The sequence below is a fragment of the Pleurodeles waltl genome, chromosome 2_1 (assembly GCF_031143425.1).
Source record: "Pleurodeles waltl isolate 20211129_DDA chromosome 2_1, aPleWal1.hap1.20221129, whole genome shotgun sequence".
In the NCBI taxonomy this organism is placed as follows: domain Eukaryota; kingdom Metazoa; phylum Chordata; class Amphibia; order Caudata; family Salamandridae; genus Pleurodeles; species Pleurodeles waltl.
The window spans coordinates 742,723,236-742,795,324 of NC_090438.1; positions in this window are offsets into that span (position 1 = coordinate 742,723,236).

A 72,089-nucleotide genomic window follows, 5' to 3' on the forward strand; every position below is an offset into this window, starting at 1 on the left:
ACCCATCGCACACGTCACATCTAAGAATCCAATACCATATGTTTTAAAAATAGGCTTTAGGCATTTCGCCCACTGGGGTAAAGAACGCAAAGAGTCCACCAGGATATGGAGAAAATTCATTTGCACATAAGACCACATTGGCAGATTTTCCCTTCATTTTGCAGAACCTCCTGACTCTCTGACATAAAAATTAAGTTTATTCCACACTCAGGGGATCATTACCAATAACGGTAGGAGGACCGCCATGTCGGCGGTGGTGCCAAATTATGACCATGGTGGTACTACCAACAGAATACAGCCAAACAACCGCCAGCACCACCACAGCAGTCATGTCACCACGGACGACGGTAGCCACTTGCAGGCCGGCGAAGACCATGCTTCCACTGGACAGATCTCGAGGTTGCACACCTCCAATATTTCCTCTACCGTTGCACCACCATGGAAACCCTGGCAGAAACCAACTGTATAAAAAGGAGATAGTCACCTTCATGAAGCCATACTTATCCGGAGCCGCCATGGAACCAGAACTACATGTCCGCCCGCTGATCCTGCTCACCCAACGACTCCAGAACCAGCGACGATGACAGCAACCATGAGTACAAGCACGTATCTGTCACTGTTGTAAATTGTCAAAGTGCCTCCGCACACACGACATAACAATCGGGAACGGTTGGCGAGGGCGACACTCTCAGATAACTCCATACTGACATACACACTCTCACACAGCCACACGCACACCTGCACATACACAGAAAACACCCTATGGCCATCACACACACCCATCTAAAACACACACTAACCCTCAGATACACAGCACTAATGCAGTCCCACACATCAACACACAATACCACCAAATGACACAACTACACCACAATTGCTACATCATCAAAACATTGTAATAGACAATACCACTTGGCAAATTATACACCTAGTACCACCACAAGGGAACGAACACACACACCCACACATCCAAAAAAGGCAACACACGACATACCCCGCGAACACACTACACAACATTACCGACATACCATTCTCCACACACACACACAAAACTGCAACTAACAAGTCAACACAAACACCACACAGTACTAGCACTACAACATGTCTACAACATACATATGTCCATCACACAACACACCCATCACCGGTGGACAAATGCACAGAACCACACATGCTGCCCAAACATAGGCCCTCATTATGACATTGGTGGTAAATCCCACTTACAGCCATGCTGACTGCTGCCAACATACCGCCGTGGCAGAGGATATCCGTTCACCATATTGTGACCCACACACACCAATCTGTCACTATTCAGCCACAGACACAAGTCCGTCACACCAAAGGTCAGTGATAAACTTGCGGTATCCAAACCCACAATGTTACGCCAACAGAACAACGCCCATCACATTATGACCCACGAATCACCACGGCGGACATTCAACCGCTGTATACCATTGGCAGTACATACTGCTGCGCTCAAAATACACAAACACAAACAAAACAACACCACATTGGAAAATTCAAACAACACACACCTGACACACATACACACACCACACTCACCCACTCACACCACTATAAAACACACTCCCACATTACCCAAAACCCTTTAACATTACAATTAATTGTCACCAGAGAGAGACAGCAAAATCACTGACACAACCAGAGCCACATACCATTCACACGTATACATCACTCACGTACCCCACATCACACACCCCAACACATTACCCCACACACCTTCACCTACACACCTCACACAACAACCATGGCACCACAAAGACACCCCTGATTTTCAGAGGAGGAGCTAAGGGTCATGGTAGAGGAAATCATCCAGGTAGAGCCTCAGCTATTTGGAGCACAGGTGCAGCAGATATCGATAGCTAGAAAGATGGAGCTATGGCAGAGAATCGTGGACAGGCTCAACGCCGTGGGACAGCATCCAAGAACTAGGGATGACATCAGGAAGAGGTGGAAGACTTACGGGGGAAGGTATGTTCCATTGCAGCAAGACACCAACTCGTTGTACAGAGGACTGGCGGTGGACCCCCACCTCTTCCCCCAGAACTAACAACATGGGAGGAGAAAGTCTTGGCAATCATGCATCCTGACAGCCTGACCGGAGTAGGAGGAGGACTGGACTCTGGTAAGTCAACCCGATGCTACTATTACCACCCTACCTGCATGCCATCACATGCCCCCACTCCCACCCTCACTCCCATCTCTCCACTGCCTCCCATACACCCCACCATCACATACCACTCATTCCAATGCCAAGCCTTGCATGCACTACCAATGCATGGACATCACTCACAGCCCTGCATGGACATCTATCACCAAAGCATGCACACTAGAGAGAATCAGCTAGCCCATCATATACCAACTCACACAAGTGAAAGATGCCAGGGCAAATACAACCAAAGAAGGCAACCCACCGATGCACGATATGTCACACACAGAAAGAATAACACATCATTACATACCCACAGGTAACCCATCCAATGTCACCGGAGAAGAGGTACCAGCACTATCCAGTCCCCCAACCGAAGAGGCTTACAGTGATGACAGCAACTCTAGTCACCTGGATCTGAACGACCAACCTGGCCCATCAGAGACCTCTGGACAGTCAGTTACCCAGGCCCAGTCATACACCACCACAGAGCCTCCCCCATCTGGAAACACCACCACAGCACCCACCCAGTGTGCCTCTACCCCTGTCTCAAGGACACGTCAATCAGCAGTGTGTCTACCTCTACAGGAACCCCAGGGCACACCACATACCCAAGACAATCAGGGACCTGGGGTCAGTGGCAGTGGGCACATCGTTCAGGGGACAGAGGCACCGGCCAACAGGGATACTAGGAGGACTGCAGAGTGCCAGGGGGAGGACAGGCCCAGTGAACTGACTCTTCAGGAGGCACTCACCGAGATCCTGGGAGCCTACCAACATTCCCAGGAACTGATGGGCCAGATCCTGGACAATGTGCAGGAGAACAGGCGGCTGCAGGAGAGACAGTACTAGGGGATCAGGGAGGACTTGCAGGCCATCAACACGACCCTGGTCTCCATTACAGTGGTGCTGGCATACATGGCCAACATTATGAGGGAGGCAGTCTCACACCAGCGAGCCCCTGCCCCTAGCCAGACATCTGAACTGCCTTCCACCTCCGCTAGTGGACAGGAGGCCACTCCACAGGACTCACAGGCCACCAGCACCCCTCCCCCTGCAGAAAGAGAACCACCCCGCAAACATTCCCTGTAATCCAGGCAGAAGCCAGAGACTATTGCTAAGACCCCCGCCAGGAAATGAGACTCTCCTGATTGTCACCCTTGTGTCCCACCCTGTCACCCTGTCCACCTTGAACTGCCATTGCTCCCCTTCCTATGTCCCCTTGGACAATGCACCTGTGTTACAAATAGACTGGAACAATACTCTGGACTTTCCTCCATCATCACCCCATCCCAATGCACTTGTCCCTCTTCTTCTTAGCACCCTTGGAAAAAATACAAGTATAGAGTATGTTACATTTTTAAAGCATGTATTTGTTTAAACACGTTCAAACATTGTAATTCAACTGTACAGTAAATGTGCACATAGGAAAGACGTATAGTTGGCTGCAGTGATCACACCAGGAGCTATAGTGGGGCACCAACATCTGTAAAATGAATTGCCATAGGGTACGGTTAGTGGGCATAGAAGTGGGAAATAACAACATGTCAGTGCCAAACAATTTCAAAATCATGACAATGAAATATGAAGTAACACTGTCTTACCTGTTTGCCATTGGAAGTATTGTCGTATCACTGCTGTTCTGTTGTCCTCATCCTCATCCTCTGCCTCCTCATCCTCACTGTCCACAGGGTCCAGTGCTGCCACACGGGCATCTCCAGCTTCCTCCTCCAGCAGAAGAGGCACATGGTGTCTTCAGGAGGCCAAAGGTTCTTTTGATTATCCTTCTTGTTCGCCCATGTGCATCATTGTAACGTTCTTCTGCCCTTGTCCTGGCATTCCTCACAGGGGTCAGTAGCCATGATAGGTTGGGGTAACCAGAGTCACCTGCAAATATCGAGGGACAACATGTAGCCACACACTATCGCATATGGCCCACACCATACCCATAAACTAACCTCTACTGGGTGTGAACCAGGGCTCACCTATTAGCCACACCCTGTGCCTCTGTAGTTGGGCCATTACATTTGAGATGCTGCTATTCCTCAGGATAAAGGCTTCATGCACCGACCGAGGATACTTCGAATTGACATGGGAGATGTACTGGTCCGCCAAGCACACCATCTGTACATTCATTGAGTGGAAACTCTTACGATTTCTAAACACCTGTTCATTTTGACAGGGGGACAAATGCAATATGTGTTCCATCAATCGCCCCAATTATGTTGGAAATATGTCCCATTGCATAGAAGTCAGCCTTTACTGTGGCTAAATCCTCCACTTGGGGGAAAACAATGTAGCTGCACATGTGGTTAATCAGGACAGAAAACACTCTTGTCAGCATTATTGAGAACATTGGCTGTGACATTCCTGCCGCCAAGTTCACTGTCGCTTGGAAAGTTGCCAGGAAATGGACCACTGATAGAACTTGCACAAGAGGGGGATCCCAGTGAGATGACAGATAGCAGATATCAGGTCAGGCTCCAATTGGGCACACAGCTCTGTGACTGTGGCCCTGTCCAGTCTATAGGTGAGATTAATGTGCCTGTCCTCCATTGTTGCCAAGTCCACCAGGGGTCTGTACACGGGGGTGTCTCCATCTCCTATTTATCCGCAGCAGTAACAATATGAGGGACAAAAGAGTGAGGAGCCGGTCACAAACTGAACAATGGGCCTACAACAGTACAATGCCTGCTGTCAATTTGTAATGGGTCAGTGAGATTTGTCCTGTATGTCCAGATTTTAACTGTGACGCAGTTATTATCCAGGGCCTGCCCCCCCCCCGAAATGGCGTCCACCTGTCCTGTGTGGAGGGACAGGTGGAAGTGAGGTAATTCCACTGACATTGTGCGCCGTTGCGGGAGGCAGTCAGGAACTGCTGTGCAACTCCTCATTGGGTAACATTGGGCCCTATGGGGTACAGTGGCCAATGGTGATGTATGCCTGCGGTGACGGTACGCACCGCTCCAGACGTGACCTCCATTTTCTATCTGATCACTCACTTGCTACCTGACCTTCAACAGGAGAGGATGTACACTGCACGTGCTGCTGTGACCTGTGTCTGGAACCTACCATGGCCTGTGAGACTGGGGAATGGGCCCCTGCCTTCACCTCTGCGTAGGTGGAGCAACTGGTGGATGGGGTCCTACCCCAGTACGGACTGCTGTATGGGCCCCCAGACCAACAGGTGACTACACTGTGGGCACGATGCATGTGGCATGAATGCATGGGGTGGTGTGTGTGAAGGCCTCATGTAAGGGGGTGGGTGGATGTCCTCTGGGCGGCGTATTGGTTGTGTGCTGGGCCATGTGTGTGGAAATGGTGATGTGAAGGGGTATGGTGGGCCTTAAGTGTAACAGGCAGGACCGTCTGACTGATACTATTTTCCTGTGTGTATTTCCTCTGCAGGTCAGCGCCCATCAAAAGAAGGGTATATGGCATGCCATCTCCAAGGATGTGCGGACCCTGGGGGTCTACCGCAGGTGGAGCACCCACTGTCGGAAACTGTGGGAGGACCTAAGATGCTGGGCACGGAAAATGGCGGAGGCCCAGCTGGGGATAGCCTACCAACGAGGAAGGGGTGCCCATCGAACCCTGACCCCCCTGATGGCCCGCATACTGGCGGTAGCCTATCCTGAGCTGGATGGGCGCATGAGAGCATCATGGCAGCCACAAGGGAGTGAGTACAGTTCCCATCATTACAACTTACGCATGGTAGGGTGGTATCTCGGTGGGGGATGTGTGTCAGTGGGTGCCCCAAGGCCAGGCCTGACATTGCAGTGTAGGTCCCCTGGTTGCTAGGGTTTAGAGAAAAAAATCTTGCTACCTAGCTCGTAGGCATCCACAAGTGGTCAGGGCTGCGTGGGTCCCAGGTGTGCTGCATTTGGCGGTGTGTGCCCCTCCCCATGCCTTGGTGGCTAGCAATATAACTGGTAGTTCAATGCATAGTGGATAGGATTGTTTCCTGTGTGTGAGAGTTGTGTGTACGCCAACTGTGTTGTTGGTGCAACCATTGACCAAGTGTATCTTTTGTCTCTTCCCCCACTTTTTGTTTTGTCACCCTGTCGTTATGTGCATTAGCATCATCTGGTGGAGGAGCACAGGCACCGGAGATGGAGGGAGCTGTATCCCACAGGACCCAGGAGGCAGAGTCCACCGACGGTGAGGGCATCAGTGGGACGGAGGGCAAGGGGAGCACCACGGCAAAGGTTGGAGGGGACAGTTCCGACACAGATACCTCTTCCGATGGAAGCTCCCTGGTGGTGGTGGATACCTCTCTGACCACCCCAGCTACAGGTACAGCCACTGCCCCCGTACCAGCACCGCCCTCCCAGCAGCCCCTCATTGAGTTGCCCTTGTCTGCTCACCCGGGAGGGTGGGCATCTCCTTCGCCCCAGGCACCTCAGGCCCTGCCCCAGTGAGCCCTGCTGCCCTGAGTGAGGAGGCTATTAACCTCCTGAAATCCATCTCTGTTGGGCAGTCAACCATTGTGAATGCCATTCAGGGGCTGGCAGCCCAAATGCAACAGACTAATGCATTTCTGGAGGACCTTCACACTGGCTTGACGGCCCAACAGAGATTGATCCAGGCTCTGGCCTCCTCTCTGATAGCACCCATTGTCCCTGTTTCCACCTTCCCCCCTCCAACTTCCTCTTCCCAGTCCCATTCCCCTCAACCTATCCCAAGCACACAGGCTGACAAGCATCCCCACAAGACAACACACAAGAGTGGCACAGGCAAACACAAGCACCACACATCATCCCACAGGCACTCAGACAAACACCATCCAGATGCAGACATACCAACATCCACAGTTTCCACTGTCTCCCCTCCTCCTCCTCTTCCCCCTCCCTCCCATCTCCATGTCCGTCGACACTCACACCTGCATGCACTACATCCTCATCCATTACCAGCATCACCACCACTCCTAGCAGAACACACACCTCACTGGCAGACACCTCCACAACAGCCATGCACACGCCCCCTGTGTCCTCTCCCACTGTGTCTGTCCCCCCTCCTAAAGTGCACAAACGCAAGCACTCAGACACCCAACAGCCATCCACCTTGCATCAGCATCCAGCCCAAGCACCTGCACCCAAACTCAGAAGACAGACACCTCCTACAACCACTCCCTTTTCCTCCACTCCCAAACCTTCTCCCTCTTCCCGCCCGAATGTCCCTAAGAAGCTTTTCCTATCCACCGTTGACCTCTTCCTTACCCCTCCCCACTGTCCTTCTCGTCTGACCAGGGTGGCAAAAACTCAGGCAAGCACCTCAGCCAAACTTTCCACGGGCCCAGAAGTCTCCACACCCACTCGTTTTGGGAAGGGATCCAGGGCACATGTCCAGAGGGTGAAGGAGCCTGCACCAGGCACCCTCAAAGAAAGGGTGCCTGCCCCAGCTGCTGCCCGGAAGAGCAAGGAGCCAGCCCCAGCTGCTGCCAGGAAGGGCAAGGAGGCAGCCCCAGCTGCTGCCAGGAAGGGCAAAGAGCCATCCCCAGCTGCTGCCAGGAGGGAAAGGAGCCAGCCCCAGCTCCTGCCAGGAAGGGCAAGGAGCCAGCACCAGCTGCTGCCAGGAAGGGCAAGGAGCCAGCACCAGGAGGCAGGAAGGACAAGGGGCCTGGGGTAGGAACTCTGACGGAGCCCCCACCACCAACCATGGTTGTGCAGCTGGCCGAGGCTGCAGGGGATGGGCTGGAGCCTCCCCCACCAGCAGCAGCAGCACCAGCACAACTAGTGGGCAGCCACCTGAGGCTGCAGGGGATGGTCTGGAGCCTCCCCCCACCAGCAGCAATAGCACCACCACCACCACTGAGCAGCCGTCCGAGGCTGCAGGGGATGGGCTGGAGCCTCCCCCCACCAGAAGCAGCACCAGCACCACCACCACTGAGCAGCCGTCACCGCCGGCGGACGGTATGTATTCCTGCCTCCATGGGCTGCTGTGCGGCCTGGCCCCTACAAATCCAGTGGGTATGACACCCACCTGAGAGACTGTGACCTTGCACTCCCCAGGTTCAAGAGCACAGGGCATGCTGCCCCCTCCAGAACCAGTGGGTCAGACACCCACCAACCCCAACCTCCCCAGGATCAAGAGCACAGGGCACAATGCCCCCTCCAGAACCAGTGGGTCAGACACCCACCAACCCCAGCCTCCCCAGGATCAAGAGCACAGAGCACAATGCCCCCTGCAGAACCAGTGGGTCAGACACCCACCAACCCCAGCCTCCCCAGGATCAAGAGAACAGGGCACGCTGCCCCCTCCAGAACCAGTGGGTCAGACACCCACCAACCCCAGCCTCTCCAGGATCAAGAGCACAGGGCACGCTGCTCCCTCCAGAACCAGTGGGTCAGACAACCACTCAAGAGACTGTGGCCTATCACTGCCCAGGACCAGGCACAGGGCATGTTGCCCTCTCCAGAGGAAGTGGTCAAGTCACCCACTTGAGAGACTGTGGCCTTGCACTCCCCAGGACCAACCACAGGGCATGTTGCCCCCTCCAGAGGAAGTGGTCAAGTCACCCACTTGAGATACTGTGGCCTTGAACTCTCCAGGACCAAGCACAGGGCATGTTGCCTCCTCCAGAGCATGTGGGCAAGTCACCCACTTGAGAGACTGTGGCCTTGCACTTCCCAGGACCAAGCACAGGGCATGTTGCCCCTTCCAGAGCATGTGGGCATGTCACCCACTTGAAAGACTGGCCTTGCACTCCACAGGATCAAGCATAGGGCATGTGGGCCCCTCCAGAACCAGTGGGCAAGTCACCCACTCAAGAGACTGTGGCCTTGCACTCCCCAGGACCAAGCACAGGGCATGTTGGCCTCTCCAGAGCATGTGGGCAAGTCACCCACTCCAGAGACTGTGGCCTTGCACTCCCAAGGAACATGCACAGGGCATGTTGTCCCCTCCAGAACCAGTGGTCTTGTTCCATCTGCCGGCTGAGGTGCCCCCCCATCCCCCGTTCTCCTGAGGTGCCTGCCTATTTTCCAACTGATGCCCCTGCAGTGTTCTCTCCATGTTGATGCAGGTGACAAGTGGGGCCTTGGACTTTGGCCTGTGGCCAACGCACACTTAGAACTGGGCAGTGTCCCTTGAACTGTACAATTGTATATACCAGTTACATTGCATATTTCCTATTTATACTGTGTTGATCTTATTACACTCACTTTAGTAAATTTCTGTTGTCCTTGCATGATTCAACTGAGGTACAAGGTAATTATGTTTTATTACTGCAAATGTTTGTGTGTATGGTGTTGGGAGTGTGTGTGTTGTGCGTGTGTGTGTCACTTTCTCCCACCGCCTCCCCTGGGTGCAAGGCAGCTGTACTCACCGTTGTCATCTTCGCCATCGTTGGTGTTCGTGGTGGAGCAGCACATAGAAAATCATGGGGAAGACATGCAGCTCGGGTTCCATGGCGATGTGGTTGTTCCCTGTTTCTCCAATGTTGAGTCCTTTCACTTCTGAGCAGTGTTTCCACCAGGCTTTTTATGTTGTGGGCGGAACATTGACTTCCGCCTGGCTGTAGGTGGCTACCGCCGAGATGGCTGCTGTTTCCGCCCTGGCGGTCGGTGTCGTAAAGTGGCTGTCTATCTGAGTTCTCACCGCCATGGTCATAATTTGGCGGTAATTACCACTAGCCTGTTGGCGGTATTACTGCCACTTTTACACTGACTGCCAGGGTTGTAATGAGGGCCATAATAGGTAGCACAACCACCACAGACAAACAAATGCACCCACACAAAGAATGTCAGCGAATACCAAAACTACCCTAAGCTAAAAAAATGCAGGACAAAGATATGAGGTAGAAATGAACAACACGTTGGTCAGTAATATATATTAAAATATTATAAAAAATATATATGTCCAAGGCCAGAGACCAGTCCAAAAATAGTGTGTGCAACACGTACTCGCAGCACATATTTATGCCCCCAACTTGACTCCTGACTGCTATGTAACATCTACAGGTAAGGGCATCAAGGGGGCAGGCAGGCACCTCAGGGACTGGGAGGCAGGAAGGCAGGGTTAGGCTTAGGATTGGGGGGGGACTTCTGTGTTTATGTTTGGGGGGGTTAGATCCAGGCATTGGGGAGGCATAGGTACTTCTGGGAGGGGTTGACTTCTTGGCAGGGTAGGGGCATGGGTACCAGCAAGGGGCACAGGAGAGGTCTGAGAGGTGGAAGGGCCAGACTTGGGGAAGGATACAGACCAGTTAGTGGTATCATGGGGTGAGAGAGGAGTAGGGAAAAGGGACAACTCCAAGAGGAAAGCTTTCCTTAATATACGGGGATGGTCATGTCAAAAGGTTTTGGGTGTGGAGGGAGAGGGAGTAGTAGTAAGAGGTGCAGTTGTGGATGTCTTGGGTACATGTGTGTGCAAGGTGTGCTTGTGGGTGGTGGGTGTCTGTTTGGTAGGAGAGTGTGGGTGTTTACAAGTCTTGGAAAGAAGGAGGGTGGAGGTGCTGGGAGATGTCGTGGTGGATGGGTGACTGTCTGTTGGGGTGGTGACTGCAGGTATGGTGAATGTGCTGCATGTTATTGGTATGTGTGGTTGTGGTGTCTGCGGAAGTGGTGACTGGGGGTGAATGTCTGAGGGTCTTTTCTCATGATGTCTGTGGGTAAGATAGGTGCAGTGGTTGGATCTGTGGATGTTGGCCTGGTGTCTGTAGGTAGCGCCCGTAGTGGATTGTGTGTCCTAGTGATGTGTATATTGTGATAGTTGTGCTGATGTGGGGTGTGTGCTGAGCGATATGTATATGGGTGCCTATAGTGTACAAGTAAGAAATGTTCTCTTTTATGCTTCTCGGGGTATGTATATGGCGTTCTGGATGCATAGGATTGTGGGTTGTGTAGGGGTGTGTCATATGGTGCTGTGAGTAGGTGTGCTTGATGTGTGGATGTGTGTTAGGTGTGGGGTATTCAAACTATCCAATGTGGTGATGTGTTCTGACAGAAGTAAGTTGTGACCACCGCATTTTGGACCGCTAATGGTTTTTCTCTGTGGAAGAACTGCTGTGATGATTTGTGGATTGTAATTTGGTGGGTGGAATTGTGTCGGGCTGGCGGAGCTGGTGGAGGAACCGCCTCTTTTCCATTCTCCAGTGTCCTGGCGTTTTCAGGAATTTGGCGTTTTTTTTGCAGACTTCACTTTGCGACTCTTAATATGGCGGCCTTATTCCCACCAACATGGCGGTCTTTTGGCGGCCGCCACTGTGGTGGTCTTCCAAAAAGACCCCAAAGTCGAAAAGAGCCCTGAAACCTTTTTATCTTAATGTTGGGAATCTTTTCCAAATAGGGGAAAATGTCATAGAAGTCCCAGGAATTTAGCAAATGTGAGACTGAACATTAATTGCTCAGGTACAAAAGATCCTCTTCCCTGGAGACCTGCTTAAAAAATCTTTTTAACTTCGCCTTACTTACTCCCACCTCATAAATACCCCTTGTTACCTGTATTTTTAATGCCCTGGTGCAAGCCTGAACTCTTCCTTTCTGTGCCCAAGATAGTTCGCTTTGTAGTATCTCCTTTTTTACATAACAGGGAGCTTTTTGATATTCCTGCTCTATCAATACTTGTCCAAAAGTTTAATATCTCTACCCAAATGATCTGTGTCCAATCTAATAGACCTATCTCTATTCTAACTGCCTGCGCCATGGTAAAGGATGGGAGGCAGAGTAACCTTTTTAATCACCTTCCTTTTTCAAGGTCCCAGATCTTTTTACCCACTATACCCATCACCTCTACCCCATACATGAACTGCGGTCTTACCATGGCTTTATAAACCTGCAGTACTGGTCGAAGAGAAGACCCCCCCATATTGTTTGTTAAATTTCCTCAGCCCTGCCATTGATGCCTTATCTTGTGAGGAGGCGAGGTGTTCCTTCCAACCTAAAGTGTGCAAAAGCCATACCCCTAGGTATTTATATTAATTACCCAACTCATACTCTTCCCATGGTTCCCTATTTGAAGCACTTTAGTTTTTTGCATATTTATTTTCAATTTTTTCTTAATGCAGTAACCATGAATATACACAATTTTCGTTGTAGTCTGATTCCCGTCTGATCAAAAATCACCAAATCGTCTGCATATAAAAGACAACTAATATGTCTGCCATTCATTTTGGTACTAAAAACATGTGGCAGGCTTAAAACGTTGGTGAAATTGGCGGGAACCAGGGAAAACATTGTTGGGGCCAGTACACACCCTCTCTCTAGGCCATTTCTTAAACTGATTTTCCTTGAGCGTGAGCCCCCACTATCCAGCTCCACTTAGGCCCAGTTGTCCCTGTGGAGTTCCTGCAGAATTAAAAGCAGGTCTTTTGGGATCTCCTACCCCTTTAATACCTCCCACAGCAATACTCAAGTGAAAAGCAGAGCTAAAATCAACAAAAAAACAATAATGTGCCCTGCCCTGCTCTATTGATTTATTTGCAATGGCCCATAAACTAAAACAGTGATCAATCGTCGAGTGACTCTCCTTGAAACCACCCTACTCCTGAGGTATGATAGAAGTTACATCCATCCACTCCTTAATCATCTCAATACAATTTTAGAAACAATCTGGACACCCATGTCTAACACATTAATTTGCCTATAATTTCCTGGGAGGGTATAGTCACCTTTTTATGGATTGGTTTAATCATTGCCCCCTTCCAACTATCTGAAAAACTTCACATTGCCAGGATTTCCTGGAAGACTCTGTAGAACAGCCTGGACCATATTAGTTTTTATTATCACTGCCGGCACATTATCTGGTCCACAGCCCTTGTAAACTTTAACCTCCCAATAGTTTCCTTAATTATTAGCTCAGAAAATCCCATCTTTGTTTCCTTATCAATAATAACAATGGCAGGGCTCTGTTTTGTCAGGACACCGTGATTATTGGCCTCCTGTGAAAATGTTACCCACACGTCCTCTCCCACCTGTCCCAGGGACCGCTTTTGTGAGAAACCTGCCCCACACTGTACCCACCTCCAGAATTTCCTAACATCGTTAGACTCTATAGTTTAAAAATCACATCCCAACATTTTGCATTTGTTTCTTTCGAGCTACCAAAATTCTGCATTCCCTTTTTCAACTAAAGAGCTGCCATCCCCCACTAATATTTCTTGAACGCCTATGGTACTTTCCAATTTCCTAATATTACATTTTTTATCGAACCAATCATTTATTTCATGCTTCCCAGCGTTATTGTTCATTTTTCAAGCACTGAAAATCCTAACTTTAGTTTTAAGGCACACAACCACCTTGTTTATTACATTCTTATACCCAAATAATGGATCTAAGGGAACCATCTCATGATCTAGGTCACTGTTGTTATACTTCTATTCCTTTAATAAGCGTAGGTGTTTTTTGAGAGCCTCGTTCTTAAACACTTTGAGTAATCAAGATTCAGTGTTAAATCCCTCATCTGTCTTGGGGCAATATCCATTTTAATGATAGTTCTTAGCGGATATCGATTACTCCCCTCCATCCTGCAAGACCTCAAAATACATAACCAGCTCAAATGCCCATGTCAGTACAAAAATTAATCATTTGGGCATATCTGATTGCCTTGTTTAAACGTTTTTCTACCTGGGTTATCTGTGGACACACAACCATTTAAATTCACTAGCCAACTTGACCAAAGGAGATCTAATAGAGCAATATCCTTCCCAGTTGTCACATTAAGCGGCATACAGACAGGTTATATATTAAAAGCAGCTGAGCAGTCCCCATACTTTCTGCCCACAAACTCCGAGACCAATTTGTGATTAAAATCTCCCATCATAATGGTCAGGGCTTGTCGGTACAAAACACCTATGGCAATAACATCACCCTTAAACAGTTCAATCTGTCTGGTATAAACAGAGGTACCCCGCACATTCATATATACATTTAAAATGATGATATTTTTCTTTCTCCTACCTGTATCCAACAATTGTATGCCACAGGCCATATCCAATTACACTGAGTTTTAATCTGCCATATCCTGGAGGCAATTTGGGTAGACACCAGAGTTAACAATCCCGCAGAAAGCAGACCTGTGTTATTTTCTCGGACCACTTGATAGATCCCCAGGAAACCATCTAACGGTGAGGGTTCTCTGCACAGACATGTCTCCTGGAAACTTAAAATAGAATACTGCCTTATAATTCTATCACCCACTTGCTGTTTCCTTGCGGTACTAAACCCATGCATGTCCCAGGAGAGCAAACTAATGCTGTGCAGAGAGGCCTGTCCCTAATTCATCTAACTTAAATCTTGGGCCACCTCCTCCCCCTCCAAGCAGTCATACCTATTCAGTTCAGAGGGAACCCCCCCGTATTTACGTTTATTCTCTGAAGGGATAGTGACTTCAATTCTACCTACTCTATTTTCCATAATTAATCTGTTACTAATACAGCCTTCCTGCGGCCCCCATTTTACTTGGTTTACCTTAAGGCTGCAATGATGACTCAAAAAGCCGAGATTGTGACTTGAGGGATATTCCCCAACTATTTCCCCAGCAAATTCCCGAGATATTTTCACACCGTTGGCCTGTAACTTACTTTCTGAATTGAGAATGGTATCTCTCACTAATCCTGAATACAACAGGAGCTTTGTAACATCTTTATCATCTCTATTTTACAGGAAGCCTACCTGTTTCAGGTGAGTTGTTGAAACTGCCTTTAAATTGGGACACAGTGAAAATACTTCAAGGAGCCATGACCTATTTACCCTTTTCCCTCAACATCTGCCTGATGTTGGCTCCAGGTAAACCCATAACGAGTTTAAACATGAAGTCCGATTGGGAGCACACTGCCAGGGCGAACTCGACTGGAATGTTAGACAGTGTGCTCCCAATCGGACTTCATGTTTAAAAGGCTCCCTCGAGCCATTGAGCTGACGAGCTCTGGAGACGCACCTGTGAGCCGGGGAGTGGTACTAAACCTGAGACGATATCGGCGGCATTTCCAGCAACCCCAGATATTTTTGTTGTTCTTTGGTCTCTACTGATGAAGGGCACTAACCCAGAAACACGTGTCTAAAGATGAACAGTACTGCCTGCACTAACTTTAGTGAAATACTACCGATTTTTTCAAGGAAGCATTAATTGTTCGAACTGCATGTACCAGGATGCAAGGGGCGAACTCGACTGGAATGTTAGGCAGTGTGCTCCCAATCGGACTTCATGTTTAAAAGGCTCCCTCGAGCCATTGAGCTGACGAGCTCTGGAGACGCACCTGTGAGCCGGGGAGTGGTACTAAACCTGAGACGATATCGGCGGCATTTCCAGCAACCCCAGATATTTTTGTTGTTCTTTGGTCTCTACTGATGAAGGGCACTAACCCAGAAACATGTGTCTAGAGATGAACAGTACTCTCTGCACTAACTTTAGTGAAATACTACAGATTTTTTCAAGGAAGCGTTAATTGTTCAAACTGCATGTACCAGGATGCAAGGAGCGAACTCGACTGGAATGTTAGGCAGTGTGCTCCCAATCGGACTTCATGTTTAAAAGGGTCCCTCGAGTCATTGAGCAGACGAGCTCTGGAGACGCACCTGTGAGCCGTGGAGTGGTACTTAATCTGAGACGATATCGGCTGCATTTCCAGCAACCCCAGATATTTTTGTTGTTCTTTGGTCTCTACTGAAGAAGGGCACTAACTCAGAAACACGTGTCTAGAGATGAACAGTACTGTCTGCACTAACTTTAGTGAAATACTACAGATTTTTTCAAAGAAGCGGTAATTGTTCAAACTGCATGTACCAGGATGCAAGGGGCTAACTCGACTGGAATGTTAGGCAGTGTGCTCCCAATCGGACTTCATGTTTAAAAGGCTCCCTCGAGCCATTGAGCTGACGAGCTCTGGAGACGCACCTGTGAGCCGGGGAATGGTACTAAACCTGAGACGATATCGGTGGCATTTCCAGCAACCCCAGATATTTTTGTTGTTCTTCGGTCTCTACTGATGAAGGGCACTAACCCAGAAACACGTGTCTAGAGATGAACAGTACTGTCTGCACTAACTTTAGTGAAATACTACAGATTTTTTCAAGGAAGCATTAATTGTTCAAACTGCATGTACCAGGAAGCAAGGGGCGAACTCGAACTCCATAACGAGTTTACCTCCTTCTCTTTTCCTTCAAATCTATTCTGGGTTGGGCCACTTTCTTTGGGCTGCCCACTAAAACTTTGCTCCTGTAAATATATACTTATTGTCGCTCTAGTATGTACTTTTCTACATGCCTTCGCCTGATTCCAAATTTCATGTTCATCGCTGGGTGCCTCCCACTGCCCATCATTTCACACTAGTTGCCCTTACTGGCGTCTATCGCTCGAGTCTACTTGAGATGTCCTTAAAGTACAGTTCTTTATATTATGTTTACAAGCACGTTCCTTAACCTTAGCCTTAACCTTAGTCTGGGTCAGGGTAGTTGAACCTCTTTTAGCTGATATACTACCTTTACCCTTTACCCTATCACTCACCAGGTCACCCCCTATAGACTTGAGCTGGTGCCCAGCTCCTCGTGCTTTCCTTATTTTCTCCCTGCCTTATCTCACCTGTCCTCTTTTATTAGTTCTTTTACTCCTTCCTCAGAATCCCAGGTAGGAAAGGATCCCATTTCTATACCAGCCACCCCTTCTTTTTGTTAACATTGGGCATTTACAGATATACACAGAGGGCTTCTCTTCTAATGCTGAGGCTTAATCTCTTGGTCTGATGGATTCACTATCCTCACACATAAAGCCTTCAACTTTACCCTCTTCATCCTGATCTGCAGGCCCACTCCGCACCTCCACAGGTCTCACCAGGTTAGGCATACAAATATTAATGTGCTCTAACTCTGAGGCTATGCACTCCACGAAAACCTCATGTGACTTCAGCATATTTGAATTCAATACCACAGCTTCAAGAATACCCTGTAATGTTTTTTGCATCAGAATCATTACATCTTAGATTGATGCCGAGGAGCAGGTGCCCGCAAAGTCCGATGGAAACAGAAAAGTGAGATTTTCACCCGAGCTAATTGAACTCGGAGGCACGCCCCCCCAGCTCTCCATTTGCACTGTGGCTGGTGTCCTGAGCTTTGTATGGGGCTCCACTTACAGCAGATTCCTCCATATCCAATATTTCTTGACCCCACAATACTTGCAAATCCTCTTGAGAATTAACATTCCCAAATCCCCTCAGTTGAAGACAGGGTGATGAGGGTAATCTTGGTTCCAAGCAGTGCGTACACTCCTCCATTTGGGAGTGGGACGCGGAGTCCCGTAACTTTTCCTTGTCTAACGGCTGGGAGGTAACACTGTGGGGCATAAGAGTCATTATTAAGGACCCTTTCTAGATAGTACATATTTAAAATGTTTCCCCACAAACTCCCTAATTGATTTTACCATCCGAGATGCCCCTGTCGGTTCAACATTGTCCTCCTCCAATATAGTTCCAAGCCCTAAATGACCATCCACTCTAATATCTTCCTCACTGTCCTTTTCACTTATTACACTTGGGGAGTTTACCTGAGCACTTAGGCTCTCATTTCGACTTTGGCGCTCTATACCGAAGACCGAAACTGCCAGAAAGCAGCCATAAATTCAACACTGCCAGATCCAACAGAGGCGGTAGAGAGTCGGTCCTACCACCCTTACCGCCACGCCAACAACAAACCGCCCTCCAAATCATGACCCACGAATCACCACAGCGGTCCATCAATGGCAGTAAGCCATTGGTGGTGTGGACTGCCACAGTCGATTTTGCCACTCCACAACAACAGAAGCCCACATTGGCCAGATTTATTTACCCACACCTGATACACATACACACACCACACACACCCACCAACAGCACTATAAAACACCCCCCCACACAACCCAAAATTCTTAGCAAACTCCCAAATTCTGCTACACGTTTCCTGCCCACATATCCCAAGACCTGCACACATAAACTACAGTCACCTATACAACCTTCACGCATCACACACCACACATCACACCTCTACACCAAACACACACAACACCACTGCATGCAATCGATACTTCACAGTATCCCACATAGTCACACAACCTGCACTCCCACCAAACATTCCACCCTCTTCACAACACACACTACACCCACAACACAATCGGCATGTCCCACAAAAGGACCCCTGTTTCACTGATGAGGAGTTGTGGGTCATGGTAGATGAAATCACCAGGTTAAAGCCACAACTGTTTGGTGCACAGGTCCAGCAGATATCCAATGCCAGGAAGATGGAGCTTTGGCGCAGAATTGTAGACAAGGTGAACTCTGTGGGAACCTATCCACATACAAGTGACGACATAAGGAAGAGGTGGAACGACCTATGGGGGAAGGTACGTGCCACGTCATTAAGACACCACTTTGCCATCATGTAGAATGATGGTGGATCCCCACCTCCTCCCCCACAATTGACAACATGGGAGGAGAAGGTCTTGGCTATCCTGCATCCAGAGGGTCTCATTGGAATAAGTGGAGGGCTGGACACTGGTAAGTCACTCATACTTCTCTATGCACCATGTACACCTGCAAGGCATGTCTCCCTGTCACCCTTCAACCCACTCCTCCCAAACTTAGAACCACCCCCATAACCACCCTCAACAATTTCCCCTGCATGCCCAACCTTCTTAAATCACACCTCTCCAAGGTCATCATTCACACACATAAGTAATGCATGGTCAGCAGGAAGCACTACTAATCCCATAATGCATCACTATATATAAACCAAAGGTGGAAAAACGACACCCATCCCATAGGTAAACCTATAAATGCTGAACATGTATCTGAGGATATAATTAACAACTATCATACATGTCCACAGGTACCCCAGCCAATGTCAGCCGGCAGCATGTGCCACGTCTACCCAGTCCTCCACCAGAAAAAGGCCCCAGTGATGACAGCTACTCTGGATGTCTGGATCTGGAAGATCTCCTTGGCACATCTGTTACCACTGGTCAGTCAGACACCACAAGCAACACCCAGTCCACCCCAGAGCACCCCACATCAGACTCAACAACAACAGCAGCCACCCAATGTCCCTGAACCTCTTGTTCCCAGGACACGCCAATCAACAGTGTGCCCACCTGTACAGGGACCGGAGTCAATACCTCTCAGGCAAAATGAAGAAGGCTCTGGTGTCAGTGGGAGTGGGAGTGGGCATACAATTCAGAGGACATGGGCACAGGGGGCCTGGGCCAGTGGCAGGATATCTGTGCACCAAGGGGTGGCCCAACCCAGGGACCCAACTACCTAGGAGGAACTGTCACAAGTCCTGGGAGCATACCAGAAATCCCAGGACAGGATGGGCCCGGTACTTACCACCTTGCAGGAGAACCAGAAGCTGCAGAAGGAATATCACCAGGAGGTATTGCAGTAGGACTACGAAGGGCAGGAATGAGATCTGGCTCCAATTGTCCACACAGTTCAGTGATTGTGGCCATGTCCAGATGATAGGTGAGAATTATATGGCATTCCTCCATTATAGCCAAGTCAAATAGGGGTCTGTACATGGGTAAGTTCCTCCTCCTCTGCAGTAGTTGGCACCTGAACAAACCAAACATCACAAGTGTGTGATATCAGGAAGGATAGAAACACACACAATCACAGTAAATAGAGCTGTCTCCTACATTTCAAGCAACCAATGACTGGGATCTGCTCTGGAGAGCTCTACATGTAAACGGACTTCTGATACTATACAATTTCATTAAATGGTCATACTGCTTCACAGATGTAGTCTAAGTTGTGAGACATGATTTGTATCATTACATTTAACATTTTTGTCAACTACTCTTCTGCAAGCAGTGCACTTGTAGGAGCTCTTATTTATTAGAGAGATTCTTCCACAAAATGTATAATGTAGAAGTGCAGAAATTGCCTTAGAGTGTACCATAAATGCCCATGACGCACATATAATTGACTACCATGATAACAATCATCAGAAAATGTAATCTGCCTGTCCTGTATGCAGAGGACAGGTGGAAGTGACCTCACTCCACCAGGGTTTGATGTCATGGCGGAGGGCGGTTTGAACTGCTATGAAACTCCTCATTGGTTAACATTGAAGTCTATGGAGAACAGGGGCCCATGATGATCACCGCCAGTGGTGACGGGGATTACCGGCGTGGACGTGACCGCCATTTTCAGAAGCCCATGTCACTTGACGCCTGACTCTCACCCTTTCAACACCTTCACTGTGTGAGGTGCTGTGTCCTGTGCCTGGAAGCCACAATGGCCCGTGCTACAGGAGATAGGGCCCCAGCCTTCACATCTGAAGAACTGGAGAAGCTTGTGAATGGGGTCTTACCCTTGTATGTAAAGTTGTTTGGCCCCCAGATCAACAGGTGAGCACCTTGTAGGTATTTTGGATGCAACATGGCTGTATTTGATGAGTGTGTGTGCATGCATTGTGTCCTTTAGGGAGTATTGTCTAGTGTTTGCAATATGTACACAGAGGTACAAGTGATGTGTATGATGATTGTGGGATATGTAGTCCATTACTGTAAATTACTGTAGTGTGTAGTTAATGGTGTCCTTCTGTCTGTGTTTCCTATGCAGGTCAGCACCCATCAGAAGAAAGGGTTATGGTGTGCCATTGCCAAGTATGTGCAGACCATGGGGGTCCATAGCCAGCTGAGCACCCACTGCAGCAAGAGGTGAGAGGACCTGAGACGCTGGGCCTGGAAGGCCATTGAGGCCCAGCTGGGGACATCCTCCCAATGAGGGAGGGGTGCCCGTCGGACCCTGACCACCCTAATGGCCCCATACTGGCAGTAGCCAACTCAGAGTTGGATGGGTGCTGGAGGGCAGCAAAGCAGGGGTGAGTACTCACTGTGTACTTTTGTATGAAAGTCCTTCTTTTTGCCCTAGTCAGCCCCAAACCTTTTGGATAAATGCTGGTGGTACCTGACTCTTGGCTGTGCCCTGGATACTGCTTACCAGTCCCAGGGCCAGTGCTCTGTGTAAAGCGTATATGCAAGTTAGGCTAATTATAATTGGCAATATTAACCTACCTATAAGTCCCTAGTATATGGTAGGGCATGTAGGTTTAGGGACCCTAGCATAGGTAGTGCACCCAAAGGTGCACTGCTGAGGTGCCCAGTGTCATTTTAAAGAAAGGCCTGCCCTGCTGGTTGCTTTTAAACTAAAGTTATATGAAAATTCGACTTTGGAATCAAAAGTACTTCCAAAGTCTTAAACTACCTTATTTTTACACATAGGTCACCCCTAAGGTGTGCCTTATGTGCCCCTAGGGTTGGGTGCCATGTAACTATAAGCAGTGACCTTATAAAAATAGTTTTATGAGCCCTGGTGAGGTAAAACAGCCACATTTGTTTTCCCTCATTGTAGTGAATGGCCTCTATAGGCCAGAATGTGGAAACTATATTTTAATTTATAAAGTCCCCTTAAGTGTCAGATTCCCCAAGTTTGGTATCAAATTAATTGTTATAATAAATTCCACAACACGCATTTGTTGGATTTAATATAAGTTGTTCAGGTAAAGAGTATTAAACTCTACCTAAAAAGTTGCCAACTTCAGCCCTGTAGTGCCCTTTTCTGATTGGCCAGCCTCTGGCAGCCCGGCCAGGCTGCTTTGATGAGGTGTGAAGTGGCCTGGGCTGAACACAAAGAGATGTGCCTGGGGAAGAAGAACTCCCCTCAGCAGATAGAGAAGCAGGAGAAGCAGGAAGGGGGAGGGCTGCCAAACTGGTCTTCAAAGGCATGGAAGGACATTTGGAGCAACCCAGCACCTCCCTCACATGATTCAAAACCCAGACAGTTAGGTGCCCTCTTGATTAGATGAGGAGAGGGCAGGAGACGGGTGTGTTTAGGAGTTTTAGCCACACCAGTGGGTGAGCTCAACCAGATGTCACCTCTAAAAATCAGTTTCAGCCTTGATGGATTTTTGAGGAATGTTGCTTCCTGGGATTGATTTTTGCCATGCTCCCCAGGAAGTGGTCATCACGGGGGGAAGGACCCTGCACCTGTTTGGAGAACCAGGACCCCCCTGTTTTTCATCCAGGAGCAAGGATAAAACTGGCAGAGCTGCAGCCACACCTCAGATCCCTACAAAGAAGAACAACAGTCCCTGCTGGACCCCTGATCTGCACCTGGACATTATACTCTGGAGGACTGCACCAGTCGCACACATGGGCTTCACCACAAGAAGGACTTTGTCTGACTTCAACTGGTTCAAGGGGGGACTCCCTGTTTTCTACAGGTGAAAACTTGTTAACCAGAGTCCCCTGCACCAACTCCTGAGGAAACTGACCAGCTGGCCACTGTCCAGTGGCCAATTTGGAGTTTGTTCCATGTGCATTCTGGGAGTTGAAGTTTGCACCCTCAAGGAGCAACTCAGAGCTTCTGGAGCCTTCAGGTGAGCTGTGGACACCAAAATAACCTTAAAAGACCTTCTGGAAGAAGATCCAGAAGTTTGGAGACCTTTTGGAAAAAAAGCTTCATAAAGGGACCGACCAGCCATGGCAACTCTAGCTGGCTTGCCTCAACCGCGACCCTGCCTGACTTGCAGGATCGTCACGGTGAAGAAAATCTCCCAAAAAGTGACTACGTCCGAACGTAGAAAGTTGACCGGGACCTCCCGCACAGGGTATCCTAAGAAGGCTCCAGGAACGTCAGATCAAGATTCAGGTTTGCCCTGGTCAAAGGATTTTCATCTCGAAAAATCATCTAAGTCAGAAGGTACAAATCTTCACCGAGGGCTCCTGCAACAGGTATTCGAGGAAGGGCTCCAGGAGGTCGGATTGGATTGGCGACTTGGTCCTGCTGAAGAAAATCTTTAAGAAAACGACTAAGTCCGAAGGTAAACCTTTGACCGAGGCCTCCTGCTTGCTGTAGCCGAGCAGGGCTCCAACGCGGTCGGCCTTAAACTTTGACTTTGCCCCAGTCGAGGTGCAACCAGATGACCAGATTGGTGCTATTGGTTTCTATGTACTAAAAAGTATTAATTCTTTAAAAAAGCATATCTCCGGTTCCCCTTGTTCGATTTCAATCATTCAGGTGTCATTTTAAAGCTAAACATATTTCCTATGTTTATAAATTGGTTTTGGATTTTTAAACTGTTTCCTGTGTTTTATTTAATTACTGTTTTGTGATACTTGAATGTTTTACATTTTGTCACTCGTTGCCAAGCTACCAAGGGTTGAGCTGGGGTTAATTTATTGAGACCTAACTGAACCTAGTGGGGGTTAGTGGTCTATTGCTAAGTGTAGGTACTTACCTGCCCTTACCAATAACCCATTTTCCAACAACATTTGTTTCTTAATGCCTGGCATGGTCTTTGTATGCCAAGGTAATAGTCAGTGTATTCCTTAGTATGCCATTGTAGGTAATGTTGCATTGCCATAGTGAGTGGTATGTACACACAACAACAACCACTATCTTCCCCTCCACCTCCTCCATCACAGTCACAGCAGCAGTCACATCTGGCTGCAAGCTCTGCATCCTCAGTCCTAGATCCTGCCAACTGTTCAGCCTTGCCCACAGTCACCACAACAGCAGACACCCAGACTAGCATCGAATTCACCACATGCGCAGTCACCACCACCACCGTCACAACCACATGTGGCACACCCACCTAACTTGAAGACACCACCCGACATCCATTCACATGACCTGTTTGTCCTCTCCCTTCCTCTCTTCCCCACCTCACAAAACACGTAAACGCTCCCACTCAGACACTCAACAGTCATCCATCTCACACATGCACACTTTGCATGCAACTTGAACACAGTCCAGTGCTCCTACACCTCCTACAACCATTCCCTCTATCTCCACTCCCTACTCCCTCCCTCTCAAGACCTACTCCCCTGCCCCCTAAACAGAAGAGCAAGCCCACACCCCCTCCCAAACCAAAGTCCAAAGACCCCCATTCCAAGAAGAAATGTCCCCACCCCTTGACCCTGAGGTGCCTGCCTTCCACATTCATATTCCTGCCCAGTGGAGTCACTTGGGCTGTCAGGAGAAAAGTTTGGCCAATAACGTTCCCTGTGTATTGGCAAGGACACTTACACTGGCCAGTGGCCCTTTGTGTGAAAGTTTTGTTTTGTTGTGGGCGCTATTCTCACCAGAATACAGTGGTTGACTCACAGGTATTTGTCCTGCCTTTCTTTTCCTATGGCTTAATTGCTGTATTTTTCAGCGGATTGTTCTCCATGTGTGTGGTACGTGTGTATGGTGTGTGTTTTGCGTGGGGCTGTGTCACTCTCCCTTTCCTCCCTTGAGTGCTACGTGGCTATACTCACGGTTGTCCTCTTTGTCGCTACTCCTGGACTTCCATCGCGTGGTACAGCATCGGCAGGACTTCCAGTTCGGGTTCAGTGGTGGTCACGGACTCCTCTGTGTCCCTGAAAGTGAGTGTCTCCTTTTATATAGCTCATTTCTGCCAGGTTTTTCACGGCAGTGGTCCTGCCCAGAAATCCTGGCGGTCTGCTATATCATAATATGGTGGGCGGTGAATGGTGTTCCGCCGGATGGAAGATGGCAACCGCCGTGGTCGATGGCTGAACTGCAGTGTCAGCTCAAGCGGTGCATTGGCTGTATGTGGGAGGGATCATCACCGTGGTCATAATATGGCGGTCTTCACCACCAGCCTGGTGGTGGTACTACCGCCATCACCGGCATGGTGGTTAGCTGACCGCCAAAGTCGTAATGAGGGCCTTAGTTTCCTCCCGCTCCTGCTGCCCTTTGGGTCTTACCAGGCGCAATTGTGTATAGAGTATTTCTTCACAACTTCACCAAAAAAAGCAGATTGTGCTTATCTGACCGCTGCCTCCACCCCCTAAGTTGGCACCAAGTCCAAAAAGTCCAAAAGCCAGTCATTCGAGTTTTAGCTGTATCGAATTTCTAACACACACGGTTTGCTGTAGGATAGGCAAAGTTTTTTCCAGTCTTTTCAAGAATCTCACAACCAAGCATATGTGGTTTGAACACTCAAAAGAAGGCTACCGGTATATATCCCACTCTTGTTGAATGAAAACACTGGTAAAAAAACAGTTCCTCACACTCTGGTGATTGTGAACAGTGTAAAAAAAAACACAGCAGAGAGCCGCAACAGGCAAATCCAGCAAAACCAGGCAAGACCAGGCGAGTCTGGTTGCACTGCTGCATGTTGGGTGCTGCCGTGGCTCCCCGATGCAGGCCAACACGGTCACAACACCCTCTCCCACACCCACCTGGAAGTGATGTGGCGAGATGGAAGGCAACGTAAACAGCCATTCGCCGGCAGCTACACGCTAGCTGTAGTAAAACAGGTCAATGTTGTGTGGCCGGGAGTGACCCCAGCTTCAGGGAGCAACGAAAATGCACTCCAAACAAAAGTGCTCGAGGGCAAACTCTAAAATCGCAGCTCCAATTTCCATTTCTGCTAGACGACCAAGTGTCTGCACGAGACCGGTGACCTCCAAAGTCTGACGAGCATATGAGCATTGTCACATCCTGGCGTACCAAAGCACTTCAAGATCGGAGGCGGGCGCTTCAAGGTCGGGGTGGGCACGAGCATGGTAGGTAGGTATTTTAAGTGTAAATAATTTACCTGTGTTGTAGTGCCAAGAAACATTCATGTTCTCTCATCTTCACTACATTCCTGGGGACTCTCTACCTTTAAAAATCAACTACTCTTCCACTCTTGTAAGCTGATACGTACTCATTTGGTTAGGCCATCTCTAAAACCAGTGCCTCCACCCTTCGGAAGGTGGGCCCTTTATAAATGCTCGCAATCAACCATTTGCCAGGATTATGTGATGGAACAACTAGGTCCTAAACAACGATAGCCTAAACCACAACTGCTAAACAACGACAAAGCCTGAACAACTACTTTTTCAAGAACGCTGTCTAAACAACAACAAAAATACAATTAAAAAAGAATATACCTAAACAACGAAAACAGTAATACAATTAATACTAAGTATTAATACCTCTATTTAAAAAATAAAAACAAATAATCCAATAATACAATGAATACTAAACTATTAATACACTCCCCCACCCATTACCCTTGTATCCCTAACAATCCCGTCCATAAAAGAAAGTGCATTTAATAATTTTTTTTTACATTTTGCACTATTATAAAAATAGATCAAAATTGTATATTAAATAATTAGCAAATGATAAATATATAAACATATATATATATATATATATATATGTATATATATATATATACATATAAACATATATATATATTTATATATATATATATATATATATATATATATATATATATATATATGTATATATATATATATATATATATATATATATATATATATATATATATATATATAAATATATATATATGTTTATATGTATATATATATATATATATATTCTAAACAATTAATAAATAAACCCTTAAAAAAAAGAAAAACTTACCTTAAAATTTGTTGTTCAGGCAATCGTTATTCAGGCAAAATTGTTGTTTAGACAGTAGTTGTTCACTACTTCGTTGTAGAGACGTTTTAGTGGTTTAGGGGTCATTGTTCAGACTAGCAGTGGTTTAGACTTCGTTGTTCAGGATGTTTACCATTTGCAAGAGCTCATGTTGCTATTTCTGATGTAGATTTAGTTTCCTCTGCCACATAGTGCCATGGTTATCCCCTACTTTCACCTTCCCTTCCCTGGAACATTTCCTTCTGTCTGACCCGCCTCTTCAATTATGCCATATGAGTGCAAGGAATACTCCTTCCACTATCTCTCACACATCAATATTACTGCCTAGAACCCTCCTTTTTCGATACTTGATGAACATTGCCCTATTTTGACAATGCCCTTGAATGCCAGCAGCTTTTTCCATTCTCCTGTTGCACTGTTGTTTCACTTCTGCCAAGGTGGTGTACCAGCGGTAAATCGAAATTCTAGGCTTCCCTAAAAAAGCAGTCACTTACAGCTCTCAATTTCAATTTGCATGGCGTGCTTCCCCCAAGTGGTCGCGCTGCATGGCCCCAATTTTACCTTGCTTTCTGGCTGATTTTGCTGTGGCTTACTCTTGCAGTACCACTGGCTTACTCCTGAGTTAAGTAGTAAACAATGTGTAACTCAAATGCTCCTGAATAACTTGTAACTCAGGAGTAAGCCAGGAATACTACTAAAAAAATAACATTGGTCATAGCAAAATCTTAGGCATGCGCGGCCTGTCCTTTAGGGCGGAGGGGCCACACCCCCCCACCTTTTGCCCCTCATGAAGAGTGCCGGTCAGGCTGAACAAAGGTCAGCCTGACAGACACTCTTCATGTTCAGGTTAGGCAGCCAGGACCAGACATGCGCAATTTACGCAGACTCCTGGCGGCCTGAGCTGATTTTTGCTGGGCTGAAGAGATCACAGCTCCTGTGGGCATGACTTCCTTGGCTCAGCAAAGGTGCCTCAAGGCCCTCCGCCGGGTGACGAGGGAAGCGTCACCCATTGACTTCGACCTGGGCGCTTCAGGGAGAAGTGTCAATCAGTAACACCTTGTCACATAGTGATGTGGGGTCAGCAGTCTCACTGACCCCATCCCACTCTGTGACGAAGTTGGGACTTCTGACTTCCCTCATTGGCTGACCTAAGGTCAGCCAGTGAGTGAAGGCAGCAGTCCCAACCCTCCTGTGACCTTCGAGGCTGAAGATAAGTGTGTGTGTGTGAGATCTTTTTGAATGAATGTTTGGTGCATGCGTGTATTTTTTAATGTTGATGAGTGTTGTTAATGGATGTGCGTGCATGCGTGTGTGTGAAAGAATGAGTGTGAGTGTGCTTCCCACCCACCCCCCTCCTAAAACTGCCGGCCACCACTGATTTTAGGCAATCGGGAGTTCTGTCTCTATCTCAGTGCCTGCAATATCAGGAATACTTTTATCTTTAGGTATCTTTTTGTCTCTCTGTAGCCGCACTTCTGCCTTGCTGTGCCTGGTGCACTCTACTGTCTTTTCACAATACTCTAGTGCTTGTTATTCTTTCCTCTAACTTAACCTCCAACCTGCTGCAGAACTCACAATGGTTTCTCTTCACTCTGTCACCTCATCAAACCATCATACATTTGAAAACTGAAAATTTACCTGAAAACTGAAAACGGTACCATTGCACTGCCAGGTGTACTTCCAGAAATATATTTACATGTTTTTCGAATGAGTGTTTATATAATATATGTCAGATATACAGAGTCTGTCATATTAATTCCAGATCACTTGTCAAACACTGTCTGTGAGGTGTTAAGTTTACTTTCCGATAACATTGGGGATTTTATACTTCAGCTACCACTTAGCGCTACCTATTCCCCCAGGGTATCTCATCCTATGTGTCTATTAACAAGGTAAAAAAGTGTCAGGGAGAGTAGCAGTTATTTTTAGGGATACTTCTGAGGATAGGTCTACCCAGTCGGGGCAAAACGAGGACAGCAAGGGTCTTAATTTCAGTTTAAAATTAGCTCCCTCAATCTCATTCTCAGCAATTCTGATTTATAGACCCCTGATTGCCCAAAAATTGGTCGTTCCCAACTATTTGACACTATTGCCCAAGTGTCCCTGCAATTCACGAATTTCACTGTTCCTGAGAATTTTAATGTAAATATGGATGATCCCGCGTGGTCTCAGGCATAGCACCTTAGTGTTACTTTAGCAGGTCTGAATCTCCCACAACGGATCCAGTCCCCCAAACACAAGGCAGGACATATGTTCGATCTGATTTTTTTTTTTTACATTATTGACCTGGACGTTTCCCAGCATAGGCCCTCATTATGCCATTGGCGGTGAGTCCCACTTACCGCCATGCCGACTGCCGCCAACATACCGCTACTGTGGTGGTATACCGCTACCCATATTATGACCCACACATAGCAATCCGTCACTATAGGGACAGAAACACAAGTCCGCCAGCCAAAAGATCAGTGATAAAATGACTGTAGCAAAACCCACACCGTCACGCCAACAGAACTACGCCCACAGCATTATGACCCATGAATCACCGATGCAGACATTCAACCGTGGTAAACCATTGGCGGTATATACCGCCGCGCTCAAAATACACATAACCTAACAAAACAACACTACATTGGACAATTCAAACTACACACACATGACAGACACACACACCACACCCACACACCCACACCACTAAAAAACACACACCCACACTACCCACAACCCCTTACGACTCAAAAATATTGCCAACTGAGAGAGACAGACGAACAGCACCCACAGAACCAGAGCCACAAAACACCATCACCATCACCCATACACCAACCACGTACCTCACAGCACACACCACAACACATCACCCCACAAACCCTCACACACCACTCACACTACGCCCATGGCACCACAATGACACCCCAGATTCTCAGACGAGGGGCTAAGGGTCATGGTAGAGGAAATTATCCGGGTAGAGCCACAGCTATTCGGATCACAGGTGCAGCAGACATCCATTGCCAGGAAGATGGAGCCATGGCGGAGGATTGTGGACAGGGTCAATGCCGTGGGACAGCACCCAACAACAAGGGATGACATCAGGAAGAAGTGGAATGACCTACGGGGGAATTGTGTTCTGTGGTACCAAGACACCAGATAGCAGTAGAGAGAACTAGCGGTGGACTCACACCTCCTCCCCCACAACTAACAACATGGGAGGAGCAAGTCTTGGCAATCATGCATCCTGAGGGCCTGGTAGGAGTAGCAGGAGGACTGGACTCTGGTAAGTCAAACCTCTACTACTTTCACCCCCTACCTGCATGCCATCACATACCCCCACCCTCACCCTTCACTCCTATCACTCCACAACCTCCCACACACCCCACTATCACAACCCACCCATCCCAGTACCCAGCACTGCATGCACTACCAATGCATGGACACCACTTACTGCCCTGTATGGACACCCATCACCACAGCATGCACACTAGAGAGAATCACCTAGCCCACAAAATAACTACTCACACAAGGCTAAGCTGACAGGGCACTCTCAACCATAGAGGCCAACACACCCATGCACAAGATGTCACACGCAGAAACAATAACACTGCATTTACATCCCCATAGGTCCCCCACACAACGTCACCAGACAGGAGGTGCCAGCAACATCCAGTTCCACCACAGAAGAGGCCCACAGTGATGACAGCAGCTCTGCTCGCCTGGATCAGGATGACCAACCTGGCCCATCAGGGACCTCCAGATAGTTGGTTACCCAACCACAGTCCCATACCACCACTGAGCCTCCCCCTCAGGAAACACCAGCACAGCACCGAGTGGGCCCATCACTCTGTCCCCAGGACACGTCAATCAACAGTGTGCCCACCACTACAGGGACCCCAGGCAACCCCACAAACACAGGATGATCAGGGACCTGGGGTCAGTGGCAGTGGGCACACTGTTCAGGGGACAGAGGCACAGGACAACTGGGAGAACTGCTGTGCGACAGGAGGAGGACAGGCCCAGGGAACCGTCTCTCCAGGATGCACTCACCAACATCCTGGGAGCATACCACCATTCCCAGGAGACCATGGGCTAGATACTGGCTAAGTTGCAGGAGACCCAGTGGCTGCAGGAGGGTCAGTACCTGGGGATCAGTGAGGACCTGAGGGAAATCCACACCACCCTGGTCACCATTGCAGGGGTGCTGGCAGACATGGCCAACACCATGAGGGAGGCAGTGGCACACCAATGGGCCCCTTACACTAGCGACACTGATGAACAGCCCTCCACCTCCGCTGGCGCTAGTGGACAGGAGGTCTCGCCACAGGAACAACAGGCCACCAGCATCCCTTCCCCTTCAGAAGGAGAACCACCCCACAAACGGTCCCTGCGATCCAGGGTGAAGCCAGAGAACATTGCCAAGACCCCCGCCAGGAAGTAAGACTCTCCTGATTGTCACCCTTGTGTCCTACTCTGTCACCCTGTCCACCTTGAACTGCCATTGCTCCACTTCCTATGCCCCATTGGACAATGCACCCATGATACAAAGAGACTGGACTCTATCCTGGACTCTCCTCCACCATCACCCAAGCCCACTGTCCATCCCCATTACATTTTCAGCAATTAAATAAACACCCTTTGAAATAATAAAAGTATGTAGTATGTCAAATGATTTAAGTATGTATTCCTTTAACAATCTGTAGACATGGCATTTAGACTGTACAGTAATGTATACATAGGTGTGACCTGTATTGTGCTGCAGTCAATACACCAGGAGCCAGAGTAGGGCACAAATATCTGTGAATAGACATGTCAAAGGGTACAGTAAATGGCCATAGTAGTGGGAACAGCAGCCTGCTAGTGAAAACTTACAACACAAAACTGCAATGGAAGGTGAAGTTACAGTGTCTTACCTGTGTGTCACTGGAAGTACTGTCGAAAGATAGATGTTCTGTTATCCACATCCTCATACTCTGCCTCCTCTTCGTCACTGTCCACAGGCTCCACAGCTGCCACACGCCCATCTCCAGCCTTATCCTCCTGCAAAAAAGGCACCTGGCGTCTCAAAGCAAGCCAACATACACTGGGTGGGGACCATAGGCTCACCAATTAGCCACACCCTGTGCCTCTGGAGTTGAGCCATCACATATGGGATGCTGCTATTCCTCAGGATATGGGCATCATGCACAGACCCAGGATACTTTGCATTCACATGGGAGATGTACTGGTCTGCCAGGCACACTATTTGCACATTCTTAGAGGGAAAGCTCTGTCGATTTCTGAACACCTGTTCATTTCTCCGGGGGGTGGGGGGACAAAAGGCAATATGTGATAATGGGATATGTCCCATTCCATAGAAGTCAGCTTTCACTTTGGCCAAATCCTCCACCTGGGGGAAAACAATGTAGCTGTGCAAGTGTTTCAGCAGGGCAGACAACACTCTGGTCAGCACGTTTGAGGACATTGGCTGGGACATTCCTGCTGCCATTGCCACTGTCACTTGGAAGAAGCCACTTGCCAAGAAGTGGAGCACAGATAGGACTTCCACAAGATGGGGGATCCCAGTGGGCTGACGGATAGCTGAGATCAGGTCTGGCTCCAATTGGGCACACAGCTCTTGGACTGTGGCCCTACCAAGTCTGTAGGTGAGGATAAAGTGCCTGTCCTCCATTGTTGCCAAGTCCACCAGGGGCCTGTACACCGGGGGATGTCTCCATCTCCTAATCATCCTCAGAGGTTGTACTCTAGGGGGCAAAACAGTGAGCATCTGGTCAGTTTTCAACATTTCCTCATTGTATAATGCATTGCATGTTGTGACAGAAACAGTATGTTAATGTTCATTCCCAAAATGTGCTTATGTCGGCTGTGACGCAGGTAGGTGCCATGGCCTGCCCCCCCCGAAATGGCGGATGCCTGTCCTGTGTGCAGGGACAGGTGGAAATGATGTAATGCTGCTGACGTTGTGTGCTGTTGCGGGAGGCGGTCGAGGACCGCCGTGGAACTCCTCATTGGTTATCATTGGGCCCTATGGGTTATAGTAGCCAATGGTGATGTACGCCGGCGGTGACGGTACGCACCGCCGCAGATGTGACAGCCATTTTCTATCTGTTCCCTCACTTGCTACCTGACCTTCAACATTAGAGGACCTAAACTACAAGTGCTGCTGTGACCTGTGTCTGGAACCGACAATGGCTCGAGTCACTCGGGAAAGTGCTCCTTCCTTCACCGCTGCAGAGTTGGAGAAACAGGTGGATGGGGTCCTACCCCAGTACCAATTGCTTTGTGGGCCTCCAGACCAACTCGTGAGTACACTGTAGGCAGGATACATGGGGCATGAATGCATGGTGTGATGTGTGTGAAGGCCTTGTGTAAGTAGGGGGTGGTGGAGGGGTCCTGGGCAGCGTGCATCATGTATGCTGGGCAATGTATGTGCGTAAGGGGATGGGAGGATATGGTGGGTCATGGGTGTAACAGGCTAACCGGTATGACTGATTCCTTTTCCATTTTCATTTTTCTGCAGGTCAGCGCCCATCAGAAAAACGGTATATGGCCTGCCATCGCCAAGGACGTGCGGACCCTGGGGGTCTACGGCAGGCGGAGCCCCCACTGTCGTAAATGGTGGGAGAACCTGAGATGCTAGGCAAGGAAGACGGTGGAGGCTCAGCTGAGGATGGCCCCTCAACGAGAAAGGGGTGCCCGTCGAAACCTGACCCCCCTGATGTTCTGCATACTTGCGGGGACCTATCTGGAACTGGATGGACGCTTGAGGGCATCACAGCAGCCACAAGGGAGTGAGTACAGTTTGCAAATCTGAAAATTGCGTGTGGTGGGGTGGTCTCTGGGTGAGGGATGTGGGCCTGTGGGTGCCCTTAGGCCAGGCTGGACATTGCAGGGTAGGTTCCATGTTGGGCAGGGGCTGATGCACCCCACCCCCAAACATGCTAGTGGGCATCTACTACTGGGCAGGTATCTGTGGCTCTCAGGTATGCTGCTATTGGCGTTAGGTATTATTGTCCATGGCCTGGTGACTAGTATTGTGAGTAGTAGTGCATCGCCTAGTGTGTAGGGCTGTCCCCTGTGTGTCGTGTACGCCAATGGTGGTGTTGTTGCTGGCATTGACCAAGTGTATCCTCTGTCTCTTCCCCCCTTTTTATTTTGTCACCCTGTCCTTGTGTGCATTGGCATCATCTGGTGGAGGAGCAGAGGCACTGGCAACGGAGGGGGCTGCATCCCACATGGCCCTGGAGGCCGAATCCACCGACCGTGAGGGCACCAGTGGGACTTAGGGTGAGGGGAGCACCACGGCGGAGACAGGAGGGGACAGTTCTGACAGTGATACCTCCTCCAATGGAAGCTCCTGGCTGATGGCGGACACCTCTGTGGCCACCCCAACTACAGGTACAGCCGCCACCCCCGTACCAGCACTTCCCTCCCAGCAGCCCCTCAGCGAGTTTCCTGTGCCCGCTCACCAGGGCCCTGAGTGAGGGGGCTATTGACCTCCTTCGATCCATCGCTGTTGGGCAGTCAACCATTGTGAATGCAATCCAGGGCTGGCAGGGCATTTGCAACATACAAATGCATTCCTGAAGGGCATTCACTCTGGTGTGGAGGCCCAACATAGATCATTCCAGTCTCTGGCCTCCTCACTGATGGCAGCCATTGTCCCTATCTCTAGCCACCCCCTGTAGGAGGCTGGTCTGGCTTGTAGTGGGTACCAAGGGGTACTTACACTCTGTACCAGGTCCAGTTATCCCTTATTAGTGTAGAAGAGGTGTTTCTAGCAGCTTAGGCTGATAGAAGGTAGCTATAGCAGAGCAGCTTAGGCTGAACTAGGAGACATGCAAAGCTCCTACTATACCACTGGTGTCATATGGACAATATCATAAGAAAACACCATACACAGATATACTAAAAATAAAGGTGCTTTATTTTTATGACAATATGCCAAAGTATCTCAGTGAGTATCCTCAGTAAGAGGATGCTAAATATACACAAGATATATGTACACAATCCCAAAAATATACAGTAATAGCAAAAGGAAGTAATGCAAGCAATGTAAAGTTACAGTAGATTGCAATAGGAGCACATAGGTATAGGGGCAACACAAACCATATACTCCAAAAGTGGAATGCGAATCACGAATGGACCCCAAACCTATGTGAGCTTGTAGAGGGCCGCTGGGGCTGTAAGAAAACAGTGAGGGTTAGAAAAATAGCCCACATCAAGACCCTGAAAAGTAGGTGTAAAGTGCACCTATATTCCCCAGAGAGCACAGAAGTCGTGATAGGGGAATTCTGCAAGGAAGACCAACACCAGCAATGCAACCAAAGTGGATTTCCAGACGAGAGTACCTGTGGAACAAGGGGACCAAGTCCAAGAGTCGCGACAAAGTCGAGAGTGGGCAGATGCCCAGGAAATGCCAGCTGAGGGTGCAAGGAAGCTGCCACCGGATGGTAGAAGCTGCGGATTCTGCAAGAACGAAGAGGGCTAGAAACTTCCCCTTTAGAGGATGGATGTCCCATATCATGTAGAAGCTTGCAGAGGTGTTCCCACGCAGAAAGTCCACAAACAAGCCTTGCTAGCTGCAAGGGTTGCGGTTAGGGTTTTTGGATGCTGCTGTGGCCCAGGAGAGACCAGGATGTCGCCACTTGGATGAGGAGGCAGAGGGGGCGCCCAGCAAGTCAGGGAGCCCTCACAGAAGCAGGCAGCACCCGCAGAAGTACCGGAACAGGCACTTGGAAGAGGAGTGAACCAGAGCTCACCCGAAGACACAAAAGGGAGTCCCACAACGCCGGAGGACAACTCAGGAGGTTGTGCACTGCAGGTTAGAGTGTCAGGGACCCAGGCTTGGCTGTGCATGAAGGAAATCCTGGAAGAGTGCACAGGAGCCGGAGCAGCTGCAAATCACGCGGTACCCAGCAATGCAGTCTAGCGTGGGGAGGCAAGGACTTACCTCCACCAAACTTGGACTGAAGAGTCACTGGACTGTGGGAGTCACTTGGACAGAGTTGCTGAGTTCCAGGGACCACACTCGTCGTGCTGAGAGGGGACCCAGAGGACCGGTGATGCAGTCTTTTGTTGCCTGCGGTTGCAGGGGGAAGATTCCGTCGACCCACAGGAGATCTCTTCAGAGCTCCTGGTGCAGAAAGGAGGCAGGCTATCCCCAGAGCATGCACCACCAGGAAACAGGCGAGAAAGCGGCAGGATCAGCGATACAAGGTTGCAGTAGTCGTCTTTGCTACTTTGTTGCGGTTTTGCAGGCGTCCTGAGCAGTCAGCGGTCGATCCTTTGGCAGAAGGTGAAGAGAGAGATGCACAGGAACTCTGATGAGCTCTTCCATTCGTTATCTGAAGAATTCCCCAAAGCAGAGACCCTAAATAGCCAGAAAAGGAGGTTTGGCTACCTAGGAAGGAGAATAGGCTAGCAACACAGGTAAGAGCCTATCAGAAGGAGTCTCTGACATCACCTGCTGGCACTGGCCACTCAGAGCAGTCTAGTGTGCCAGCAGCACCTCTGTTTCCAAGATGGCAGAGGTCTGGAGCACACTGGAGGAGCTCTGGGCACCTCCCCTGGGAGGTGCAGGTCAGTGGAGTGGTCACTCCCGTTTCCTTTGTCCAGTTTCGCGCCAGAGCAGGGCTGGGGGATCCCTGAACCGGTGTAGACTGGCTTATGCAGAGATGGGCACCATCTGTGCCCATCAAAGCATTTCCAGAGGCTGGGGGTGGCTACTCCTCCCCAGCCCTGACACCTTTTTCCAAGGTTGGCTGGCTGGTTGGCTGGACCCCAGGAGGGCAGAAACCTGTTTGAGGGGTTGGCAGCAGCAGCAGCTGCAGTGAAACCCCGGGAAAGGCAGTTTGGCAGTACCCAGGTCTGTGCTAGAGACTCAGGGGATCATGGAATTGTCTCCCCAATTCCATGATCTTAGACATGTTACATGGCCATGTTCGGAGTTACCATTGTGACGCTATACATAAGTAGTGACCTATGTATAGTGCACGCGTGTAATGGTGTCCCCGCACTCACAAAGTCCGGGGAATTTGCCCTGAACGATGTGGGGGCACCTTGGCTAGTGCCAGGGTGCCCACACACTAAGGGGGTGATTCTAACTTCGGCGGGCGGCGGAGGACGCCCACCGAAGTTCCCCCACCAAAATACCGCTCCGCGGTCGAAAGACTGCTGAGGGTATTTTGGGATTTGCCCTGGACTGGCGGGCGGCCGCCAAAAGGCCGCCCGCCAGCCCAGGGCAAATCAACCTTCCACTAAGATGCCGGCTCAGAATTGAGCCGACGGAGTGGGAAGGTGCGACGGGTGCAGTTGCACCCGTCGCGTATTTCAGTGTCTGCTAGGCAGACACTGAAATACTTTGTGTGGCCCTCTTACGGGGGCCCCTGCCGTGCCCATGCCATTGGCATGGGCACGGAAGGGGCCCCCAGGGGCCCCGCGGCACCCCCTACCGCCATCCTGTTCCTGGCGGGCGAACCGCCAGGAACAGGATGGCGGTAGGGGGTGTCAGAATCCCCAATGGCGGCGCAGCAAGCTGCGCCGCCATGGGGGATTCTAAGGGCAGCGGTAAACCGGCGGGAGACCGCCGGTTTACCCTTTCTGACCGCGGCCAAACCGCCGCGGTCAGAATGCCCTGCGGGGCACCGCCGGTCTGTCGGCGGTGCTCCCGCCGACCCTGGCCCCGGCGGTCTGAGACCGCCGGGGTTAGAATGAGGGCCTAAGTAACTTAGCACCCAACCTTCACCAGGTGAAGGTTAGACATATAGGTGACTTATAAGTTACTTAAGTGCAGTGGTAAATGGCTGTGAAATAACGTGGACGTTATTTCACTCAGGCTGCAGTGGCAGGCCTGTGTATGAATTGTCAGAGCTCCCTATGGGTGACAAAAGAAATGCTGCAGCCCATAGGGATCTCCTGGAACCCCAATACCCTGGGCACCTCAGTACCATATACTTAGGAATTATAAGGGTGTTCCAGTATGCCAATGTGAATTGGTGAAATTGGTCACTAGCCTATTAGTGACAATTTTGAAAGCAGAGAGAGCATAACCACTGAGGTTCTGGTTAGAGCCTCAGTGAGACAGTTAGTCATCACACAGGGAACACATACAGGGCACACTTATGAGCACTGGGGCCCTGGCTGGCAGGGTCCCAGTGACACATACAGTAAAACAACACATATACAGTGAAGTATGGGGGTAAAATGCCAGGCAAGATGGTACTTTCCTACACCCCCTTCCAACCTCCTCTACCCAATCCCATTCCCCTTGGCCCCATCCTATCCCAGGCACACAATCAGACCAGCATGCACCCAAGATAACACACAGAAGTGGCTCAGGCAAACACAAGCACCACACATCATCCATTGGCACTCACACAAACACCATCCTGAAACAGACACACCAACATCCACTGCCTTCACTGTGTCCCCCTCCTCCTCGCCCACCTCCCTCCCAGCATTGTCTCCACTCACACCTGCATGCACTACATCCTCATCCACTACCTCAATCACCAGCACGCCCCTCGCTGGCAGTCACCACCCCCTCATCCATGCACACAACCCCCCTGTCCTCTCCCACTGTGTCTGTGCCTCCTCCTCCCAAAGTACACAAACGCAAGCACTCAGACACCCAACAGCCATCCACCTCACAACAGCATCCAGCCCAATCACCTGCACCCAAACACAGCAGACAGACACCTCCTATAACCACTCCCGCTTCCTCCACTTCCAAACCTTCACCCTCTTCTTGCACCAGTGTCCCTAAAAAGCTTTTCTTCTCCATCCTTGACCTCTTCCCTACCCGTTCCCCACCCTTCAGGCCAGGGTGGGCAGAACCCAGGCCAGCAACTCAGCCACCCAGTCCACGGCCACTGTAGTTTCGGCCGCTACTGCAGGTGTGAGAGGCTCCAAGGAGACACCCATCATCACTGGCAGTGTGCCTGCACCAGCTGCCAATGGCAAGGCCAAGGAGCAACCACCAGCTGCCAATGGCAAGGCCAAGGAACAACCACCAGCTGCCAAGGGCAATAAGGGACCACCAGCTGCCAAGGGCAAGGAGGCACCACCATCTGCCAAGGGCAAGGAGGCACCACCAGCTGCCAAGGGCAAGGGCAAATGACAGGTGGCACAGAAGGCCTGGTGCTGTGACAGAATCTGAGCCCCCACCACCAACCATGCTGCTTCAGCCATCCAAGGCTTCAGGGGAAGGGCTGGAGCCTCTCCTCACCACTGGCATCACCACCACCAGCACCGTCACCAACACCGCCAGCAGCACTCTCACTGGCAGCGCCACCAGCACCACTGGCAGCAGCAGCAGCCCCAGTGGGCAGCAGTCCGAGGCTGCAGGGGAAGGGCTGGAGCCTCACCCCACCACTGGCAGCACCGACCCCAGCAACACCAGCAGCACCGCCACCAGCACCACTGGCAGCAGCAGCCCCAGTGGGCAGCCGTCCGAGGCTGCAGGGGAAGGGCTGGAGCCTCCCCCCACCACTGGCAGCACCGCCACCAGTACCAGCAGCAGCACTGGCACCAGCACCACTGGCAGCAGCAGGAGCCCCAGTGGGCAGCCGTCTGAGGCTGCAGGGGAAGGGCTGGAGCCTCCCCCCACCACTGGCTGCACCAACACCAGCACCGGCACTGCCACCACTGTGCATCCATCGTCGCCGGTGGATGAACTGTAGTCCTGCCTCCATGGAGTGTCATGCATCCTGCCCACAGCAAATCTCATGTATCTGACACCCAGGTGTGAGACTGTGACCTTGCACTCCCCAAGGGCTGCATCACAGGGCACAAAGCCCCCTTCCTGTGGAAGAAGGCATCCACTCACCCCGTCCTTGCCAGGATGAAGCACACTGGGCACAAGGCCCCCTCCGGAACCAGTGGAAGAAGCCATCACTCACTCCCTCCTTGCCAGGATGAAGCACACTGGGCACAAGGCCCTCTCCAGAGCCAGTGGAAGAAGCCATCCACTTGCCCCCTCCCTGCCAGGATGAAGCACACTGGGCACAAGGCCCCCTTCAGAACCAGTGGAAGAAGCCATCCACTCGCCCCCTCCTTGCCAGGATGAAGCACACTGGGCACAAGGCCCCTCCAGAACCAGTGGAAGAAGGCACCCACTCACCCCATCCTTACCAGGATGAAGCACACTGGACACAAGGCCCCCTCCAGAACCAGTGGAAGAAGTCATCCACTCACCCCCTCCTTATCAGGATGAAGCACACTGGGCACAAGGCACCCTCCAGAACCAGTGGGCAAGCCACCCACTAGAGAGAATGTGGCTTTGTACTTCCCAGGACCAAGAAGTGGGAAAACCACCCATTCGAGAGACTGTGGCTTTGCACTCCCCAGGATAAGCAGTGGGCAAACCACCCACTTGAGAGACTGTGGCTTTGCACTCTCCAGGCCATTGCAGAGGGCATGTAGACCCCTCCAGGAGCAGTGATGTTGTACCATTTTCTGGCTGAGGTGTCCCCCTTCCCTGTCCCCCTGAGGTGTCTGTGTATTTTTGACCTGCTTCCCCAGCAGTGTTCTCTCCGTATTGAGGCTGGAGTCAAGAGGGACCTTGACCTATGTGATATTGCCCTGTGGCCCATGGACATTATGGACTGGGCAGTGTCCCTTCATTTGTATATCTGTAAATACTGTTTTGATTTTTGAGGACGTATTTCTAGTATTTTATATTATTACACTCACTTTCTTCAAATCATTTTGTCCTTGCATTGTTCCTGAGGGGTGGGGGGTGAATATGTAATGTTATTGCATTTGGTTGTGTGTATGGTGTTGGGGGTGTTGCGTGTGTGTGTGTCACTCTCTTTTTCCTCCCGCTACCCTGTGTACTAGGCGGCAGTACTCACTGTGGTCGTCGTTGCCAGCGTTGGTATTCCTGGTGTAGGAGGAGGTATACAATCATGGGAAATATGTGCAACTCGGGATCCATGGCATTGTGGTTCTTCCTTGAGTGTCCAAAGGTGAGTCCTTTGCCTTCTGTGTACTGTTTCTGCTGTGCTTTTGATGGCGTTGGTACCGCCCCTGAAAAGGTGGTGGATAGGTCAGTTATAATATTGTGGGTGGCACATTCTTTTCAGCCTAGCTGTTGGCGGTTACCGCCTCGGTGCTTGTTGCTACCGCCGTGGCGGTCGGTGTGTTAAAGTGGCTGTATGTGTTGGCGGTTTCCGCTGTGGTCATAATAATTTTTTTTTGCCACCGGCCTCTTGGCGGTATTACTGCCGCTTTATCACCGACCGCCAGGTTTGTAATGAAGGCCATAGTGTCTTATCTCGTCAGATCCTTTTCCAATCCCCTTTTGGGTTGCCAAATCGGAAGAAGTTATTCTCCCCTCATTCTTTTCCAGAGCATGGCATAAAATTACAGAGTCATCCCTCTCTCATAAATTACAATCTACCACCCGGTCACTAACTTGGACCCCTAATACAGATTTGGCCAAGTTTAATAAATGGATTACCAATGTCATGGATTCAGTTGCACCATTAAAACCTCTGATAGGAAAGAAGACAAAACCCTCGGCTACTTGGTTCGCCTCTGTGCTAAGGGAAGAAAGATGCTGTAAAAATCTGGAGTAAATTGGAGACAAATTCTTCAGTACAGAAGTTAAGATTCAGTGTATGGAAGCATTAAGAAGCCACCATAAATCCGCTCATCATGCACAGATAGAGTATTTCTCCTCTCTAATTTTGGCAGTGCCTAACACTTCACAGGATACAAACATTGTTCATTCCTTTCTCTCTCCATAGGCTGCTAACAGCAATTTTAGTCTTCCCAGGGAACTTTGTGATGATTTATCTCAATTATTTCATGAAAAAATTCCAAAAATGTATGCTACTTTTTCTATGAGTAATGGAGTGGAGACACCAACAGATATGGTGACAACCCAAAGTCACATACTCTCAAATCTCTGTGTAATCTCTGAGGAAACTTCCTTGATAGAACTCAAGGGTCACTAGCTGATCCTTGTACACCAGGAATTTTAAAACTGATAACCTCTACTCTTAACACAGTTTTTAACAAACTTCTGAATATGCCTCTAGAAGTAGGTATATTTGCAGCTGAGTTGAAACAAACTTTTCTTGGCCTTTACTGAAAAAACCTACTGTGGATCGAGCCACATTGAGGAATTTTAGGCCCAACTCCCTTTTGCTGCACAAGCCAATATACTTGAGAAACTCATAAATGGCCAGCTTTCCGCTTACGTGGAATCTGAGGGCCTGTTTCATGATTTACAATCTGGCTTTCAACAAGAGGTTAACAATGAAACTGCCTTACTGGAAGTAACAGAATACATCAAAGAACATCTTGATAGCAAACATTCTGCAATGGTAATCATTTTGGACCTATCTGCAGCATTCACAACAGTCTTGCATGCAACCCTTTTAGATAGATTCAGACTGGTAGGCATTCAAGGGAGTGCCTTTTCTTGGCTGAAGTCTTTCCTACAGGACAGATTGCAGAGGGTCTACCTTCAGCCCTTACTGTGTAGAGACCCTTAGGGCTCAGCAAAGATTCTGTAGGAAGGTAGCCTCTTTCTAGTCTTGTTACCCGCACTTTTGGCCTGTTTGTGAGTATATGTCAGGGTGTTTTTACTGTCTCACTGGGATCCTGCTGGCCAGGACCCCAGTGCTCATAGTGAAAACCCTATTTGTCAGTGTGTCTTATATGTCTCACTGGGACCCTGCTAGCCAGGGCCCCAGTACTCATTGGTTGTGGCCTGAATGTGTTCCCTGTGTGGTGCCTATCTGTGTCACTGAGACTCTGCTAACCAGAATCTCAGTGCTTATGCTCTCTCTGCTTTTAAAATTGTCACTGCAGGCTAGTGACCATTTTTACCAATTCTGATTGGCACACTGGAACACGCTTATAATTCCCTAGTGTATGGTACCTAGGTACCCAGGTATTGGGGTTCCAGGAGATCCCTATGGGCTGCAGCATTTATTTTGCCACCCATAGGGAGCTCAGACAATTCTTACACAGGACTGCCACTGCAGCCTGAGTGAAATAACGTCCACGTTATTTCACAGCCATTTTACACTGCACTTAAGTAACTTACAAGCACCCATATGTCTAACCCTCACTTAGTGAAGGTTAGGTGCGAATTTACTAAGTGTGAGGGCACCCTGGCACTAGCCAAGGTGTCCCCACATTATTCAGGGCAATTTCCCCGGACTTTGTGAGTGCGGGGACACCATTACACGTGTGCACTATATATAGGTCAATACCTATATGTAGCTTCACAATGGTAACTCCGAATATGGCAAAGTAACATGTCTAAGATCATGGAATTGTCCCCCCATGCCAAATCTGGTATTGGGGTGCCAATCCCATGCATCCCCGGGGCTCCAGCATGGACCCCGCGTACTGCCAAACTAGCTCTCTGGGGTTTTCATTGCAGCTACCGCTGCTGCCAACCCACAGACAGGCTTCTGCCCTCCTGGGTTCTGGGCAGCCAAGTCTCAGGAAGGGAAAACAAAGGATTTCCTCTGAGAGAGGGTGTTACACCCTCTCCCTTTGGAAATAGGTGTTAAGGGCCTAAGAGGAGTAGCCTCTTCTGGCCTCTGGGAATGCTTTGAAGGGCACAGATGGTGCCCTCCTTGCATAAACCAGTCTACACCGGTTCAGGGATCCCCCAGCCCCTGCTCTGGTGCAAAACTGGACAAAGGAAAGGGGAGTAACCACTCCCATGTCCATCACCACCCCAGGGGTGGTGCCCAGAGCTCCTCCAGTGTGTCCCAGACCTGTGCCATTTTGAATGCAGAGGTGTGAGGGCACAATGGAGGACTCTGAGTGGCCAGTGCCAGCAGGTGACCTCAGAGAACCCTCCTGATAGGTGCTTACCTGGTTAGGTGGCCAATCCTCTTCTGAGGGCTATTTAGGGTCTCTCCGGTGGGTTTCTCATCAGATAACGAATGCAAGAGCTCACCAGAGTTCCTCTGCATCTCTCTCTTCGACTTCTGCCAAGGATCGACCATTGACTGCTCCAGGACGCCTGCAAAACCACAACAAAGTAGCAAAAAGACTACCAGCAACATTATAGCACCTAATTCTGCAGGCTTTGTCAACTGTTTACTGGTGGTGCATGCTCTGAGGGCTGTCTGCCTTCACCCTGCACTGGAAGCCAAGAAGAAATCTCCCATGGGTCGACGGAATCTTCCCCCTGCTACCGCAGGCACCAAACTTCTGCATCACTGGTCCTCTGGGTCCCCTCTCATCCTGACGAGCGTGGTCCCTGGAACACAGGAGCTGGATCCAAGTGACCCCGACAGTCCAGAGGTCCTTCTGTCCAAATTTGGTGGAGGTAAGTCCTTGCCTCCCCACGCCAGACAGTAATCCTGTGTACTGCGTGAACTGCAGCTGCTAGGGCTTCTGTGCACTTTTGCAAGGAATCCTTCATGCACAGCCTAGCCCAGGTCCCCAGCACTCCATCCTGCATTGCTCAACTGGCTGAGTTGACCACCGACTTCGTGGGACCCTCTTTTGTAGTGTTGAGACGACCTCAGTGCTCAGATTTCTTGAATGCCTGTTCAAGTGCTTCTGCGGGTGCTTCCTACTTCTGTGTGGGCTCTCTGTCTTCCTGAGTACCCCCTCTGTCTTCTCCTCGAAGGGGCGACCCTCTGGTCCTTCCTGGGCCCAAGCAGCACCCATTATCTTCAACTGCGACTCTTGCAGTTAGCAAGGCTCGTTTGTGGTATTTCTGCGTGGAAACAACTCTGTATCCTTCAGCATGCCGTGGGACATCTTCTGTGCAAAAGAGAAGTTCCTTGCGCCTTCCGTTGTTGCAGAATCTTCAGCTTCTTCCACGCAGAGGTAGCCCTTTTGCACCCTCATCCGGGGTTTAGTGGGCTCCTGCCCCCCGTGGACACTTGCGTGACTCTTGGACTTGGTCCCCTTCCTTTACAGGTCCTCAGGTCCAGGAATCCATCTTCAGTGCTTTGCAGTCAGTTGTTGCCTTTGCAGAAATCCCTATCTCGACTTTGCTGTCTTTCTGGGGTAGTAGGGTAACTTTACTCCTACTTTTCAGGGTCTTGGGGTGGGGTATCTTGGACACCCTTAGTGTTTTCTTACACTCCCAGTGACCCTCTACACACTACACTAGGCCTGGAGTCCATTCGTGGTTCGCATTCCACTTTTGGAGTATATGGTTTCTGTTACCCCTAGGCCTATTGTCTCCTATTGCATCCTATTGTATTCTACAGTGTTTGCACTACTTTTCTAACTGTTTACTTACCTGATTTTGGTTTGTGTGTATATTTTGTGTATATTACTTACCTCCTAAGGGAGTATGTCCTCTAATATACTTTTGGCATATTGTCACTAACATAAAGTACCTTTATTTTAGTAACTCTGAGTATTGTGTTTCTTATGATACAGTGCTATTTGATATAAGTGGTATAGTAGGGGCTTTGCATGTCTCCAAGTTCAGCCTAAGCTGCTCTGCTATAGCTACCTCTATCAGCCTAAGCTGCTAGAACACTACTAATCTACTAATAAGGGATAACTGGACCTGGCACAAGGTGTAAGTACCATCAGGTACCAACTATAAGCCAGGCCAGCCTCCTACAGATTCCAACTCTTTTTAACCTTTCTTTATCTCTGTTGGCCGTTGCACAAGTGGTGTCCTACGTGGACAAAACACAGCTTTTGTTGTCCTTTCCGGAAAAGGAAAGGACAAGGAAAAGGAATGTTAAATGTGCCTATTGAGGCTTACCCTATTTTATCATGTATTAGTGGTAAGAGCACATGCATTGGGGTCTGGACACTAGCACACCAGTGTACAAAGCACAGAAAGTAGCAAACCAATAAAAAAAAATGGGTTGATGATGCAAAAAGAGTGATTATCTAGCACTGCAGTATTTTTGCAGTAGGCAGGAGTCTCTATCAGCAGGGAACAAGATGACGTCTGGTAAGAGAGTGCAGATTGCAATTTCAAAAGCGCTGGTCTCTCTGGCACCAGACCAAGTGCCCCCTCCCTGCATTACACTGGACAACACAGGGGCTTACTGGAGGTTATCACAGGGAGCCAGAAGTGTCTTGTGGAATGGGGGAAGGCCAGTCAAAGGAGGAGAGGTGCCCAATAGACAGGTGGAACAGAGGAGTCACAGGGCTGCAGGGACTCAAGAGGGGTCAAATGGTACATAAGACAATGTGCAGTGGGTGGCGGGTAACACAGGGATATTGAGAGAAGAGATTTATCTGGAGCACTGCAGCAAGGAGGTCTAAGGTGCAGAAGCAGGAGGTATCATGCTGCAGTTGAGAAGACAAAAAAAAACTAGCGCAAAGAGAGTAGATCATGCTCATACCTGCAGAGCATGTCTCAAACACTCACTTCACTAGCGAAAATCAGTTTGTGCAGGAGGTGGGGCATATGATGTTACAAGCAGGTGACAGAAGAACACCCATGCAGCCTGCTCACCCTCCTTTTGTTGGTCCAGTTGCAACACAGATCCAAAAAGAGAGGGGTTAATTGATTCACTAGTTAAGGTCAGTTACAAGAAGGCCATCCTCCTCATAAAGGTGACAAGATTATGAGGCCTCAGGTAGAAGCCTCAGTTAGGGAACAATTGTAGGTCGCATGACTCTTGTGCTAAAAATGCATTCTCATTTGATCGCCAGGCATGAATAAGTGTGGTTTGGGGATAAAGATATGAATAGATACAAATTGGTCCCTTTCAGCTCTACCTAATCAGATAACGCCATGCAACAGGTTGACCCTTTGACAAAACTGTACACTTATTTGTACCACTGAAGAAGTGGGTAATGGTGTAGCACTGCCACATTTCCCAGACCCACGTGTGATGTCATGATCCATTCCAGGTTTTTTCTTTGAATTTTGAAACTTGTATTCTTGTTTGTTCCCTTATTCAACAGGCACAAGTCCCAGAGTTCAAGGAAAAAACCTGTCCTGAAGCAGCACACCACACATGGACCTGGAAAACTTGGCAGCTATGGTAGTGGTCCTACACCTGGGTAAATTTTAATGAGGATAGGTTGCGGAAAGGAAGAGACCCGGGCCTTCATTACTACCTTGGTGGAAAATGCTGCCTACTGCCGTGCTGACGGCGGCCAAGACACTGTGACCGCGGCGTTATACTCTCACTGGTATTATGACCCACACAGAGAAATCCGCCACTATACAGACACACACACAAGTCTGCCAGACCAAAGGTCAGTGATAAATTGGCGGTACCAAAACCCACACCGTTATGCCAACAGAAATATGCCCACAGTATCAACACACACGAATCACCGCGGCGGTCTTTCAACCTCGGTAAACCATTGGCGGTACACACTGCTGCGCTCAAAATGCACACACACTAACAAAACTACACCACATTGGACAATTCAAACTACACACACCTCACACACATACAAACACCACACCCACAAACCCACACCACTATAAAACACACACCCACATTACCCACAACCCTTTCAACAAAAAAAAAGATTGCTAACTGAGAGAGAGACAAGCCAGAGAGCACCCACTCAATCTGAGCCACAGAGGACCATCACCCACACCAGCCATGCACCTCACAGCACACACCCCAACACAGCACTCCACACACCCTCACACATACCACTCACACCACATCCATGGCACCCAAAAGACACCCCAGGTTTTCAGAGGAGGAGCTAAGGGTCATGGTGGAGGAAATAATCCGGGTAGAGCCACAGCTATTTGGATCACAGGTGCAGCAGACGTCCATTGCAAGAAAGATGGAGCTATGGCAGAGAGTCGTGGACAGGGTCAATGCCGTGGGACAGCACCCCAGAACAAGGGATGACAGGAAGAGGTGGAATGACCTACAGGGGAAAGTGTGTTAGGTGGTTGCAAGACACCGGGTAGCTGTACATAGGACTGGCGGTGGGCCCCCTCCTCCTCCCCACAACTAACAACATGGGAGGAGCAAGTCTTGGCAATCATGCATCCTGAGGGCCTTGCAGAAGTAGCAGGAGGACTGGACTCTGGTAAGTCAAATCATTATTATTATATCCCCCACCCTACCTGCATGCCATCACAAACTCCTACCCCTACCCTCAACCCCATCACCCCACTACCTCACATATACCCCACTATCATAACCCACCCATCCCAAAACCAAGCCCTGCATGCCACACCAATGCATGGACACCTATCACAGACCTGCATGGACACCTATCACTAAAGCATGCAAATTAGAGAGAATCGCCTAGCCCACAAAATCACCACTCACACAAGGCAAAGCTGACAGGGCAATCACAACCATAAAGGGATACACCCATGCACAAGATGGCACTGCAAATACAATAACACTGCATTTACATCCCCACAGGACCCCCACTCAACGTCACCGGAGAGGAGGTGCCACCAACATCCAATCCCCCCCAGAAGAGGCCCACAGTGATGACAGCAGCTCTGCACGCCTGGATCACAATGACCACCCTGGCCGATCAGGGAGCTCTGGACAGTCGGTTACCCTGCCACAGTCCCAACCCACCACAGAGCCTCCCCCCTCAGGAAACACCAGCACAGCCCCACCGAGCGGGCCCATACCTATGTTCCCAGGACACGTCAATCAGCAGTGTGTCCACCACTACAGGACCCCAGGCAACCCCACAAACCCAAGACAATCAGAGACCTGGGGTCAGTGGCAGTGGGCACTTGGTTCAGGGGACAGAGGCACTGGACAACAGGGAAGCTGGGAGGACTGCTGTGCGACAGGGGGAAGACAGGCCCAGGGAACCCACTCTCCACGAGGCACTTGTAGGGATCCTGGGAGCATACCACCATTCCTAGGCCACCATTACAGGGGTGCTGGCTGACATGGCCAACTCCATGAGGGAGGCAGTGGCACACCAACAGGCCCCTGACACTAGCCAAACCGAGGAACAGCCCTCCACCTTCCCCCGGCGCTAGTGGACAGGATGCCCGCCACAGGACCAACAGGCCACCAGCACCCCATCCCCTGCAGAAGGAGAACCAGCCTACAAACGGTTCCTGCGATCCAGGCAGAAGCCAGAGAACATTGCCAAGACCTCCGCCAAGAAATAGGACACTCCTGAATGTCACCCTTGTGTCCAACTATGTCACCCTGTCCACCTTGAACTGCCATTGCTCCCCTTCCTATGCCCCCTTGGACAATGCACGTGTGATACAAAGAGACTGGACTCTATCTGGACATTCCTCCACCATCACCCCAGCCCATTGCACATCCCCCTCCACCTCTTAGCACTTAAATAAACACCCTTGGAACAAATACAACTATGGAGTCTGTCAATTGATTGAAATATGTATTAGTTCAACAAGCTATAAACTTTTCAAATCATATTTACAGTTATATATACATTGGTATGACCTGTAGTGGGCAGCACTAAACACACCAGGAGCCAGAGTGGGCCACAGACATCTGAAAATAGAGATGCCAAAGGGTACAGTAAGTGGCCATAGACATAGGGAAATCAGGCTGCCATGTCCAATGTCTAACACAAAACTGCAATGGAAAGTGAAGTTACAGTATCTTACCTGTGTTCCACTGGAAGTACTGTTGTATGAGTGAGCTTCTGTTGTCCACATCTTCTTCCTCTGCCCCCTCTTCCTCACTGTCCACAGGTTTCACCGCTGCCACAAGACCATCTCCAGGCTCATCTTCTTGCAGAAAAGGCACCTGGCGTCTCAAGGCCAGGTTGTGCGATATGCAACATGCAATGATGATCTGGCACATCTTCTTGGGTGAGTAGTACAGGGATCCACCTGTCAGATGGAGGCACCTGAACCTGGCCTTCAGGAGGCCAAAGGTTCTTTCAATGATCCTCCTTGTTCGCCCATGTGCCTCATTGTAAAATTCCTCTGCCCTTGTCCTGGCATTCCTCACTGGGGTCAGTAGCCATGAGAGGTTGATGTAATCAGGGTCACCTGCAAATATTCAAGGGATACCTGTTAGACATACATACACTCTTAGGGAGAACCCCACACCCATATACTTACATCAGCTGAGTGGGGACCATGGGCTCACCTATTAGCCACACCTGGTGGCTCTGGAGTTGAGACATCAGATATGGAATGCTGCTACTCCTCAAGATGAAGGCATCACGCACAGAGCCAGGATACTTGCCATTCACATGGGAGATGTACTGGTCTGCCAAACACACCATCTGCACATTCAAAGAGTGATAGCTTTTTCTATTCCTGAACACTCGTTCATTCCTCCAGGGGGGACAAATGCTACATGTGTCCCATCAATAGCCCCAATGATGTTAGGGATATGTCCCAGGGCATAGAAGTCAGCTTTCACTGAGGCCAAATCCTCCACCTGGGGGAATACGATGTAGCTGCCCATTTGTTTGAGCAGGGCAACACTCTGGTCAACACGTTTGAGAACATAGGCTGTGACATGCCTGATGCCATGGCCACTGTCGCTTCGAATGAACCACTTGCCAGGAAATGGAGCACTGTCAGGACCTGCACAAGAGGGGGGATACCTGTGGGCTGGCGGTTAGGTGAAATCAGGTCTGGCTCCAATTGGGCACACAGTTCTTGGATTGTGGCCCTATCAAGTCCGTAGGTTAGGATAATGTGTCTGTCCTCCATTGTCGCCAGGTCCACTAGGGGTCTGTAAGCGGGAGGATGCCTCCATCTCATATTCATCCTCAGCGGTTGAAGTCTAGGGAGAAAGACGGTGAGGAGAGTGTCATATTCACACATCTATTGAAATATTGAAGCATCTCTTCCTTTACAGAAACAGTATGTGAATTTGAGAGTCAGTTGATGTGCCAACGTCTGCTGAGAGGCAGTTAGGTGCCAAATGGCGGCTGCCTGACCTCTGTGGAGAGACAAGTGGAAATGAGGTAATTCCGCTGCCATTGTGTGCCGTAGCGGTCGGTGGTTGATGACTGCTGCGCAACTTCGCATTGGTTAACATTGGGCCCTATGGGTTCCAGGAGCCAATGGTGATGTACGCCGGTGGTGACGGTAAGCTCCGCCGTGGACGTGACCGCCATTTTCCAACTGTTCACTCACTTGCTACCTGACCTTCAACAGGAGAGGACCTACAATGCAAGGGCTGCTGTGACCTGTGTCTGGAAGAGACAATGGCTCAAGTGTTCGGGGAAAGGGCCCCTGCCTTCACTTCAGAGGAGTTGGAGAGACTGGTGGATGGGGTCCTTCCCCAGTTCACTTTACTCTATGGTTCTCCAGACAAACAGGTGAGTACACTGTGAGCATGATGCGTGGGCCATGAATGTATGGAGTGCTGTGTGTGTCAGCCTCATGTAGGGGGGGGTTGAGAGGTCCAGGGCAGAGTGCTGCATGTATGGTTGTCAATGTATGTGTGTAAGGGGATGAGAGGGATATGGGGGGTAATGAGTGTGACAGTCCGGACGGTATGAATAACCCTTTTTCTGCTGTCTGTTCCCTGCAGTTCATCGCCCATCAGAAAAAGAGTATTTGGCATACCATCGCCAAGGAGGTGCGGACCCTAGGGGTCTTTGACAGATGGAGCACCCACTGCTGCAAACGGTGGGAGGACCTACGCCGCTGGGCACGGAAGACGGCGGAGGCCCAGCAGGGGCGGGCCTCCCAATGAGAAAGGGTTGCCCGTCGTACCCTGACCCCCCTGATGTTCTGCATCCTGGTGGTGGCCTAACAGGTGTTGGATGGGCGCTTGAAGGCATCACAGCAGCCACAAGGGGGTGAGTACAGATTCAGATTCCTGACTTTGCGCGCGTTAAGGTTTTACTTGGGTGGGGGATGTGGGCTGTGGGTGCCCCTAGGCCAGGTGCGAACATGGCAGGGTAGTTCCCTTGTTGGGCAGACTCTGAAGCACTCCAACCCCAATAGCGTTAGTGGCCATCTACTACTGGGCAGGGTCCTGTGGGTTTGAGGTGTGCAGCTAATGGCGTTAGGCAATGTACCCCATGGGCTGGTGACTAGCCTCTTGGGTCACATGACTGGGTGTAATTGAAAGGCTTTGTGATTTCCTCCCGTACAGTTTCACAATAAAGGAATTAGGTGTACCTTGATGGGCCTTCTGCTGGCACGGTGAGGGGGAGAGCTGGGCACAGCCCCATTTGCAACTGAATAGTCAGACAATTAAGAATGACATAAGATCAATTATATGCCTTCCTTGACAACTAAGTCTATGAATCTTCACAATAGACTCAGATATATTGATAAGCATGTCAAGTTTTTCTGTCACAAAAACACAATCATTACCCACACTGATCCTGGCATTAAAATCTCTTTTAATAAAAACCACAAGAGAAGAGGAGGACACAACAATCTATTTTACTAATGTCCCAAGAAACACCGAATATTCTAGTTAAGTAGAGTAAGATGTTGCTCTTAAATATTTGTATAGTAATTATTCAAGTTCTTTCAACCTGCCATAGGGAAAACTTAAAGGTAAGCCAAGAAGGTTCACTGACATTCAAAGAAGTAATAAACTGTGCCAGGAAGGGGTCAGGGATACCCAAACTAATAGCATGCCAGATGGGCATCCTCTTTCCCTTTTCTTAACTGGTACAAACAAGGTTTACAAGCCATCAATATGGGGTGATATGATGTTGCATAATATATGAAATACATCCTATACCATCAATCTTCAAGTCAAACCCTGAAATATTTCAGGAAAAGATACAACAGGGCCCTCATTACAACCCTGGCAGTCGGTGTTAAAGCGCGGTAATACCAACAGGACGGTGGTAAAAAAAATTGGATCACGACCATAGCGGAAACCGCCAAAACATACAGCCACTTTAACACTCCGACCACCACGGTGGTAGCAACAAACACTGCAGCAGTAACTGCCAACAGACAGACAGAAGTCAATGTACCACCCACCCCATCACAACCCGCCCATCTGCCAGCTTTTCCGGGGCGGTCCCAATGCCATCAAAAGCACAGCAGAAACAGTACACAGAAGGGAAACCACTCACCTCTCGACCCTCAAGGAAGAACCAGGACGCCATGGAGTCCGAGCTGCAGGTCATCCCCATACTGGTGTATCTGCTCATATACCAGAAGCACCAACTCCGGCAAAGACGACCACGATGAGTACTGCACCTAGCACACAAGGGAGGGGGGAGGAAAAGAGAGTGACACACACACGCAACATGCAACACCCCCACCCCCAACCACACCCCGAACACCATACACACAAACACATGCAACAACATAACATACACATCCGGTAATCCTCAGGAATAATCCAAGGACAAAAGGAATGGAGTCAAATGAGTGTAATATTAGAAATACTTAGAAATACGTACATAAATAAATGAACAGTATGTACAATACATACAATATATACAAAATTGAGGGACAATGTCCACACAAAAATAGTCCGTGGCCCACTGGGCCATAACACATAGGCCAATGCCACACTTGACTCCTGCCTCAAAACGGAGAGGACATTGCAGGGGCATCAGGCCAAAAACACACAGGCACCTCAGGGGGACGGGGAAGATGGGGGCACCTCAGCTGGAAGATGGGACAACACCACTGCTCCTGGAGGGGGCTGCATGCCCTCTGCGATGTCCTGGGGAGTGCAAAGCCACAATCTCTCAAGTGGGTGGTTTGCCCACTGCTTGGTCCTGGGGAGTGCAAGGCCACAGTGTCTCAAGTGGGTGGTTTGCCCACTGCTTGGTCCTGGGGAGTGCAAAGCCACAGTCTCTCAAGTGGGTGTTTTTTCCACTGCTTGGTCCTGGGGAGTGAAAGGCCACAGTCTCTCAAGTGGGTGGTTTACCCACTGCTTGGTCCTGTGGAGTGCAAAGCCACAGTCTCTCTAGTAGGTGGTTTGCCTACTGCTTGGTCCTGGGGAGTGCAAAGCCACAGTCTCTCAAGTGGGTAGTTTTCCCACACTTGGACCTGGGGAGTGCAAGGCCACAGTCTCTCAAGTGGGTGGTTTGCCCACTGCTAGGTCCTGGGGAATACAAAGCCACAGTCTCTCTAGTGGATGGTTTGCCCACTGCTGGGTCCTGGGGAGTGCAAGGCCACAGTCTCTCTAGTGGGTGGTTTGCTCACTGCTTGGTCCTGGGGAGTGCAAAGTCACAGTCTCTCAAGTGGGTGGTTTGCCCACTGCTTCGTCCTGGGGAGTGCAATGCCACAGGCTCTCAAGTGGGTGGTTTGCCCACTGCTTGGTCCTGGGGAGTAAAAAGCCACAGTCTCTCTAGTGGGTGGTTTGCCCACTGCTTGGTTCTTGGGAGTGCAAAGCCTCAGTCTCTCAAGTGGGTGGTTTGCCCACTGCTTGGTCCTGGGGAGTGCAAGGCCACAGTCTCTCAAGTGGGTGGTTTTCCCACTGCTTGGTCCTGGGGAGTGCAAAGCCACAGTCTCTCAAGTGGGTGGCTCCTACACTGGTTCTGGAGGGGGCCTTGTGCCCAGTGTGCTTCATCCTGCCAATGATAGGGTGAGTGAATGCCTTCTTCCACTTGTTCTGGAGGGGGCCTTGTGCCCATTGATGCAGCACTTGGAGGGTAACAGGTCACTGTCCCTTACATGGGTGTCAGAGCCGTGAAATTTGCAGTTTCCAGGATGCATGATACTCCATGGAGGCAGGACTACAGTCCATCCGCCGGCGGCTATGGCTGAACGGTGGTGGTAGTGCCGGTGCTGGTGAGGGTGCTGCCAGTGGTGGGGGGAGGCTCCAGCCCTTCCCCTGCAGCCTCAGATGGCTGCCCACTGGGGTTGTTGCTGCTGACAGTAGTGGTGCTTGCGGCAGTGCAGGTTAGCGGTGCAGGTGGCGGTGCTTGCAGCAGTGGAGATGGCGGTGCTGGCCGCGGTGAAGGTGGCAGTGCTGGCCGCGGTGCAGGTGGCGGTGCTGGTGGTTGTGCTGGTAGCTACCAGGCCTTCACCTGCAGGCTCGGATGGCTGAAGTGTCTTGGCTGGTGTTCTGTGCCCCTTCCTGCCCTTGGCAAATGGTGGTGTCACCTTGGGTCTGCCTGCTGGAGTCTTTGACGTGGTCTTGCTGGATGGTTGTGGCTCCTTCTCCTTGCTGGATGCTGTACCCTTCTTGACCTTGCCAGCTGACGGAATCTTCTTGGCCTTGACAGGGGTTGGTGGCACACTGGATGGCCTGACGGGTGCCCCCTTAGAGCCTCTGACAGCTGCAGAAACCACAGCGGATGTGTAATTGTTGGTCCCCAATTTTAACTGGTGTTACATATTTTATGTGGTGTCTAGTACACTAACATTCCCCAAAATGTGGTGCTACTCAATAATTATTCCTAATTTGAAAAGAGGTAAGAAAAACGATCAACTTTTGTTATTGTCCAATTTCTCTTCATTGGTACAACGTCTGGACATTGCATATTAGATAGATGCCTTGACTGGGCTATAAGGGAGTCGGTTAAGGGTTAGGTACATTGAAACCATGGCTAAATCTTTAAGTGTTAATCTCCAAATATGTCACCTGTAGAAATTCCCAATATATTGGGCTTTTGTGGACAGGTCCTCTGCTTTTGATAGCATGGACTGGTCCAAAATCTTAGTCATCCTGGACTTGTTAGGTGTTGACAGGTCTATCGGAACCCTTTCATTGTCCCTGCATAGCTGTGTTTCAGTATCAACTAAATATGGAGGAATGAGGAACGTATATCTCCTTTTAGTTCAAATGAGTGTACATCAGGGGTGTATGTTACTGTTAGACCTGTCTGCCTTAGGGTCTTCTTCCCCCAAACTGTTTGCCTCTCCTCCTCCATTTTACTGAACTTAATTTTGTTGGCCTTAGGACCATGTGCACTTTACCATTGCTAACTCATACCAAAGTGCTTGTGGTTGCTCCCATAAAATATGGTTAACTTGGAGTTTACCCAATTGGTATATTTAGTTTACTCTTGTAGAGTTGTACACCATTTGCCCAGGGCATATAAAATAAATGCTACCAGTGGCAACACGTATTATGCCACCCACCTAAGTAGCATCTTAGAACATGTCCCTGGCCTGCCACTGCAACCTGAATACACTTTTAAACTGCCTTGTTGACTTGGCAGTAAATCCCCCTTGCTTAAACTCCCCTTTTATTGCATATGCCACCCCCTACGGTAGGCACTAGGTATCCCATAGAGCAGGGTGTTGTATAATTAAAATGTTGTGCATATAGCCTCTCTTGGGTCACATGACTGGGTGTAATTGAAAGGCTTTGTGATTTCCTCCCATACAGTTTCACAATAAAGGGATTAGGTGCGCCTTGATGGGCCATCTACTGGCACGGTGAGGGGGGAGAGCTGGGCACAGCCCCACTTGCAACTCAATAGTGAGTGTTCTGCCTTCACACAAATGGCCTAACACCTATACATTGTTACTACAGCAGGCTTGGAGCCAGGACAGGGAAGTCAGGCAATTCCATGCACTTCAAATATACTTTCTAGAAGCTTATCCCAACTTCTATAAGAATGGCACCATGGTATAAAAAGGGGACCTTAGACCCCAACTCTTCAGTGTACTTCTGGACCCAATTGGCATATTTAGTTTACTTGTACACTTCTTATTGAGTGATATACCACATACCCAGGACCTTCAAAATAAATGCTACCAGTGGTCCTGCATCACTTAGAGTGTCACCCACTTAAGTAGTATCTTAAAACATGTCCCTGGCCTACCACTGCAGCCTGAATGCAGTTTTAAACTGCCATGCTGACTTAGCACTAAAACTCCCTTGACAAGCCTTAAACGTCCCTTTTATTACATATGTATAACCCCTAGGGTAGGGGCTAGGTAGCCCATAGGGCAGGGTGCTGTGTAACTAAAAGGTTGGGCATGTATCTTTACTTTTTACATGTCTAGTAGAGCCCTTAGCTCTTTTGAACATGTAGCCTGTCTTGGGACATATGACTGGGTGTAACTGAGATTTTCTCCCATATAGTCTCACAATAAAGGGATAAGTGTGCTTCATGGGCCATCTGCTGGCAGGATGAGGGGGCAGAGCTGGGCACAGTGCCACTTGCAACTGAATAGGGAGTGCCCTGCCTTCACACAAAGGGCCTAACACCTACACATTGTCACTTCAGCTGGCTTGAAGCCAGGGGAGTCAGGCAATTCCATGCACATCAACGACACCGTCAAGAAGCTTTTCCAATCTCCCAGAAGGAGGGCACCAGAGTATAAAAAGGGGACCGAAGGCACCAACTCGTTTGTACACTTCTGGTCTGCGGGTGGGACTACCACTGTGCTAGACTGCTGACCTGCTGCCGCCTTACTAAATTGCTGTCCTTCTGCCCTGCTGCCCTCTTGCCTGGTGAAGAAGAACTGGACCTGCAACCTGAAATCACAACCATAAGAGTGACTCTAAAGGGCTAGTTTGCTGGCACCCTGATCTGTGCATCAGGGACACAAAAGGCTTCCTTCAATATTGGACCAGCACCTGAACCCAGCCTGAGAGAGTCCTGACCCTTCAAGTGGTACCCCTTCAATCCTGGACTCTTAGAAGTGGTGCTGAAGGTGACCAGATAGCCAAAATCTAAAAGTGGGGACTTAGAAATGCTTCAGCTAAAATCTGCTCTGAGAACCAGGAGAAGACCGGGACCAACCTGCTTGCAAATTTGACCCAGGTGCATCGCCAGTTAGATTCACTAAGTGGCTTCTCCTGCTATGTTTTTCACCTCAGTACCAAATCCTTTTTAGCGGTCCTTTGCCAAAGGAGTTTCTGGCCTCGTGAACTGTCTTCCGCTACAGCCCTTTACCTCTTCCTGCTGGAGATTTTCAGCTTTCATTTCAGAGGCAAAGTCTGAATTGGAAATCTTCACTGTGGTTTCGACCCAAGGCTATCTGAAGACGACACTCCTTCCTCGAATAACTTCTGTTGCCTAACTCGCTGAACATTATCTTTTCAGAACATTGTTCTTAGAAATTCTTCAAAGTCCGAAGGTAAGCATTGACCTGGCCCAATCCACTTCTTGTATCCAAACTGTGCTCCAATGCTGTCACCATGTTTTGTGATTTTTACCTTGTCTGACGTGACTAGATACAGTTGGTGCTTTGATCTTTTATATGCTAATTTGTACTAAAAACTTTAAAAAATCATTACTCTGGCTGTACTGTTTGGTTTTTGTCATTTTGCTGTCAACTAATTTATTAAAATGTACTCTATTTTTCTAAATTGGTTGGGTTTTTCACTTTATTACTTAACATATATAGGACCAAAAGCCTAGTCACAGCTTCATATCATGTGGTATATGGGGTCATCCAGAAGAACTTCGTTTATGGATGAATCCAAAGGTAACCTTGCCTAGAGAGATCCTTAGGGGTATGATTGCAAGACAGTAGCCACACCTTTTCCATGGTTGAGTTATCTTTATAAGACTGCTTGCCATATAGGCTACATTTTTATTAATGATTATCCATTGAAACATACTGGTGCTACCAAACAGGGAGCAACTAAAATCTATTGGGATCACATAATAACAGACTGAGAAAATGCAGAGCAGGGTAGCCTACAGAAAGGACACATATTTTGACAAGACTTGGTCAGGAACCCCGTTTGGATTGGGCGCTGAGCTTGTATGAAAAGAACTTGTTCACCCTTTTTAAAATATGTCTGATGGTAAGTATGATTAGTTTCCTCAGATTGTGAGCACCATAATCACATGTCCCTAGCTGCCTATGTGATCTCCTTTCTAGTTAGTAAGATATCTCTTTTTTTGACTGTACTTTTCCATGCGTAGACCCATGTTACGATCAAGTTGGGTGAATAATTGCAGATCTGCTTTATTAATAAATTCTACCTTTTTATGCTGTTTCTAAATTTCTTAGGGCTGCTGCTAATATTTGAAATCTTTATCAATTTGCAGTGTAGACCTTCTTTTGATGAAACAGTTAATTGATGTGTTTGTTTTAAGTGTGTATTTATGTTGTATATTGTATTACACAGTGTATTTGAATGTTCTGTTTTGGATTTTATTTGTTTTCTTGACCTTTGGTCGAAATAAACTAACTAAAGGTGCATTTATTTATCACTCTCTCCATGCAGGTCCCAGTATTGTTAGGGCCCATCTAAGCCAGGACCCCAGTGGCAGAGGGGATTAGTTAGGATAGGTGATTTGACAGACTGTAGAGGTGGAACGGATCCCCAGGTAGGTGACCAACATCAGGGTCCACTTCAGCAGTAATCGTCCCATCAACTCAGCATTCTTATCTAAGGAGGGCTGCAAGGATAAAAATATCTGATGATTTTTCTAAATACTAATTCTCAGTATGCAACATTTAGCTCCGCCAAGAGATGAGGGATCATGGGTGCCAAAACCCAAAAATCAAATGAACCCCAATAATCTGGACACTGCAATCTTTTCCTCAACAGTTCAGCTCCATGGATCTTTTATTCTTGAGGCTAAAGACACCACCCTCTTCTCTTAAACTTGACTATGACCCACATCTCGGAATCCGCAGAAATTCAGACACCCACACAAGTCCGCCACACCAAAGGTCAGTGATAAACTGGTGAAAACAAATCCTCCACCGGCATGCCAACAGAAACACACCTATGCTATCACGACCCACGAATCCACGCGGCGGTCTTTCAACCGCGGTATTCCATTGGCGGTACACACCCCTGCGCTCAAAATACACACACATCTCCAAAACACCTGATACAGATACAAACACCACTCCTACACACCCAACACTATATAAAACACACACCCACATCACCCACAAACCCCTACGACCAAACATTTTGACGAAGGCCAGAGAGACTGCACAACATAGACAACCCCACCACACAGAGGCACACAACACCATCACCCACACAACATCCACGCACAAAACACCACACACCACTACACATCACCACACTCATCACCACATAGACCACCCCACACCTCACCTACACCACCCCATGGCACGGCAAAGACACCCCAGGTTCTCTGAGGAGGAGCTCAGGGTCATGGTGGAGGAAATCGTCCGGGTAGAGCCACAGCTATTTGGATCACAGGTGCAGCACACCTCCATAGCTAGGAAGATGGAGCTATGGCGAAGAATAGTGGACAGGGTCAACGCAGTGGGACAACACCCAAGAAATCGGGAGGACATCAGGAAAAGGTGGAACGACCTACGGGGGAAGGTACGTTCCATGGTCTCAAGTCACAACTTCGTGGTACAATGGACTGGCGGCAGACCCCCACCTCCTCCCCCACAACTAACAACATGGGAGGAGCAGGTCTTGACCATTATGCATCCTGAGGGCCTCGGAGGAGTCGGTGGAGGAATGGACTCTGGTAAGTCAAATCTTAACTATCATATCCCCCACCCTACCTGCATGCTCTCACAGACCCCCACCCCCACCCCCTCCCCTATCACTCCAACTCCTCACTAATGTACTAATAACACAAACCACCCATCCCAACACCAAGCCCTGCATGACACAACAAAGCATGGACAACCCTCACTAAAGCATGCCCACAGCAAATACCCATAACACCCCCCAACCATCATCACACAAGCCCCCACACAGGAATGCTAGCACCGGGGTACACGCTCACCCACCCATTGCACACCATGACACACACACATGCAATAATCATGCTTTTACACGCCTGCAGGACCACTACCCAACGTCACCAGACAGGAGGGTCCAGACATCTCTACCCCACCCACAGAAGAGGCCCACAGTGATGACAGCAGCTCTGGCCAACTGGATCCAGATGACCAGCCCGGACCATCGTGGGCCTCAGGACAGTCGGTTCCCCTCGTACAGGCACAGCCCTCCACAGACCTTCCACCCTCTGGTAACACCAGCACAGCACCCACCCAGCGGGCCCATACCTCCGTCCCCAGGACACGTCAATCAGCTGTGTGTTCACCACTACAGGGAGCCCAGGATAACCCACCACCCCAACAACAACAGGGACCTGGGGGCAGTGGTAGTGGGCACACGGTCCAGGGGACGGAGGCCCAGGAACACAGGGGAACTGGGAGGGCTGCTGTGCGACAGGGGGCGGACAGGCCTAGGGAACCCACTCTCCACGAGGCCCTCTCCTCAATCATGGGAGCATACCACCACTTCCAGGAGACAATGGCAACGGTCCTGGCCAAGTTTCAGGAGACCCACCACATGTAGGAGAAACAGAATTTGTGGTTCAGGGAGGAACTCAGAACCATCAGCTCCACCCTGGGCACCATCGTAGGGGTGCTGAAGGAGATACTGAACACCAGGAGGGACATCATGGCACTCCAAGGGGCCCCTGACACTAGCATGGATGATGAACTGCCCACCACCTCTGCCGGCGCTAGTGGACAGGAGGCACCGCCACAGGACCACCACACCAGCACCCCACCCCCTGCAGACGGAGAACCACCCCGCAAGCGGTCCCTGAGATCTAGGAATAGGACAGAGCACGATGGCAAGCCCCCGCCAAGAAATGAGACCACCCTGATTATCATCCCACTGTCCCACTTTGTAACCCTGTCCATACTGGAACTGCCCCAGCTCCAATTCCTATGCCCATATGGGCAGTGCACCTGTGAGACTAATGGACTGGACTCTGCCATGGACATTCCTCCACCATCACCCTTCACCCTTTTACCACCCCCCTCCAATATTTAGCACTTTAATAAACACACTTGAAGCACAAAACAATCTGGAGTCAGTCTGTGATTTTGAAAATGTGTATTAGCAATAACAGTGACAAAATCCGTCCTCAAATGTAATGTCAGCATACCTATGTCACACATCACAAGTCCAAGAAGAATGTAAGCAGATGACACACGTTGGTAACCACACCTGTGCAACCGTAATGGAAATGTACAACTCAGTTACCATATACCGCTTGAAATTGACAGACAGGATAGAGGTAGAAGTGTGAAAGTACTTGTAGTAAGCAAGAATGTGTTCTCAGCTGTGTGTCACTGGAAATATTGCTGGATGACTGAGTCCCTGTTGTCAATGTCTTCTTCCTCTGTTTCCTCCTCATCACTGTCCACAGGCTCCACAGCTGCCACAACACCGTCATCTGGACCATCCACCTGCAGAAAAGGCACCTGGCGTCGCAAAGCCAGATTGTGAAGCATACAGCAGGCGATGATGATCTGGCACACCTTCCTTGGTGAGTAGAATAGGGAACCACCTGTCATATGGAGGCACCTGAACCTGGCATTCAGGAGGCTGAAGGTGCGTTCGATCACCCTCCTAGTCCGCCCATGGGCCTCATTGTAGCGTTCCTCTGCCCTCGTCCTGGGATTTCTCACTGGGGTCAGTAGCCATGACAGGTTGGGGTAACCAGAGTCCCCTAATAGCCACACGGTGCCTCTGGAGTTGACCCATCACATGAGGGATGCTGCTATTCCGCAGGATGTAGGCGTCATGCACTGAGCCAGGGAACATAGCATTTACCTGGGAGATGTACTGGTCTGCCAAACATACCATCTGTACATTCATCGAATGATAACTCTTCCAGTTCCTGTACACCTGTTCACTCCTGTGGGGGGGACCAAAGCCACATGGGTCCCATCAATGGCACCTATGATGTTGGGGATATGTCCAAGGGCATAGAAGTCACCTTTAACAGTAGCCAAATCCTCCACCTGAGGGAAAACGATGTAGCTCCTCATGTGTTTCAGCAGGGCAGACAACACTCTGGACAACACGTTGAAAAACATAGGCTGGGACATCCCTGATGCCATGGCCACTGTTGTTTGAGAAGACCCACTTGCAAGGAAATGGAGCACTGATAGCACCTGCACTTGAGGGGGGATCCCTGTGGGATGGCGGATAGGTGACATCAGGTCTGGCTCCAACTGGGTACACAGTTCCTGGATTGTGGCACGGTCAAACCTGTAGGTGATGATTAAATGTTGCTCCTCCATTGTCAACAGGTCCACCAGCGGTCGGTACACCGGAGGATTCCGCCATCTCCTCACATGTCCCACGTGACGGTGCCTAGGAAGGACAACAGCGACCACAGAGTCAAGCAACTCAGAGGTATGTACCCACAGTCTACACAGAACACGAAACATAATCCAAAAAGTTGTCTGTATGTGTGTTGAGTCCAGGCCTAGGTATGTGTGACGCAGTTGAAAATGAAGCCATGTGGGCCCCTGAAATGGCGGCTGCCTGACCTCTAAACTGGGACAATGGGATGTGAGGTAACTGCGCTGGCGTTGTACACCGTCGCGGTAGGCGGTGGAAGACCGCTGCGCAATGCTGCATTGGTTAACATTGGACCCTATGGGTCCCAGGAGCCAATGACGAAGTGCGCCGACGGTGATGATACGCACCGCCGCGGACGTCACCTCCACGGACGTGACCGCCATTTTCTATCTGTTGAATCACTCGATACCTGATCTTCGACAGGAGAGGACTTACACTGCAAGTGCTGCTGTGACCTCGGTCTGGAAGAGACAATGGCTTGTGCGTCTGGGGAAAGGGCCCCTGCCTTCACTGCACAGGAGTTGGAGAAGCTCGTGGACGGTGTCCTCCCCCAGTACACGCTACTCTATGGTCCTCCAGACCAACAGGTGAGTACACAGGGAGCAAGTTGTATGGGCTAGGCCTGGGTGGAGAGGGCTGGTTGTAAGAAGGAAGGGGGCAGAGTTCTGCGAGCATAAAGGACTGTGAATGCATGTGCCACATGGCAAGGGTAGGGATGTGGGCCACTCACTTTGACGGTGCAGTTGGTAGTGACTTCTCTTCTTCCCCTGTACATGTCATGTAGGTCAGCGCCCACCAGAAGAAGGATATTTGGTGTGCCATCGCCAAGGACATCCGGACCCTGGGGGTGCACCAGAGACGGAGCACCAGCTGCCGTAAAAGATGGGAGGACATTTGCCGCTGGAGCAAGAAGACGGCGGAGGCTCAGCTGGGGGTGGCCTCCCAACGTGGGAGGGGAGCCCGTCACACCTTGAACCCCCTGATGTTCAGGATCCTGGCGGTGGCCTACCCTGAGTTGGGTGGGCGCTTGAGGGCATCACAGCAGACACAAGGGGGTGAGTACAACATCATTCAGCGGACTTTGCGCGCAGTGAAGGTGTCTGGGTGGGGGTGGAGGGCTGTGGGTTTCCCTAGGCCAGGGCGAGTTCCGTAGGCTAGGCCCCTCTGTAATGCAGGCCATGTGGCACTCCACCCCACCTCTGTAGAGTGCCAAGTACAGGTATAAATGCCCCTGTGTCATCTACGTGTGCTGATGTCCACCATAGCCATGTAGGCCATATCTCAGGAACTGCATCAATAGAGCCCAACAGCGCGGGGTAGTGCAGGGGGCTGCTGTGTCTGTATTGTCCGCCAACGGTAGCGGTAAGCCATGCACTCAACCTGTCTTTCTTCTGTTGTCCCCCCCCTTTTTTGTGCTCTCCCTGTTCTTTTGTGCATCAGCATCATCAGGCGGAGGTACAGTGGCACCGGAGCACGAGGGAGCTGCATCCCACATGGCTATGGAGGGCCACACCATAGACTCTGAATACACCAGTGGGACGGAGGGCGAGGGGAGCTTCTCGGCGGTCACAGGATCAGCAACCAGCGACATGGACTTGTCCTCCGATGGGAGCTCCCTTGTGGTGGCGGCAAAATCTGTGCCCCCCACTTCTACAGGTACAGCCGCCACCCCCCTACCAGCACCGCCCTCCCAGCAGCCCCTCAACCTTCGCCCCGTGCCCGCTCACCCAGGAGGGTGGGCATCACCTTCACCCCAGGCACCTCAGCCCCTGCCCCTGTCACCCCTGCTGCCCTCAGTGAGGAGGCCATTGACCTCCTCAGGTCACTCACTGTTGGGCAGTCTACCATTTTGAATGCCATCCAGGGTGTAGAAAGGGAATTGCAACACACAAATGCATTCCTGGAGGGCATTCATTCTGGTCAGGCTGCCCTTCATCGAACCCTGCAATCTCTGGCCTTAGCACTGATGGCAGCCATTGTCCCTGTCTCTAGCCTCCCCCCTCCAAATTCCTCCACCCAGACCCAATCCCCTGTACCCCAGCCTATACCAAGCACACCATCAGACCACACACCTCAACACACAAGGGAAGCTCAGGCAAACATAAGCACCACACATCCCACAGGCACTCACACAAGCATCACACACATACAGACACAGCAACATCCACTGCCTCCACTGTGTCCCCCTCCTCCTCGTCTCCCTCCTCCCTCCCAGTGTCGTCTACACTCTCACCTGCATGCACTACCACTACAGCCACTAGGTCCCGCACCAGCACACCCACCACCACACCCTGTTCACCTGCACTCACCACCCCCACTACCATTTACACGTCCCCTGTGTCCTCTCCCAGTGTGTCTGTGATGCCCCCTCCCAAAGTACACAAATACGGGCACACACCCACCCAACAGCCAACCACCTCACGACAGCCTCCAGCGCATGCACCTGCACCCAAATCAACAAAAGTTACACCTCCTACAACCACCTCCTCTTCCTCCACTCCCAGACCCCCTCCAGCTACCCGTCCCAGTGTTCGTAAGAAACTTTACCTGAGCAACCTTGACCTCTTTCCCACCATCCCCCCTCCAATTCATAGGTCCCGTACTAGCACCTCAGCCAAAAAATCGCCGGTACCAGTGGTGCCTGTTAGAGGTATGTGGAGTGCACCGGGCACCAGGGCAGCCAGTGTGACATGGAGCCACAGCACAGCCAGTCCCCCCGTGAAGCACCAGAAGTTGGACAGTGCCCGACGGGAGAGGGGAAAGACTCCTGCCGGCAAAGCCGCTCACAGGGGTCCTGGGGGGAGTGTCCACTCAGCTGTGACTCCTCCCAAGGTGGGGAAGGGCCAGAAGAAATCGCCAAAGTCTGGGAAGGGCAGCACGGCGGAGAAGACTGCCATCATCCCCGCTGCCCAGGAGGCCACCGCCAGCCCCATCGTCACTGGCCAGGAGGCCACCGCCAGAGTCAGTGCCCAGGAGGGCAGCCCCAACGTCACTGGTCAGGATGCCACCACCAGAGTCAGTGCCCAGCAGGGCAGCCCCATCGTCACTGGCCAGGAGGCCACCGCCAGAGTCAGTGCCCATGAGGGCAGCCCCATCGTCACTGGCCAGGAGGCCACCGCCACAGTCAGTGCCCAGGAGGGCCCCGGCAGCCACAGCCCCGCTGGGCAATGAAGGACCGCCATGGCAAACACAGCTGAACAGGTCATAGACAGCAAAGTCAAGCACCGCTGAACAGGGTAAGCACCGCTGAACAGGGCAAAGACCGCCATGGCAAGCACCGCTGAACAGGGCAAGCACCGCTGAACAGGGCACAGACAGCCATGGCAAGCACCGCTGAACAGGGCAAGCACCGCCAACTCAAGCACCGCTAGCCCATGTGCGACAGGGGCAGTGATGGAACTGGGACCGTCACGGGGAGAGTGATGCACTCTGGGCACCAGTCCCCCTCCAGAACCAGTGGAGAACAGCATCCACTCCGTCTGTCCTTAACAGGATGAAGCACTCTGTGCACCAGTCCCCCTCCAGAACCAGTGGAGACGGTTATCGACTTGAGAGACTGTGGCTTTGCACTCCCCAGGAATGAACAGTGGGCAACCCACCCACTGTAGAGACTTGAGAGCCTGTGGCTTTGCACTCCCCAGGATTGAACAGTAGGCAACCCACCCACTGTAGAGACTTGAGAGACTGTGGCTTTGCACTCCCCAGGATTGAACAGTGGGCAAACCACCCACTGTAGAGACTTGAGAGACTGTGGCTTTGCACTCCCCAGGATGGTAGAGTGGGCAACCCACCCACTGTAGAGACTTGAGACTGTGGGTTTGCACTCCCCAGGATACATCAATGGGCATGGAGCCCCCTCGTGGATCTGGCATGCTGCACTCATCCGGCTGAGGTGCCCCCCCTTCCCTCCCCCTGAGGTGCCTGTTGTATTTCTATCTGATGCCCCAGCAGTGTTCTCTCCGTTTTGCTCAGGTATCGTGTGTGGGCCTCGCCCATGCATTTTGGGCCCAGTGGTCCACGGACATTGAATGGTGCATTACCTGCACTACTAATCGTGATGTATATTTTGTTGAATGTGAAATTATATCTGTATATATTTGGTTACTGTATTTTGATATATTACAATGGTTGAATTCATTTCCTTTTGTGTTTGCATTCTTCCGGGGGGTTTGGGGGTTGTTACTGTAATGTTTGGATATGCATTGGTGTGTGTGTTGTAGTGGGTGAGGGTCGGGGTGGGGGTGTTGCGTGTGTGTGTCTCTGACTTTTGCCTCCCCCCTCCCCTATGTCGTAGGTGCAGTACTCACCGTTGTCTTCGGCACCAGCGTTGATGATGGTCGTACAGGAGCAGGAAGACTATCGCAGGGAGTATTTGGAGTTCCGGTTCCATGGTGTCCTCCTTCCTCGTGGAGTGTGTAGAGGTGAGCGTTTTCCCATTGAAATGGCTGTTTCTGCCGTGTTTTTATCCATGGTGAATCCGCCCCAGAAAAGGTGGCGGATTGGTAGGTTGTGATACTGTGGGTGGTACTTTGTCTTCCGCCTGTCTGTTGGCGGTGACCGCCGCGCTGTTTGTCTGTACCGCTGTGGCGGTCGGAGTGTTAAAGTGGCTGTCTTTGTTGGCAGTTTCCGCCACATAATTCCCATTTTTTTTCTGCCGGCCTGTTTGCGGTCTTACCCCCGCTTTAACACTGTCCACCAGGGTTGTAATGGCCCCCTAAGTGTATCACAGGTCAAACTCAGAAAGAGCATTGATAGCATTTTAAGTAATGAAAATCTCGATCAAATTGGACAGTGTTTCAGGAGGAAAATGAGAAGTCACCTTGATCCCCCCAAACCAGGAGATTTTAGCACAATTTATGCATAAACAATTCGCAAAGCTAAAAACTCAATGTAGCATTATCCTAGTTAGTTCATTTTGGACAAATCAGAAGAAATGGTATCACATGTAATAACTCTTAGCAATAACCCATTTGTTAAAGTAAAATAAATCTTCTGTTCACGCTCTCAGCAACTGCAGTCCAGAGATGTGAAAATACAATATGAAACATTTCTAGACAAAGGCTCATACAAACCAATGTCATCTACAAGCCTACATTGGAACTTCATCGCCAGTCCTTCAAAAAGATACATAGGGAACACAATCAATGTTTCATTCACAATACACACTTTCTAAGCAGGAACATCACTGATGTCATACTCACTGTAGTCTCCGGAAACTGTGAGAAGAGAAAGATTTCAGTTAGTCTTAGATTGGGGGTGCTGAACAGAAGCAGAATAAACAAGAAATCAGAAACTGCACACATTTTCTAATAAAATGGTCTCACTCGAAAATGTGACATTACTAAACTGTTTTTTAAACACACTTCTGAAACATATAATTTTGTTGTTTGAAGTCCAGTATCATTAGTTCATTAGTTATAACCATACACAACAAGAAATGTATTAATTTGCACCAATAATGGCTGATTGAACACCCAAAATCACACATCAGAAAAAACTTTAAAGACCGCTCCCGCTGATTGTTTTTAAATAATCATCAATAAACTTTACTAAACAGCCATTAATCAGTTAGTAGATGTCTTCATCTTCTTAGGTACTCACAAATATTCTTCCATCATGTTCACTTGTTGGTCAACTTTATCTTTGCAATTTTCAATTTCCAAATCTACAGATCCTTTCCTCTCCATCAGGTTGTTACTATTACTATTATTCTTAGTCTTACCACAGACCATACTCTCTAACAATATGAACAGAAGAAACAGAACAATTGCATTATTATAATTATCACAGGCATTAAATCCTATTTAAGAATACTCTCACCCATATTACCTATCTGTTCACCAATCTTACAAAAACTCTTCTCTATCTCACTAACCCAAGTTCCTACAGCCTCCAATACACCAGATTCTTCCAAAGACTTATGGACTGATTACAAGTCTGTTGGTCTCAAGACCGCCCTACTCGCTGTGGTGGTCGACCACTGTGGTTGGGGTGGTCCGACCACCACATTATAACCCTGGCTGTCCAACCACCAGGGGACTGCCATCTCCACCAGGATTTCTGAACCCAACAGGATGGATGACAGCAGTCTTGGTTGAGATCAGCCAGAGCGACGCTGAAGTCAGCGCTGCCCTGATGATTACAACCTTGTTCTCCACCAGCCTTTTCATGGCAGTCAAAACGCTGGCAGAGAACAAGTGGAGGAGGCCACAGAGGGGCCCTATACTGCTCATGCCCATGGCATGGTCAGTGCAGGGTCCCACAGACACAGCACCCTTGAAATGCACATTGATTGCTGTACAGACAGTGCGCATTTCAAGGGTGCTGGTGCACCCTGCATGCAGCAGCACTGCTGCTGGGTCAATTATGAGCCAGTAACAATGCTGTTGCACCTTTCTCATTGGGCTGATGTTCCCGCCCACTAGCCCAGTGGAAAAGTTGTAATGGAGCCAGGGACCGTCAGTACCGTGGCGGTCTCCTTGTCTGGAGTTTGGACTTCAGATGTTTCTGATTGCCAAACTCGTAATGACCACCCTTAATTTCATCAGTCAAAATAGTCATGTTAGTAATGAAAGAATCAATAGCTCTGCTACGATCAGTAATGTTAGTACAAGGCCTCCTAGCTTTATCACCAAACAGACTCCACATTCCTTTGCCAAAAGAATGTCTAAAGCAAAGTGTTTCAGAATACCCATTGTTCATATCACTAAAATGTCCTTGTTCACTGACTTCCAGGATCCTGCTGTATTAATAGCAAGTCTATTTACCACCATGGATAATCATCTGATCTTTACATCATTTATTGCAAATCCTACAGAAGGAACAATAAGCCCTATTATATCTAACACTACCTGCCCATAGCTCTGTTTTACTTTCTTCAAACTAGTCTCATCACCCTTCTCATCTACATGATAAACTCTAGGAAAAACGAAAGCCAATTAACATCATCATACCCAATTTCTAGCTAGATTAAAATAAGCAGTCTTCCCACAAACATAGTAAATCACCTTCATAGTAGGTTCTCCTCCAATCAAATAATTTTCACTAGCTTTGTAAGATTTGTCACATACACTTTCTCCTACAAATTCTACCTTATCTCTCTCTGTAGAAATGTGGCTTATCATACACAATTCACCTCTTCCTTCCAGCTCTGTTATCAATCTAGGATGTAAAACTGATTACCTAAATTCCTCCTCTTACTTGATTTCCTCCAGAACAACTGTCTGATCCTCTAAACTGTTCACTACCCTTATCTCTCTCCCATTATATTCGCTAATAAAATAACACTCTCCATTAGTCAAAAGACAAAAATATTCCTCACCCAGCTTAGTATCATACTTGATTTGTGCAATTACTCTCAAATACTTACATTATTTAATTTCACAATGATCCACTCTGAAAATAAAATTCTCGAAAGTCACATTGAAATCAGTCAAATAATGGGAAGGAAACTCTTCATAGTTAATAATTGCAACTAAAATAGAGTATTAGAATAGAATATGTAATCGGTATCCGAGTGTACATGAAACCTTCCCCAGCTAATTTTAGAATACAAGTGCAAACATAACATTTGCTCACCCTCATAATCTCAATGTACTCCCCAATCATTGCAGAATACACATCATTGTTAAAATACTGTTATTCACAGTAATACCCGATTGAGGGTTATCACTGTTTGAATATGGAGTAGTGAAATGACATGCATACTTTGAGTCACAACATGTATGTTTGGGTGACTGTGCTGTCTATGTTACGTAGTTGTGAATGTAGTATTGTCATTATCATCTACAGGTAGTAGCTCGTTAGTAAAAGAAATTATTTGTATTTTTGCATGTTGCAGCCCTGATGAAGCTTTGATTTGGGCAAAACGCGTTTGATGCGCTCCTGCTCACCATGAAAAATAAAAAACTCATGCACAAGAATCTCACTGACTGGAATTTGTGAATGTGTTTACTCGCACATTTGATGATGTATTGACTCTCTAATTTATAAAAGCTGTCTTATTTTTTTTTATTTGGTGGATAACTCATACAGGTGGGCAGAAGATGTAGATATTCATTGGGACTCACAGGTTGTGCAGTATACTTGTCCTTAGCTACCCTTTTTTACTATTTGTTCTATGCTGTGTCCTCATCGAAGTTAAAAAGACCTCAACTGAGTGTGGCAGGTAGACAATTGACGTATTACCCACAACAATGCATTCATTTTGTTTAATTGCCATGCAAACAGCTGCAATGAATTAAGAAAACCCTGGAAGACTTACAGCTACTGAATCTAGTACAGCAGATAAATGAACCACTGGACCCATTAGTCTTCGGTGTTTCAGAGCAAGAACTGAAACTGCACATCCATCTTTTTCATGGCAAATTGGGAGGAACATCATATTGTGGTAAAGTATCCTGAGTGCAGGTGCGAGACACAAACACTATTATAACTTCCTGAATGCTTAAATCATTGATCATCAAATGGTATTGGATCTTGGACATTGCTACATGTCATTCTCACCAAAGGCCTCGCAATCAGGGAAAAGTTTGGAATCCACCAACAACAGTACTTGAGAACATCAAAATCTCCCTCTGGGTGGCTGGGGAATTTATTTTCAGAATTGCAGTAATGCATTCTTTTGAGACTTTCCTTACACCCTTCTCAGTATGGTGTCTGAGATAAATTACTTCTCTTTACAATACTGCATTTTTGTCCAGGAGACTTTATGCTCCTTTTCATTTAAGTGGTTCATCAGGGCAATTGTATCCAACTTATAGTCTTCTTTAAACTTGGATGCAATTGGTAAATCATCAATATATTGCGCCAGTACTGAGTTAAACGGCAACTTTAGACTTTCTAGATCTTTCTTCAGTATTTGTGAGAAAACTGAAGGACTTTCAGTACGCCCTTGTGGAATTCTGCACCAAACAAGTACTTTATACAAAAATTGACATGCAAGAGGAACTTTGGCTCCTCATGAAGAGTTATTGAGAGGAACGCCTGGCAGAAGTCAGTGACTCTATACCATTCTGCTTCTGAAAGAATTTGAAATAAAATCATTGCAGGACTCGGTATCACTGGACAGCATGGAACAAACGATTTTATTTATTTTTCAGAGGTCCTGAACGATCCTATATTTGCCATTCAGCTTTTTATTTCCCGTCATAGTGGAATTACAAGGACTACCAAGCTCATCTTAAAGAATTCTCTGCTTGATATTTTTTTTATCATCGGCTTCATTCCTTCCTCTGCCACTCTTATAAGCTTGTATTGTCCATTCTTTGAAATATTGCATCTGGTTTTATATTTATTAAAGCTGGTTTTGCTCCCTTAACTAATCTAACCTCTTTCCTAGCATAATTCAATACTTTTTCTATGACAGTATGTCTTAACTCTAGAGGTTGGTCTTCTTTTGTCATTAATGGGTATAACTTAACTTTTGAATATTCTGTACTGTGTTTGAAAACTGAATCCTCATCTTATGCTTCGATTGCAACACCATCCAGCGTGCCGTAAACTATGAAGTTTAACTTACAAAGAAGGTCCCTTCCAAGCTCTTTTATCACTCAAATATGAAACAGGGTCGCCATTGACTCCTCTGTCAATGTATGGGCCATTTTGATCTCCCACTAGGACTGTTGAAAGCAGGAAATCATCCTCCCCTTCAGTACTGTCATCGTGAATTACTTCCTGACAATTCATCATTCATAATTATTGCATTCTATTGATACCC